The 72,089-nt window shown below is 45.5% G+C and overlaps 4 non-coding genes across 4 annotated transcripts; all 4 read right to left on the bottom strand.

The window, feature by feature from the left end:
• Nucleotides 1–40,429: 40,429 nt before the first annotated feature.
• Trnaw-cca lies at nucleotides 40,430–40,504 on the bottom strand. The gene has a single exon. It is a non-coding gene; the product is annotated as a tRNA-Trp (tRNA).
• A 235-nt stretch (nucleotides 40,505–40,739) lies between these two features.
• Trnaw-cca lies at nucleotides 40,740–40,814 on the bottom strand. The gene has a single exon. It is a non-coding gene; the product is annotated as a tRNA-Trp (tRNA).
• Nucleotides 40,815–41,049: 235 nt separating this feature from the next.
• Trnaw-cca lies at nucleotides 41,050–41,124 on the bottom strand. The gene has a single exon. It is a non-coding gene; the product is annotated as a tRNA-Trp (tRNA).
• A 235-nt stretch (nucleotides 41,125–41,359) lies between these two features.
• Trnaw-cca lies at nucleotides 41,360–41,434 on the bottom strand. Its single transcript has one exon. It is a non-coding gene; the product is annotated as a tRNA-Trp (tRNA).
• Between the last annotated feature and the right edge of the window lie 30,655 nt (nucleotides 41,435–72,089).

Below are 72,089 nucleotides of genomic sequence, written 5' to 3'. Positions count from 1 at the left end.
AGCAGCGCCAAATTTCGCTATCTTTCCCTGTAGTTTTCTCCAGATTCATCTCGTTGTATCCAACACAATCCCCATTTTCACACACCATATCGTTCTTCAAAAGACCTTGTTGCCTAGCCGATTGTATAGAGCTTTGGGTGTTCTCCGTAACATGGTATAAATCTTCCATTACAGAGTCACTCAAATCTGGAAAATTTCTCCCCATTTTGGCACTCATAGTAATATACGATACTTCAAAACAGACAGCCTCAACAGAAAAATATAAGTTGTTGGGCGCACTGATCAAGATACGTAACTGTGAGCAACAGGGACATACACCATATGCAACAATATGCAAATCCAACAATAGCTATCATTAGAGATGGGCAAACTGAAACACACAACTGTTTCGAAACAAATGAAACAGTACAATGTAATGTTTCGATACGCTGTTTCGAAACAGTGAAACAGTTTGTTTTTTGTAATCTAATAAACCTACACATTTTATCATCTTGAATGTCTACTGTATAATTATGTCCATATAAACACAAATGAGGTGTGATAGCGCTAATCATGTCGCAGAAAGCATGAAACTATCACTTACGCGTCTTGGCAGTTCCGTATTTCCTGCAGCAAATTCGCTACTTTCGTGTCGTGTGACTTTCATACTTTTCAATTGGCTGAGGACAGCCATAGCTGAAGACAGAAGAACCACCACGAACGGAACTGGAGGTGGGATCAAACCGCAGAAACAACGGATATGCTACTGGGATTCCCACATTCCGTTAGTATGGGTAATACACCCATCCTGCTAGTCTCCATGCACACAAAGGGAATCATTGTGGGTAATAGGCACAGTGACTATTGACTCACAAATAACGCCTGATAATTCGAATAAATAACAAAATATAACAGAAAAAAATTTGTCTTTCAAGGTGTTTCGAACCGTTCACCATTACACTATCAGTGATATGTCAAACAGGTTGCTTGCAATTATACCTACATCAAATTTATGTATATCTCTAATAACTGTCACTCTACGCCTTTTTTTATTCAAAATGTTGTAGGCTTACTGTACATGAACAGAGAAGCGTGTGTTATAAAAAAGGGTAATTTAACTGAATGATTTTCACATATTTATTATTTTGAATGTGAGTAGTATGCGTTGTTTTATTGTTTGGTTAGTGTTTATAAAGCAGATGTTACGCCATTTCGGAATAGGAGAGTCAGCTAGAAAAGATGCTTTATTTTCGGATATCTTAAGCTTCATGCTATTGCTTGTCAAAAAGATTTCGACGTTCTTGAAAGTGTTTCATGAAGTGGTATGTTGTGTTTCAGTACCTGTGCCGAACCCGAATCTCGTCCGACACAGAGTGGAATGAAACACCACTGTTTCGATACAATTAGTCCGTTCCCAGCACAGGTGGACTGAAACAGCCTTATTTTGAAACAACGATACAGTTTCTGTATCTGGCTCGAGATCGAATCTGGTCCGTTATCCGAGACAGGAGCGGAATGAAACACCACTGTTTCGAAACAGTGAACCACAGCTGTTCCGAAACACTGAAACAGTTCCACGTATCGATACACTGTATTGAAACATAGAAACAGTGGCCAAGTGTAGCTATCATGGTTAGGATGTATGAAACTGTAAGCATTACCTACGGGTAAAGAACTCTGTGAAGAAATATATTAAATTGTCTGCAGCATATTGGCATAGCAACATGAATAAGTTGGTGAAAGCAGTTAATTGATCCTTTTTTTTCATCCATATGAAAATAAGTACTTTTTTGGTATTCTGTGCATATTCGTACACCTCATAAGATAAAGGTGGTAGCTACAGGAAACAAATGAATATGATTTCAAAGCTTCTCGCTCCAGCCACTGCGCTGTAACTCTTCGTGAAGTGAACAGAACATCTGGGTAAATGAAAAATAATTTTCGACAGGCGTAAGTGGAAACGACACAGTTTGATTCGGTATAAATATTAGCTCCTTTTCAAAGAGTTTTGTTTTCGATGACGGTTTTGATACTGTCCATTATCAGTGGATTAGATTTCTTGATAAGCGTTGTTGTGTGCATATCTCAGTTCGTAGCAAAGCTTTCGCGTCTGCATATCTCAGCCCGTTGTAAACAGAATGTTTTTCTTTGCTGTCTGGTTTCGTATGTGGAACACATTTAGAAGCAAATCAGTATTCACTAATTTAAACGCTTCACCTGCGATTATTGTGACATAAACATGAGAAAACTTCGAAAACGCGGCCTCGTGAAGACGCGTTCTCTAAATATTTCGCTGTCATCTGACTTGACTCGTTTGTTTCGTAGGTTAGGCCGCGTTAGTAGGACAGGATGTGTAGTATTTTCATGTGCCGTGATATTGCGTAAGTCTGCGATGTTGAAACTTGGGATTAGCACGTGCGATTCAGATATTGCTAAAGTGAAGCGAATCTATGTGTGACGACACTGCAGAAGTCGACCTGGTTTGTTCTGACGTACGTATTATTAACGGGATGATAAATTTACAATTATTTTTTAAATTAGTTGTTCGAACGGATGTAAGTATAAATATGGAAGATGTAGTTACAAATGGAGTGTAGCCATGTATGGAAGTGAAACATGGACAATAAATAGTTTGGACGAGAAGAGAATAGAAGCTTTTGAAATGTGGTGCTACAGAAGAATGCTGAAGATTAGATGGGTAGATCACATAACTAATGAGGAGGTGTCGAATAGAATTGGGGAGAAGAGGAGTTTGTGGCACAACTTGACAAGAAGAAGGGACCGGTTGGTGGGGCATGTTCTGAGGCATCAAGGGAGCACAAGTTTGGCATTGGAGGGCAGTGTGGAGGGTAAAAATTGTAGAGAGAGAGACCTGGAGATGAATACACTAAGCAGATTCAGGAGGATGTAGGTTGCAGTAGGTACTGGGAGGTGAAGAAGCTTGCACAGGATAGAGCAGCATGGAGAGCTGCATCAAACCAGTCTCAGGACTGAAGACAACAACAACAACAACAACAACAACAGTTACAAATAACTGTCGTTTGGAAGACGTTACAAATAACTGTGGTTTAGACTCAAAAAACCACAAGCTTTTATTCTATTACAACTATATGTGCTCTTTAACCTCTTTTGTGTCGGATATGAACACAACGATGGAATATGTGCAAAATATGCGATAAGAACCGAGTGAACCATTAAACATACGTACCAGTTTTGGACAGTCGTATGTTTTTATTTGTCATGTTGTCCACAACATTATTAATAAACAGCTAAACCACCCTCCGTGTATAAAACAGCTTCAAATATCTAATTACTTCACAAACAAATTAATGTGTAAAGCTTGTAACCGAGAACAAGTTTAGGAAACGTTTGAAATTATTTAAAGTCTGTTGGAAATAGTTAAGTGCTGTCTTTAAGAAACATTGGACAAATATAGTCTGGGTAATTTGTGCTCCGTTTTAAGCGAAAGGTGGAGAGGGGAGAAAGGAAAAGGAAGGGACTGCTGATGTCAGCTGAATTGGGACTTAATGCGGAATCAGCGGCGAAGAGCGAAAATGTGCGCCAGACCGTGATTCGAACCCAGGCACTTGCGTTAACCACTGCGCCACCCGGACACGGCGTTTATCGCAACAGCACCGACTATCGATCTTGACACGCCTCTCGGTCGACCCCCGCCCCCACCCAGGCCAGCTATCCACATTCCCTGTCCATGTTGTGAGCGTGTGCGTGCTATTCTGTCATTCTGCGCAACGGATTAATCTGAGACGAACCCTTTACCCTGTGGCTCCTGCAAGATGCAATTCCCACCGCCACACTACTACAGAAGTCAGACATACACTCCTAACGTTCTAAAGAGAGATGCCTGAAAAAACTTTCAGCAGTAAATATCTTCTGGAGTCGTCCGCTGTAAGGAAATGACACAAAAATTCACAACATTTCTTACGTAACTAGTGGGATTCTTGGGCACTGGAGCAGTGCTAGTTAGTGCAAGAAAAACATGAAACTAACGAATATTATTATTTATTTTGCAAAAATTCTGAGAAATCACAATGGCACCTTTAGTTATGTACTGAACAAGCTATTTCCTGGTTCTTTTTGGAATGTGAAGTTACCTCTTAAGAATAGGATTCGCTAATGAAATTTCTATACAAAGTTTAAGATGGTTGTTGACTTGGCAGAATGGCTGAGAGGCACACCTACTCAACTTGAATAATTATCCTTTAGAATGTTGCTAGGTACGGTCAAGGTTGTCGTGTGTGAAATTCAGTGAAGTGTACTGTTGTGGAGGAAATATGGGGCTCGCAAGAACTGTAGCGCACAATACCGTAAGCTAGGATGACTGCTGTCTGCGCCGCTCGCTGCTGACAAATAAGATAACTCTGGTTCTATCTGGATTGACCTTCGCCAATCAAACTCTCCCTACGTCTTAATGAAGTCAAGGATGCCTATTCGCCCCTGGTCTAATTATTGGCGTGGTACACCGGTCAGATAACCAGTCCACCGCAATGCCACTCAAAAATTCCCTCGCAGGCGTTTAACTATAACTCTGCCCGTCACACCGCACCAAAAGTGTGTCGGCCAACACAGTGAACAACTCTTAATCGCAAGGACTCAATATAGAGAGTCGCACTTCGATTCACTCTCGACAGAGGTGCTCTCCCAGTGAAGTACTGGGGAGAGACTTGTTCCTCGCTCCAAGAGCGACAACGGATCGGCCCCTCTCCATGCCAGACGTGAAGGGGTATATCTTTCGGTCTCTTCCATTACTCCTTCAGCTCAAGGCATCAGGAATATCGACTGCCAATCAGCATTGCTCTTCTAAAACCGGAGAATGACATTTCGTTTAAGGCGACCAATCTGGAAACCTGTAGCATCGGCGTTTGGCGTTTGCTGTCTCCCTGTAAAAACCTCTGAAACTGCGTGCTATGTTGGTAAAGAATGTGTAGGCTGGGCACTCGCACACAATGTAGCGGAATTCGCTTTCAAGCCGAACGCGGGGTCGTTCTTCCTTTCACTCGGGCAAACGCTGTCTGCTCCACGGGCGGTCGCCGTCCGACATAGGTAGGCTGACTCGTCCTCTGAAGGGACCAGCCTCTCGGTGTGTGGTCCGCCTCTCCCAAACTAAAAGCTCCTGTGACCGTCGTGTCTTGAATGTATGTGTGATCGCCAGCCTCGAGTATCTCAACCCCGGTGCGCACTTGTTATTTGCGTATCGTTTACATGAATTCATACTACATTGACTTTATGTTATCGAGTTTGGGATCGAATGAAGCGCCTTGGTGTGCGGAATATGATTGTGAGGGCGGAATATGTAAGCAGTGAAGGTCAGGAGACCACGAAGTCTTACAATGTCTTGCATGCTCGCTGCTTTGAGATACTCTCAGGAGGTCAGACGTAATTGTGCACCTGCACTGACGAAGGTAGATCTGTTGCCCATCGAGGCGAATAAATTTTATTAATGCACGCTGTGTGTCCTTCCGGACATGTCCAAAAGGGCAGACCTCACCCATTAATATTATCAGTCGTGATGCCAGACGAGTGGAGAACTAGTCTACTGATCCCAATATTTAAGGGGAAAGGTGATGTCCAGGACTGCAGTAACTGTAGAGGTATTAAACTGATGGCACACACAATGAAAATTTGGGAAAGAGTTATAGAAGCAAGATTACGCAGGGAGACTGTGGTGTGTGAAGAACAGAGGAACGACTGATGCAATACATGCCTTAAGGCGGATAGTAGAGAGACACGGGGAGCTACAAGCCGATCTACATACGGCTTTCATTGATTTGGAGAAAGCATATGACAGAGTCCCAAGGGACGAAATATAGAGAAGTATGAGAGAGCAGTGCGTGCCAGAGAAGTGTGTGAGGGTTGTGAAGGAAATGTACAGAGGAGCAATGACACCGGTGAGAAGTAGTGTGGGCATGACAAAGGAGTTTCCAGTGAAAGTAGGGTTACATCAAGGGTCTGCGCTTAGTCCCTACCTCTTTGACCTGATTACGGATGTGCTGGTGAAAGGTGTGAAGAAGGAAGCGCCGTGGAATACGATGTTTGCGGATGATGTGGTTCTTTGTGAGCAGAGCATCGACAGACTTGAGGAAAAGCTGGAGGATTGGAGGAAGGCACTAGAGGAAAGAGGGATGAAAATTAGCGGGACAAAGTCAGAATATTTAGCAGTGAAGGATGTGCAGATGAGGTCTTGCAAGATCCAGGATCGGTCTGCAAATTTAAGTACCTGGGGTCGTACATAGAGAGAGACGAAGGACTGGAAAGCGAGATACGACACCGAATAGATTGCGGTTGGAACAACTGGAGGAAAATGAGTGGAGTGTTGTGTGACAAGAAGATGAGCATTGGGTTGAAAGGGAAAGTGTACAAGTCAGTGGTAAGGCCTGATATGATATACGGGGCAGAGATGGCCAATCACAGTAGCCCAGGAAAGGAAGATGGAAGTGGCGGAAATGAGGATGCTGCGGTGGATGTGTGGGGTAACAAGGAAGGACAGGATCAGAAACGAATTTGTTAGAGGAGCTGTGAAAGTGGGACCCAGGGGGAAAGAGATACAAGAGAGCAGAGTAAGGTGGTACGGACACTTACAGAGAAAAGGGGAAGAGTATATCGGAAACAGAGTTGAAGATATAAAGATTGAAGGAGCGAGGAGGAGAGGAAGACCGAAGATGAGGTGGAAGGATAAGATATCCGGGGACCTAAGGGAGAAAGGATGGAAGAAGGAACAGATAATGGATAGAGTACTATGGAGGAGAAGCATCCAGAAAAGCAACGCCGACCCCACGTGACGTGGGACAAGGCGACGACAAAGAAGAAAGAAGAAGATGATGCTAAGTCGCGCTCTGCCGCTTAATGAATGTAATACGACCGTATGGATTACAAGACCAGCTTTGACTGGACTGAAGAGTTCCTAACAAATAAACATAGCATACCATTCTTATCGGAGAGAAATCTTTAAACATAGAAGTTATTTAGGCCACACCCCATGAGAGAGTATCATGACGTTACAGCTTCTTTTTTCATCAGCCTTCGTCTCAGAGTAACACCTGCGCCCTACGTCCTCAATTATTTGTTGGCTTGTTTCCAATATTTGTGTTCCTCTACAGTTTCTGCCCTGTAGAACTCCCTGTATTATCATGGAAGTTATTCTCTGATGTCTGTCCTGTATGGGAATATACAGGGTAATCAAAAAGTCAGTATAAGTTTTAAAACTGAATAAATCACGGAATATTGTAGTTAGAGAGGTAAAAATTGACGCACATGCTTGGAATGACATGGGGTTTTATTAGAACAAAAAAAAAAACGAAGTTCACAAAATGTCCGACAGATGGCGCTGGACAGCAAAACTGCTACCGTGACGGGTGAGAGGTACGCCGATATGTTACAGAATCGCATCATCCCCAGCCTGGCTGACAAACACCTGCTGGAACGTACGATGTTTATGCAGGATGGTGCTCCACCCCATATTGCTAGACGCGTGAAAGATCTCTTGCGCGTGTCGTTTGGTGATGATCGTGTGCTCAGCCGCCACTTTCGTCACGCTTGGCCTCCCAGGTCCACAGACCTCAGTCCGTGCGATTATTGGCTGTGGGGTTACCTGAAGTCGCAAGTGTATCGTGATCGACCGAAATCTCTAGGGATGCTGAAAGACAACATCCGGCGCCAATGCCTCACCATAACTCCGGACATGCTTTACAGTGCTGTTCACAACATTATTCCTCGACTACAGCTATTGTTGAGGAATGATGGTGGACATATTGAGCATTTCCTGTAAAGTACATCATATTTGCGTTGTCTTACTTTGTTATGCTAATTATTGCTATTCTGATCAGATGAAGCGCCATCTGTTGGACATTTTTTTAACTTTTGAATTTTTTTTTGTTCTAATAAAACTCTATGTCATTTCAAGCATGTGTGTCAATTTGTACCTCTGTATCTACATTATTCCGTGTTTTATTAAGTTTTCAAATTTATACTGACTTTTTGATCACCCGGTACATAATGGATGAACGAGTACGGGATACAGATGCATGGTTGATGACATATGGAAGTTTGGGTGTGGGCGTGAGTTGTGCACGGGGAGCCAAATGGTAAGGCGACCGCTTCCCGATAAAGGGGAAATCTGGTTTCGATTCCGAGTCCGGCACACATTTTCATTGTCGCCAATCCATTCTACAGCTGATGGTTGTCCTTATTCGCAATTGCGAATTCCTTCTTGTCAGTGTTTTCCACATGTTCTCTTGGCTGATTCTGTAGAGAAACTCCTCATTCCTTATCTCACCAGTCCACCTAATTTTTCTTCCGCCCCCGGTAGCTGAGTGACAAGAAACTGAGACGATACAGTGATAGAAGAGGAATGTGTATATGGCGAACGCTGGTGGCCATATGCGCTGCGGTTACTCTTTTACCATTCACGATATTTGCAGCGTACAAGTCTTTACAGAGGCGTCGGCTGAAATACAGGCTGAAAGAAAATGTGGTTCTGATAACAGGTGCTAGTTCCGACTTAGGCGAGGCACTGGCTCACGCTTTCTACCAAGCTGGATGTAGAGTTGTCCTTGCAGCACGACGTGAAGATGAACTCAGAAGAGTAAAAAATATGTTATTAACTACACACAGTACTGATGTTACGCATCCTCCTGTTGTTTTGCCCTTGGATCTTTCTGATTTGAATGCTTTACCAGGAAAAGTAGCAAAGGTTCTTGAAATTTTTGGTCATATTTATATTTTAATAAATAACGGAGGAATTAGTTATCGGGGCAATATACTGACAACATCCATTGATGTCGATATCAAACTCATGCTTATTAATGACTTTGGGCAGATGGCACTAACAAAATCAGTCCTGCCATCTTTGATTGACAGCCTGGTTCAAAGGGCTCTGAGTACTATGGGACTCAACTTCTGAGGTCATCAGTCGCCTAGAACTTACAACTAATTAAACCTAACTAACCTAAGGACATCACACACATCCATGTCCGAAGCAGGATTCGAACCTGCGACCGTAGCGGTCGCTCGGTTCCAGACTGTAGCGCCTAGAACCGCGCGGCCACTCCGGGCGGCCCCCATGGTGGGATACGGATAGAAGTACCTCCTAGGCATTCTATGTATTACGCAAATATACTGTAAAAAAATAAAATAAAATTTAAAAATTTCGTACCCTGAAGAAATTATGCCATTGGGACGGAAATCGGTAAAAGTAGCTTAACAAACTGATCAAGTCAGTAACGCGATCGTCCGCTTTGGTCCTTATGAAAGGTGTTACTCGGGACTTTGACGATCTAACGCACCAATTGGACAGAATTTGATTCGATATTCCTCATGAGGACATGCAATAATTCTACCAATCAATGCTTCCATAAGGGCCACAGCTGGACCAAAGCGCCGTTGACTTGCTTAATTTGTGAAGCTCTTTCTACTCAATACATCATGCAATGTTTCTGAAACTGTAACAATTTGTTTGTCTGTGCATGTAAATCACATCTACCGATTTTAGTCCCGTTCGGATAATTCCTTCGTGGTGCATTTTTTTTGTTTGTTGAGTTCACATCTCAGCAATGTTATTTTACTATTGGTATTGTACTGTTTACCTGCAGCGTACAACTTTTAACAACTAGTGGGTGACTAACAGGGAGAGTCTGAGGGTAGGCCTTAACATCAATCACAACACATTTAATCGCACCCACGTGCTCCAGTTACACATAAGTGGGATTGCAACAAGTATAATTTTCGTGGGGGGGAGGAGGGAGAAATGGATACACAGGGGGGGGGGGGGAGGAGAAGGTGGAGAGATGTAGGATGGAGGCGAAAACAGAGAGAGAGAGAGAGAGAGAGAGAGAGAGAGAGAGAGATAGTGGTGAGGAGCAGATGGACAAGGAGAGTGGGTAGGACATGATGGACATAGGGGGAAGGAGGGCATCTGGATGCATATCCAATTACTATACATACTTAGCAGTTGTGAAACATTGCCGGGTTCACTAGGAAATAAATAAACTGTTATATAGAGTCGATGCATAAGTTTGTGCCATTGTTGCACTGGCATGATATTATTTTATTAGTAAAACTCAGTAAACCCCAATTTGTTAAAGAATCTAACTCTCATGTATAAACCAAATGTCAGATTACAAATGAGTTAATGAGTTAAACATTTGCTTTAAGAATGTAAGCGAGAATAGGTTTAGAAAAGATTTGAAATTATGTTGAAAGTTTGTTGGAAGTCTCCATGTGCTCTCATTACCAAAAAATGGATGTATAAATTCCAGTTATTTGGACACCGTCAGACTCTCTGCCTCAAGACAAACATATAGTTCCTGTCTGTAATACTTGTCCTGTTATGTTAAAACTTTTAACATAGCATTATATCTTGTTTTGTAAATAAAACCGCCTTTGCTGCAACTTAATTTATTTTTCCCAGACGCGTTTCGCCTTTTTCTTACTCTAAGGCATCTTCAGCGGGATCTATTACGATATAGTTTTGTTATTTTTAGATTATCAGACAATTCAAGTCGCGTTTTTTATGTAAATAAGTAATTACGTAAGTTACTTATTTGCATAAAAACGCGACGTGACCTGTTTGATAAACTACAAATAATAAACTGTTTTATGTAAATAAGTAATTACTTACGGTTACTGTACTTATTTACATAAAAAACGGGACGTGAACTGTTTGATAATCTAAAAATAATAAAACTGTATCGTTATCTCACTGAAGATGCCTCAGAGTAAGAAAAAGGCGAAACGCATCTGGGAAAAATAAATGAAGTTGCAGCAAGAAAAGGCGGATTTATTTACAAAACAAGTATTTCTGTGCTTGTTGCAGAGCTTGGTCAGCCAAACAAATTTGTTAACATCACATCTCTTAATGAGAAGATTGGACCGAGCGAGGTGGCGCAGTGGTTAGCACACTGGACTCGTATTCGGGAGGACGACCGTTCAAACCCGCGTCCGGCCATCCTGATTTAGGTTTTCCGTGACTTCCCTAAGTCGCTCCAGGCAAATGCCGGGATGGTTCCTTCGTAATGGCACGGGCGACTTCCTTCCCCACCTTCCCTAACGCGATGGGACCGATGACCTCGCTGTTTGGTCGTCCCCCCAAAATCTGATTGAACCTTCATTTTTGTTGTCCCTGGAAGCCGTGAGATAAGTTACCTTCCTGCCTCACATCTTTCTTACTCTAAATTTCTTTTCCTTGAGCTTCAACTCTTATTACTTGCACTTGGATTTTGGAGTTGGTGCACATTAGTCATCATTCTCCTTACCTGTAAGTATTCTGAACATCTTATTCCATCTTACACTGTGGAAAGGTTTCTCTGGGTTCACAAATGTTAGAGAGGTAACCTGATTTCTCCTCAGTCTTTCCTCCATTACTAATCTAATCATTGGAAATGTGTCTCTAATGGCCCAGCTGCGGATATGTAACCCAGAGCTGACGCGCTGGGAACAAAAGTCACAGCGATTTCTCTGTGACGTATTAAAATCAGTGTACTTTTTCCCATTCAGTCTTCGAGGAAGACCTTGGATTTTTAAAATGTTCACGGAATAACGTAAAAAATAGCACATGGGACGCAAAAGAACGACAACTATTGAACTACATGGTTTGTGGAATTCCATTGTGTGTACAACAGTAGCATTTGACTTTCTTTGAGATTAATTCTTCAGTAGTTTATTCGACAAATTATTGGGTGTACAGCGTGATTCGCGAAGATATGCAAATATTTTAATACGTTATTCTTCAAGTAAAACTAGAGAAAAAAGTTCAGATAAACACAGGTCCGCAAATTTTTAGTTACGGAGTTACGGCTAATAAACGATTTTGTCTGAAATTAAGCAACTTCGCTAGTATGAAGCTTCCGCAGAACTGTACGAGATGGAAAGTAAAGCACGATTTCCATTTGTTTTGTCGTTAGTGGTCTGGTGAATATTATAAAACATTTCCCACACGTGTGTCTGCAGTAGCTTTCCAGAACATATATACAGGGTGGTCCATTGATCGTGACCGGGCCAAATATCTCACGAAATAAGCGTCAAACGAAAAAACTACAAAGAACGAAACTCGTCTAGCTTGAAGGGGGAAACCAGATGGCGCTATGGTTGGCCCGCTAGATGGCGCTGCCATAGGTCAAACGGATATCAACTGCGTTTCTCTAAATACGAACCCCCATTTTTTATTACATATTCGTGTAGTGCGTAAAGACTATGAATGTTTTAGTTGGACCACTTTTTTCACTTTGCGATAGATAACGCTGTAATAGTCACAAACATATGGCTCACAATTTTAGACGAACAGTTGGTAACAGGTAGGTTTTTTAAAATTAAAATGCAGAACGTAGGTACTTTTGAACATTTTATTTCGGTTGTTCCAATGTGATACATGTACCTTTTGAACTTATCATTTCTGAGACCGCATGCTGTTACAGCGTGATTACCTGTAAATACCACATTAATGCAATAAATGCTCAAAATGATGTCCGTCAATCTCAGTGCATTTGGCAATACGTGTAACGACATTCCTCTCAACAGCGAGTAGTTCGCCTTCCGTAATGTTCGCACATGCATTGACAATGCGCTGACACATGTTGTCAGGCGTTGTCGGTGGGTCACGATAGCAAATATCCTTCAACTTTCCCCACAGAAAGAAATCCGGGGACGTCAGATCCGGTGAACGTGCGGGCCACGGTATGGTGCTTCGACGACCAATCCACCTGTCATGAAATATGCTATTCAATACCGCTTCAACCGCACGCGAGCTATGTGCCGGACATCCATCGTGTTGGAAGTACATCGCCATTCTGTCATGCAGTGAAACATCTTGTAGTAACATCGGTAGAACATTACGTAGGAAATCAGCATACATTTCACCATTTAGATTGCCATCGATAAAATGGGGGCCATAATGCCGCACCGTACATTAACTCGCCAAGGTCGCTGATGTTCCACTTGTCGCAGCCATCGTGGATTTTCCGTTGCCCAATAGTGCATATTATGCCGGTTTACGTTACCGCTGTTGGTGAATGACGCTTCGTTGCTAAACAGAACGCGTGCAAAAAATCTGTCATCCTCCCGTAATTTCTCTTGTGCCCAGTGGCAGAACTGTACACGACGTTCAAAGACGTCGCCATGCAATTCCTGGTGCATAGAAATATGGTACGGGTGCAATCGACACCCCCGGGATAACAAGGCCGCCCAGCAGTGTTAGTGACGTCACACTAAGCGGCCCATAGCCGAGGCAGCAGTCCACGGACACCTCCGAACAGACGCGCCTGGTGCTAACAATCTTGTGTCCGTCATACAGAAAGGAGCCAACTGTAATTCGAACCAAAGACCAAATTATATATATTCTTGTGAACAGCATAAAGGTTCATAACGAAATACCGATTACATATACGGACAGGAATAGGTTTAATCGATTGAGCAACTTTGCCACTATTTTATAACTGTCAGAACACTATTTAGCTTTAAAACTCGCATACAGGTAGTGACAAATGCCAAAGCAGGACTTGACATTTTCAAGCTATTACACTGAAAGCAAATTATCTTAAACACTGTCATACATAGCAAAACCCTCACAACTTTCGTTTACAATAAGGTAACAAGAGTTCGCTTTATCTAATAAAACACATGACTATTGTGAACTTACTCATATGTTCATGGTGACAGCTCTTTTCAAGAATTTTTACATGTGTATCCCCAGTAATAAAGAATGGAAACAAAAGATAGATATCAAATATTCTCCTTTTAACATAGACATCACTGAACACACGATTCTGTCTTGCACTGTGATACTAAGGGACTGCTCTTTCCTTTAAGAAAAGCCTGGCAATTTGAAGTTCACTCTGCTATTGAAGATACACTTCTTGAAACAATATTAAAAATGTTATGAAAGGTAAGGAAATGAAAAACAACTAAGTGCATTACATGTAAGAATGTGAGCAAAAGGCTGAGGCTCTCTTTACTTACCATTTTCAATCTCTCTACAGCTTATTTCCTTTTCCACGTAGAAATCACCAACTGCAAGTCTCATTATTGCTGTCTGTTACTAACAATGTGCTTTTCTATTTAGGGATGTTGATGTAGCATTGTCAACACCGCCGTTTTTGAGATTCCCGATTCTCGCGCAATTTGTCTGCTACAGATGTGCGGATTAGCCGCGACTGCAGCTAAAACACCTACTTGGGTATCATCATTTGTTGCAGGTCGTGGTTGTCGTTTCACACGTGGCTGAACACTTCCTGTTTCCTTAAATGACGTAACTATCCGGCGAACGGTCCGGACACTTGGATGATGTCGTCCAGGATACCGAGCAGCATACATAGCACACGCCCGTTGGGCATATTGATCGCAATAGCCATACATCAACACGATGTTGACCTTTTCCGCAATTGGTGAACGGTCCATTTTAACACGGGTAATGCATCACGAAGCAAATACCGTCCGCACTAGCGGAATGTTACGTGATACCACGTACTTATACGTTTGTGGCTATTACAGCGCCATCTATCACAAAGCGAAAAAAGTGGTCCAACTAAAACATTCATATTTCGTTACGTACTACACGAATATGTAATAAAAATTTAGGTTCCTATTTTAAAAAAACGCAGTTGATATCCGTTTGACCTATGGCAGCGCCATCTAGCGGGCCAACCATAGCGCCACCTGGTTTTCCCATTCAAGCTAGACGAGTTTCGTGCTTTGTAGTTTTTTCGTTTGATGCTTATTTAGTGAGATATTTGGCCCCGACAGTATCAATGGACCACCCTGTATAATAAATCTATATCATTTTTTATCGTTAGTACCACATCCCTCTGTTTCACGCTACAAATCAACAACTGTCGAATAAAACCAGAATTAAACACTGACAGTTCCAATTTTTTTATAACTATTATTTATTTTTAAGTAACAGACAGGAGGACAACTATGTAGAAGAAAAATCTTCCTTTGGTTATGCAGCCCTTTATATATCCTCACTTAGTTTCTAGACTGTTCACCGCTTCCTGTTTCTAGACATTGATCACGTACACAAAAAAAAGCGGTCGAAATGAATATAGTCGATATAAGCGTCTTGAAATATTCAGCAACTGTTTAGATAGTTAAGGTAATTCTTATTTATTGTTCTGTCTTAGTCGCACAGTTTAAATTACATTCCATATTTCTATGTCGTTGGCTCATCTTCAGATTAAGTTATTGCGAAAGCAACCAGTCTTGTCTACTCAGAACTACTTATCAGAGTTCTCTGATGTGTTGTTCTGAGAAGATAAGACGGGTTGCCGACGCAACTACTTTGGTATGAAGATGATCCAGTGTGATCGAAACATGCAATCTAATTTAAAATGTGCGACTGAGACGGAACAATAAATGAGAATTATCTTAAGGATCGAAATGGGATTATACCCGATAGGTATGCAGCACACCGAATCTACATGTAACGTGGTTACTAACTTAATTGACCAAGGCTACTAGGTAAACTAACGTAGGCAACAACGAGTTTTGGTGGTCTACGGTAATTTTATAACTCTAGTTCTGTGGCTGGCTACGAACAATTGGGAGCAGAAACTTAATGTCATCAGAGTCTCGTTGAAGGACTGTAACATACGATCGTTACACTTACTACAGAAAGTTCAGTTTATAAATACATACATACTTAGCAAAATACACACATGAAAAAAAGTTTTGCATCACCTCGGTTCCGAGAGTTCCGGAACCTGAACAGAAAATCTGAATAGAAATCAACATAAACAGCATTTCCGCCATTTCTATTGCTCATGAAAACCACACATTGCATGTTGTACCACAATACAGCGAGACCTTCAGAGGTGGTGGTCTAGATAACTGTACACACCGGTACCTCTAATACGCAGTAGCATCTCCTCTTGCATTGATGCATGCCTGTATTCGGTGTGGCGTACTATCCACAAGTTCATCAAGGCACTGTTGGTCCAGATTGTCCCAATCTTCAACGGCGATTCGGCGTACATCCGTCAGAGTGGTTGCTGGGTCACGTCCATAAACATCTCTTTTGAATCCATCCCAGGCATGTTCGATAGGATTCATGTCTGGCTGGAAAACTTGCTGGCCGCTCTAGTCGAGCGATGTCGTCATCCTGAAGGAAGGCATTCACAAGATGTGCACGATGGGGGCCCGAATTGTCGTCCATGAATACGAATGCCTCGCCGATATGGTTGCACTATCGGTAGGAGGATGGCATTCGCGTATCGTACAGCCGTTACGGCGCCTTCCATGACCACCAGTGGCGTACGTCGGTCCCACATAATGCCACCCCAAAACAGCAGGGAACCTCCACCTTGCTGCACTCGCTGGACAGTGTGTCTAAGGCGTTCAGCCTGACCGGGTTGCCTCCAAACGCGTCTCCGACGATTGTCTGGTTGAAGGCGTATGCGACACTATAGTTGAATTCTTTTATCTTGGCGGCTCGCGCATGCCCGCCCAGACGCGGGAGATTGCTGCGTTGCCAGTTGTACGCGCCAAGAGAAGCAGCTCCATAGTATAGTATAGTTCGCAAGCTTACGTTTAGGACGGAGCGCGCAGTTTATGAAGTAGAGCCGCCACGGCCGCATTAACCCTTTCGCTGCTACAAAGACGTGCTCCCTGCATTCCGCTCTGCGCGCGATTTTGTCACTGCACTGCTCGCCTGCACTCTTCAAAATTTCGTGCAATGGTTTACTACATTTAATGCTGCATAATAACTGCGTTGAACATCGAAACAAAATTAAGTCATTTGTGGGGGGAAGGTATCAGTCAAGAAGGCGTGTAAAAATCAAATTTTTGGGCCAAATAGTTTTTGTCAAACCAGTGGGAACACCATGTGTCTGCACAGGCGAGCAGTGCAGTGATGACAAAATCGCGCACAGCGCGGAATGCGGGGAGCACGTGTCTGCAGCAGCGAAAGGGTTAATGAAGAGACAAAGCACTAGAAATTTCAAAAAATTTCATTCAAACGAATATAATTCGTGAAGTAAGGCACTTCGATATTGTTTTTAAATAATGAAAATATTAAGCACCACATAAGGTTTGAACTAATAACCTTTTGCGTAGCAGCCCAACACCTGAACCGTGACGCTAACGCACCTCGTCTGACCATGTAGCGCCATGAGGACTATAACACGTCACGCAAAATACTGACAAACACTGTTGGTATGACTATGAATTACTCACGCTTCGTCGAAGTACAATAGGAAATAAACAATTACCGCTGTTCTTTATTGCGAAAAAGTGGTTCGTGAGAGTGATACAAACGCCTTTCCTTGCTATCGCCTGAATTAGGAGTCTTATTGCTTGTTTGGTTTAATTAATTAATAGAATATGAAGCGATTGGTATAAAGAATGCTTTTCCAAACTTTCTATAAAAGAATGTCTGCTATCAAGACATTGCTTTTGTTCTATTACTTTATTTATGACTGAACGTTTCTAAAACTGAAGCACTCGTCCATGCTCTGCACTGCAGTCGAGATGTGGCAACGTCGTTCTCTGTTCATTGGCTGACTGTGTTTTGTGACGTCAGATGCGCAGAACGAACCTAAACTCGGCCGCCAACATAAATGACGCGCACTTTAATCAGTGAAGAGAACGTGATGCCAATCCTGAGCGGTCCATTCGGCATGTTGTTGGGTCCATCTGTACTGTGCTGCATGGTGTCGTGTTTGCAGAGATGGACCTCGCCACGGACGTCGGGAGTGAAGTTGCGCATCATGTAGCCTATCGTAACACGACGTCCTCTGGCTGCGCGAAAAGCATTATTCAACATGGTGGCGTTGCTGTCAGGATTCCTCCGAGCGATAATCTGTAGGTAGCGGTCATCCACTGCAGTAGTAGCCCTTGGGCGTGTCATCGACAGTTCCTGTCTCCCTGTATCTCCTCCATGTTCGAAAAACATCGCTTTGGTTCACTCCGAGACTCCTGGACACTTCCCTTGTTGAGAGCACTTCCTTGCACAAAGTCACAATACGGACGCGATCGAACCGCGGTATTGACCGTCTAGGCATGGTTGAAATACTGACAATATGAGCCATGTACCTCCTTCCTGGTGGAATGACTGGGACTGATCGGCTGTCGGACCCCCTCCGTCTAATAGGCGCTGCTCATGCACGGTTGTTTACATCTTTGGGCGGGTTAGTGACATCTCTCAACAGTCAAAAGTGTATCTGATACAATATCCACAGTCAATGTCTATCTTCAGGAGTTCTGGGAACCGAGATGATGCAAAATATATCTTCAAAGTATCCTTCCACACGGCGACTTTGCAGAGGCACAACGAAGGACTTGGAATTAAAGACGTTACATGTAGATGGAACTCACTGTTTCTAACTCGTGCTTTTAAACTGAATGATCGTTTGGAAAAATATTAACAATAAAATTCTACCAACTACCGTCAGTTCCGTATGGTATGATATCTTAAACGAAACCGTACCCATAGCGGAACGATTGTGGAAAATCAAATTGAGACAATCTCCAAACTGCAACAAATATCATCTTGTAGAAACTGTAGCGCACATGTTCTTGTCTGAAATTAGAATCAGAATTTGGAACTGGACTAGGAAGAAATTAGCACTAACAACAGAACCGCAGGAACTCATATGCCGATAACTGAACCTTTACAACCCGACTGGAAATGCTGCCCGTCCGCAAAGAATAACAGTTATTCGTGGCCTCTGGGACAGTTTGTGTTTTACGTGTTAACAAACAAAACTTCGAACTTAAAAATGGTTCAAATGGCTGTAAGCACTGTGGGACTTAGCATCTGAGGTCATCAGTCTCCTAGACTTAGAACTAGTTAAACCGAACTAACTAAGGACATCACACACATCCATGCCACAGTCAGGAATCGAACCTGCGACCGTAGTAGCAGCGCGGTTCCGGACTGAAACGCCTAGAACCGATCGGCCACAGCGGGCAGCTTCGAAATTAGAAGAGTACATGTTTTATATTGGAGATGAAGATTGTAAGTTGAAGAAGAATAACAAATATAAAGAATGGTTCCAAAATTTTTTATCTATTGCTTTATGCGGGCTACAAAGAGGTGGACCGTTTTATTGATTAGAAACAGAATACTTGTTCTTTCTTTTTTATTATTCTTGGAATCTTCTTTTTACGTTGGTTCTAAAATGAGAACTGTTCTAATTTGGTAGTCGAGCTGTCTAAGGCGCTGCAGTCATGGACTGTGCGGCTGGTCCCGGCGGAGGTTCGAGTCCTCCCTCGGGCATGGGTGTGTGTGTTTGTCCTTCGGATAATTTAGGTTAAGTAGTGTGTAAGCTTAGGGACTGATGACCGTAGCAGTTAAGTCCCATAAGATTTCACACACATTTTTTTTCTAATTTGGCAAAACTCCTCCGGCTCCGAATTTTCTTTCATTAGTTAACAAATATAAGGTTTCCTTGCATCCAGTGCATAATAAGTTAAATTTTGAAAATGTTTTTGAATGAATGTTTGTTATGGATTTTTCCGTCACCATTCTGCCTATTATGGGTTATGTCCTACAAGGAACTCACGCCATTGGAATCCACAATCTGTTATTTATTGTACCTTAATTACTGCTTCAGTTTTGTTCTACGATTTAAGGCATATATGGGAACAAACATGGAATACATGGGAATAATGGAGCAACTCCGTGGCAGGTACGGGGGAGGCATTGTGCCCAGGATCTTCGACCCCTGACCCCACTGCGTCCGCCTACCAGTGGCTGAAAGTCTTCCAAAAAAATAAAAAATAAAAAAATAAAAAAGTAGTTTATTGGATCGCTTTAAAGCTTCGTAAGATGAACGTGTATAAAGCGACGATTCGACTCCCGCTCAAATTTAATTTTTTCGTCACTGATCATGTTGTTTAATATTATTTAATTTATATGGCATTTGAGCGGTAATATAATTTTTTAAAAAAGAACCACCTGTATTTGCAGGAAGTTGTAGTGAATTTAATGTTATTTGACTACTTACTATTTTAAATTGTTTTTAACGCATCTGGTGTGCTATTTCTTCATATCGGGTATCTTCTTATTAAATTCACCGCCACATATATACACTGTGTGATCAAAAGTATCCGGACACCCCCCAAAAATACGATTTTCATATTAGGTGCATTGTGCTGTCACCTACGCGAGGTACTGCATACCAGTGACCTCCGTAGTCATTAGACATCGTGAGAGAGCAGAATGGGGCGCTCCGGGCAACTCACGGACTTCCAACGTGGTCAGGTGATTGGGTGTCACTTGTGTCTTAAATCTGTACGCGAGACTTACACACTCCTAAATATCCCTAGGTCCACTGCTTCCGATGTGATAGTGAAGTGGAAACGTGAAGGGACACGTACAGCACAAAAGCGTACAGGCCGACCTCGTCTGTTTACTGACAGAGACCGCCGACAGCTGAAGAGGGTCGTAATGTGTAATAGGCAGACATCTATCCAGACCATCACTCAGGAATTCCAAACTGCATCAGGATCCACTGCGAGTACTGTGACAGTTTGGCGGGAGGTGAGAAAACTTGAATTTCATGGCCGAGCGGCTGCTCATAAGCCACACATCACATCGGTAAATGCCAAACAACGCCTCGCTTGGTGTAAGAGCGTAAACACCGGACGATTTAACCGTGGAATAACGTTGTGGTGGAGTGACGAATCACGGTACACAATGTGGCGATCCGATGGCAGGGTGTGAGTATGGCAAATGCCCGGTGATCGTAATCTGCCAGCGTGTGTAGTGCCAACAGTAAAATTCGGAGGCGGTGGTGTTATGGTGTGGTCGTGTTTTTCATGTAGGGGGCTTGCACCCCTTGTTGTTTTGCGAGGCACTATCACAGCACAGGCCTACATTGATGATTTAAGCACCTTCTTGTTTTCCACTGTTGAGTAATTCGGGGCTGGCGAGTGCAGCTTTCAACACGATAGAGCACGGCCTGTGGCGGAGTGGTTACACGACAATAAAATCCCTGTAATGGACTGGACTGCACGCAGTCCAGACCTGAATTCTGTAGAATACCTTCGGGATTAATTAACTTTTCATAACTGGGATTCACAGTAATTTGAAATTTTTTGAAAGACATCATGTTTACGCCAGTCACTGTTAAACTTCTTATTTCCACTGTCGTAATTTCGGCCTTAGGCCATTATCAAATGCAGATGTTCTGGCTTCAGCATGTATAAAGTAGACATGGCTTAAAGCCAAAACATCTGCACTTGATAATGGCCGAAATTGTAATAGTGGAAATAAAAAGATTTACAGTCACTGGAGTAAACATACTGTCTTTCAAAAAAAAAAAAACTTTGGGATGTTTTGGAACGCCGACTTGGTGCCAGGCCTCACCGACCGACATCGATACCTCTCCTCAGTGCAGCACTGCGTGAAGAATGGGCTGTAATTCCCCAAGAAAGTTTCCAGCACCCGATTGAACGTATGCTTGCGAGAGTGGAAGCTGTCACCAAGGCTAAGGGTGAGCCAACACCATATTGAATTCCAGCATTATCGATCGAGAGCGCCACGAAGTTTTGAATCATTTTCACCCAGGTGTCCGGATACTTTTGATCACATAGTGTATATTAGAAAAAATGTGAGTGGGGGACAGGTTTGGGAGCAGTATCGTGGCCAGGCCTCAGAATTCTTGACCCCTGCCCTCGTTGCCGTCACCTGACTGCCATTCACTTGCACAAAAAAGAAAAAAAAATAGTGCAATGTTCAGCGCGTCTGCCTACTAACAAGGGAACCTCCCCATCGCACCCCCCTCAGATTTAGTTATAAGTTGGCACAGGGATAGGCCTTGAAAAACTGAACACAGATCAATCGAGAAAACAGGAAGAAGTTGTGTGGAACTATGAAAAAAATAAGCAAAATATACAAACTGAGTAGTCTATGTGCAAGATATGCAACATCAAGGACCATACCAGCTGACGGGCGACGTGGTTCCGTGGATAGAGTGAGCAGCTGCGGAGCGAGAGGTCCTTGGTTCAAGTCTACCCTCGAGTGAAAATTTCACTTTCTTTATTTTCGCAAAGTTACGATCTGTCCGTTCATTTACGTCTGTGTTCACTGTAATAAGTTTAGTGTCTGTGTTTTGCGACCGCACCGCAAAACCGTGCGATTAGTAGACGAAAGGACGTGCCTCTCCAATAGGAACGGAAAACATTTGATCGCAAGGTCATAGGTCAACCGATTCCTCCACAGGAAAACACGTCTGATGTATTCTATACGACACTGGTGACGGCATGTGCGTCACGTGACAGGAATATGTTGTCGACCCACCTAACTTGTACTCTTGGCGAATGGGTAAAAAGATTCTTCTACCTTGCCGGATTCAGGTTTTCTTGTGGATGTGATAATCACTCCCAAAAAAGTGATGAAAACATAAGCGTTTGTCACATGATGAAAACATAAGCGTTTGTCACATAAAGTGTAAATTAAAAAGTTAAACTTTTCACCCGAGGGAAGTTTTGAACCGAGGACCTCTCGTTCCGCAGCTGCTCACGCTAACCACGGGACCACGCCACCCACGAGCTTGCTTTTTACTTGTAGTTGCATATGTTGCGCACGGACTACTCAGTTTGTATATTTTGCTTATTTTTTTGATAGTTCCGCACAACTTCTTGCTGTTTTCTCGATTGATCTGTGTTCAGTTTTTCAAGGCTTGTCCACTGTGCCAACTTGTAACTAAATCTGAGGGGGGGTGCGATTGGGAGGTTCCCTTGTAAGCAAGAGGTCCAAGTTTGAACCCCGTTTGGGCACAAATTTTCATCTGCCGCAAAAATAAAATAGAAATAAAAAAGGGGGCGCAGTGTCAAAAAACAGTGCAATGGTAAAGAAAATTGGCTACCGCTAGAGAGCTCTCAGTTTGCAGATCACGTTGGGGAGCACGTGGCGATCCGTCCGAGGACGGCTGTAGAAATTACCTCCTATCGTTCTCCCTTCGCCAAGTTCCTCTACTTCCGCATTTCGTTTCGGCCGCCGGTTCGTGCCCGTGTGCCGTTAGTGGAGGAGGTTCCTGCGGACGCGTGATGCCGCGGATATGGCGTGATGAGTCCGCCACAGCCGGCGCCTATCTAAGCGGGAATCTGTACAACGGCACCGCCGACAACACGCGGCGCTTCCTTTTCTACGAGGTCACTCCAAAAGAAATGCACACTATTTTTTTTTTAAATCCATCTTTTATTCTACATGTTTGAAAGTTTTACAGTGTGTAGATACATCCTTTAGGAACAATATTTTCGTTTCTCCACATAATTTGCATCCCTCTCAACTGCCTTACACCATCTTGGAACCAGCGCCTGTATACCCGCACGGTAAAATTCTGGACCAACCTGTTGGAGCCACTGTTTGGCAGCGTGCACGAGGAAGTCATCATCTTCAAACCTTGTTCCACGAAGAGAGTCTTACAGTTCCCCAAAGAGGTGATAGTCACATGGAGCCAGGTCAGGACTGTAAGGCGGGTGTTTCAGTGTTGTCCATCCGAGTTTTGTGATCGCTTCCACGGTTTTTTTTTACTGGCACCTGGCCGTGCATTGTCGTGCAACAGTAAAACATCCTGTTTTTCCCGATGTGGTAGACTCAGTCGAGCTTGAACTTTCTTTACTGTCGTCACATATGCATCAGAATTTATGGTGGTTCCACTTGGCACGATGTCCACAAGCAAGAGTCCTTCGGAATCGAAAAACACCGTAGCCATAACTTTTCCAGCAGAAGGTGTGGTTTTGAATTTTTTTTTCTCGGGTGAATTTGCATGATGCAACTCCACTGATTGCCTCTTCGTCTCTGGTGAAAAATGATGGAGCCACGTTTCATCACCTGTCACAAATCTTCCAAGAAATTCATCTCCACCATTCTCGTACTCTTCCAAAAGTTCGCTGCATACCGTTTTTCTTGTTTCTTTGTGAGCCACTGTCAACATCCTGGGAACGCAACTGGCTCAAACCTTTTTTAACGCCAACACTTTCAGTATTCTGCAAACACTTCCTTCCCCTATCCCAACGTAGCGTGACAATTCGTTCACTGTGACGCGTCTGTCAGCAGTCACCAATTCGTTAACAGTCTGCACATTGTTTGGAGTGTATGCAGTACGAGGCCTGCCGCTGCGAGGACAATCCTCAATATTGCCGTGCCCGCTTTCGTCACGTAACCTGCTCGCCCACCGACTAACTGTACTGCGATCGACAGCAGCATCTCCGTACACCTTTTTCGACCTCTTGTGGATGTTTCCCACTGTCTCTTTTTCACAGCACAGGAATTCTTTGACAGCACGTTGCTTCTGACGAACGTCAAGTGTAGCAGCCATCTTGAAGACATGCCGTGACGGCGCAACTCACGGGAACAGGTTGAACTAAGTTTGAAAACGAGCGGGAAGGTTGTATCTAAACACTGTAAAACTTTTACACATGCAAAATGAAAACTGTATTTTTACAAAAATATTGTGCATTTCTTTTGGAGTGACCCTCGTACTTACGAGGGTGGTTTGAAGAGCCCTCGGAACGGAATAGGGAAAAAGGACTTACAACACTGAAACTTTTTTATGTTTCAATGTAGTCTCGTTGTAGATTGATGCACTTGGTCCAATGATATTCCAGTGACTTGAATGAGATTTTCACTCTGCAGCGGAGTGTGCGCTGATATGAAACTTCCTGGCAGATTAAAACTGTGTGCCCGACCGAGACTCGAACTCGGGATCTTTGCCTTTCGCGGGCAAGTGCTCTACCAACTGAGCTACCGAAGCACGACTCACGCCCGGTACTCACAGCTTCATTTCTGCCAGTACTGAGTTCGAGTCTCGGTCGGGCACACAGTTTTAATCTGCCAGGAAGTTTCATTCCAGTGACTTGATCCCATCTCTGAAATGAGTGTCCTCCAGGTCCCCAAAATAGTTGTCAACACCGGCTATCAATTCTTTGTTTGAAGTGAATCTTCGTCCACCGAGAAAAATTTTCAGTTTTGGGAAAATTGGACATTTTTGGCAAGGTCTTATGGGACCAGACTGCTGAGGTCATCGGTCCCTAAGCTTACACACTATTTAATCTAACTAACTTACGCTACGGTCGACACACACAGCCATGCCTGAGGGAGGACTCGAACCTCCGACGCAGGGAGTTGCGTGGACCGTGACAAGACGCCCAGACCGCTCGGCTACCCTGCGCGGCTTCAGTTTTGGGAAGAGGTGGCAGTCTGACGGAGCCAAATCAGTTGAATAAGACGCGTGTGGCAACAATTCATACCTTAGTTAGTGTAATTTTGCCACGGCGGCGGCACATGTGTGCGGGAGTGCATTGTCTTGATGGAAGATGACTTTCTTCCTTGCTAAAGAACGGGCCGCTGTTGCCGAGCGATTCTAGGCGTTTCAGTCCGGAACCGCGCTGCTGCTACGGTCGCATGTTCGAATCATGCCTCGGACAAGGATGTGTGTGATGTCCTTAGGTTACTTAGGTTTAAGTAGTTGATGACCTCAGATGTTAAGTCTAATAGTGCTTAGAGCTATTTGAACCTTGCTAAACCTGGCCTTTTTTTCGCGTATCTCAAATGCATCTCTGAGCACTATGGGACTTAACCTCTGAGGTCATCAGTCTCCTACAATTTAGTACTACTTAAACCTAACTAAGGACAGCACACATATCCCTGCCCGAGGCAGGATTCGAACCTGCGACCGTAGCGGTCGCGCGGTTCCAGACTGTAGCGCCTAGAACCGCTCGGCCTCCCCGGCCGACTTCTCGCGTATGTGTTGTTGCAATTTGTCCAGGAGCTTACAGTAGTATTCTCCAGTAATTGGCACCCCAGTGGGGTGATAATCTAGAAACACAATCCCCTTTGCATCCCAGAACACTGATGCCACGATCTTTCCCGCCATAGGAATTGCCTTTGCTTTCTTTGTTGCCGTAGAATCAACATGTTTCCACGGCTTTGACTGTTGTTTTGTCTGTAGAGTGTGGTAGTGCAACCAAATTACATCTGTGGTCACAAACCGGCGCCAAAAATCTTGTTCGCTTCTCCTAAAACGTTTCCGTTATGACCATTCTCGTACATCTTTGATCCAGTTTAAATGCTATGCTATCGTAGTTAAAACAGACTGTGAGAAGTGAAACGAAAGTGAACATCTTCATAGAACTGTTCTTTTTTGTCGCTGTGGGTTTTAACAGAAAAGCTGTAAATTGTTGATGATATCTTCTCGGGCTTCCATCGGGTAGGTGCGTCGAAAATCCGATGATGAGCATTACACTCATCGAAACGTCGCGGATTTTCGACGCACCTACCCGATGGAAGCCCGAGAAGATTTCATCAGCAGTTTCCACCGGTAAAGCCTACATTCACTGTAAATTGTTGTTTAAACTACAGATTCGGAAATATATATATTTATTGTCATTAGTGATATCTTATATTAGATTCCATAACTGCTTAACATTTTTACGCAAAACTTTACCCACAAAATTAAGTCGAAGTAATGGGAGGGTACAAATTGTGAAAAAAGAAATATATTTATTGTCTGTAATGATTTCTTATATCAGATTGCACAACTGGTTAAAATTTTTCCGTAAATCTTAACCAAAATAGTAGTCAATGGGACTTTTCGCTACAAAAGTCATACTCATATTTTGAAGTTCAGGACCCTTCCTAAGCATATGTATACACTCCTGGAAATGGAAAAAAGAACACATTGACACCGGTGTGTCAGACCCACCATACTTGCTCCGGACACTGCGAGAGGGCTGTACAAGCAATGATCACACGCACGGCACAGCGGACACACCAGGAACCGCGGTGTTGGCCGTCGAATGGCGCTAGCTGCGCAGCATTTGTGCACCGCCGCCGTCAGTGTCAGCCAGTTTGCCGTGGCATACGGAGCTCCATCGCAGTCTTTAACACTGGTAGCATGCCGCGACAGCGTGGACGTGAACCGTATGTGCAGTTGACGGACTTTGAGCGAGGGCGTATAGTGGGCATGCGGGAGGCCGGGTGGACGTACCGCCGAATTGCTCAACACGTGGGGCGTGAGGTCTCCACAGTACATCGATGTTGTCGCCAGTGGTCGGCGGAAGGTGCACGTGCCCGTCGACCTGGGACCGGACCGCAGCGACGCACGGATGCACGCCAAGACCGTAGGATCCTACGCAGTGCCGTAGGGGACCGCACCGCCACTTCCCAGCAAATTAGGGACACTGTTGCTCCTGGGGTATCGGCGAGGACCATTCGCAACCGTCTCCATGAAGCTGGGCTACGGTCCCGCCCCAACATCGTGCAGCCCGCCTCCAGTGGTGTCGCGACAGGCGTGAATGGAGGGACGAATGGAGACGTGTCGTCTTCAGCGATGAGAGTCGCTTCTGCCTTGGTGCCAATGATGGTCGTATGCGTGTTTGGCGCCGTGCAGGTGAGCGCCACAATCAGGACTGCATACGACCGAGGCACACAGGGCCAACACCCGGCATCATGGTGTGGGGAGCGATCTCCTACACTGGCCGTACACCACTGGTGATCGTCGAGGGGACACTGAATAGTGCACGGTACATCCAAACCGTCATCGAACCCATCGTTCTACCATTCCTAGACCGGCAAGGGAACTTGCTGTTCCAACAGGACAATGCACGTCCGCATGTATCCCGTGCCACCCAACGTGCTCTAGAAGGTGTAAGTCAACTACCCTGGCCAGGAAGATCTCCGGATCTGTCCCCCATTGAGCATGTTTGGGACTGGATGAAGCGTCGTCTCACGCGGTCTGCACGTCCAGCACGAACGCTGGTCCAACTGAGGCGCCAGGTGGAAATGGCATGGCAAGCCGTTCCACAGGACTACATCCAGCATCTCTACGATCGTCTCCATGGGAGAATAGCAGCCTGCATTGCTGCGAAAGGTGGATATACACTGTACTAGTGCCGACATTGTGCATGCTCTGTTGCCTGTGTCTATGTGCCTGTGGTTCTGTCAGTGTGATCATGTGATGTATCTGACCCCAGGAATGTGTCAATAAAGTTTCCCCTTCCTGGGACAATGAAATCACGGTGTTCTTATTTCAATTCCCAGGAGTGTAACTTTAAAAGTTATGTTGTGAATGAAAAACGACAGCTAACGAATTTTGTATTTTTAAAAAATTTTTGTGGTGGTCGTAAAGTAGCTCTCCACTCGGTGCAACCATTACGGGGAAACACGTTGGCGTTGCTAAGATTGAGCTAAAAGATATTTTTAGATTCTGGACCCTACTTATACATCAGTAACTATTTAAAAAAATGTATTGTTAATAAAAGTTAAACACATTTAACGAATTTTTTTAGGTTTTTATGGTAGTGGGCGCATTGCACCCCTGCATTTGTTATTACGCTTTATTGAAAATGCGTCGGTATAACTAGGGTTAAAAAACATATAGCCCACGCCCATTGGATGCTTTAAAAATTAGAAGTGAATCGGTCAAGCAAATGGTTCAGATGGCTCTGAGCACTATGGGACTCAACTTCTGAGATCATCAGTCCCCCAGAACTTAGAACTACTTAAACCTAACTAACCTAAGGACATCACACACATCCATGCCCGAGGCAGGATTCGAACCTGCGACCGTATCGGTCCCGCAGTTCAAAACTGTAGCGCCTAGAACCGCTCGGCCTCAACGGCCGGCGGTCAAGCACTTTTCGTGATTTTCGTTAATAAGTTTCCCCTTTGTAAATTATACATTATATATATATATATATATATATATATATATATATTAGAATATACAGCCTATATCTTTCCGAATGTTTATTAGAGCAAGGTATAAACATTCCAAGTAAATCGGCCAAGAATTTTTCGAGATTTTTGGTAACAATGTTAAACAACACGTTGCTTTTGTATAGTGGTACAGATTAGCGTCAAGTCACGCGGAGGTGAGTAATCTTTCGTGGAGGGTCACATTTGCGCCTGATACTAGTTCTGTACCATTAGCAGCCCCCCAAAGCAACCACGGGGGTTTACTGATATTTAGTTCTCTGAGTTTATTTAGTCGTTCAGGATTTTTGGATCGAGCGAGGTGGTGCACTGGACTCGCATTCGGCAGGACGACGGTTCAAACCCGCGTCCATCCATCGACTTAGGTTTCCCGTGATTTCCCTAAATTTCTTCAGGCAAATGCCGGGATGGTTCCTTTGAAAGGTCACGGCCGACTTCCATCCCTATCCTTTCCTAATCAAATGGGACAGATGACCTCGCTGAATGAACCAGCCAACCGAATTTTTGCGCTCGGCCTGTCTTAGTTGCGTCATCTTGTATGATACGAATCTCACTAGAGGCTACGGGAAAAAAGACGCGAATTAAATGGAGTGGTTATTAGCGATATACTGACGCCGCTACGGTAGATAGGAGCAACGCGTTTCGCTAAATTGGGAAAAGCCGGGGCTAAACACGCCGGTGTGGCTAGATTAGCGATGGAAAGAACACATCCGCGTTTGCGTCAGCACTCCTCGCTTAAGACAGCGCCAGAGTGTTGAGTAACGGCGAGCAGAGCTTGCCAGAACTCTGACGAATCGCTACGATCTGCAAAGCGGGCACCGTTCCACGGCGTTTATGCTTATTGTGCGTAATTCGCAGCTGCAACGGGAGCCAAGAAGGCAGCACTATATCAAGCGATAACTTACCGCTGTTAACGGTGCCGGTAACTGGTCGTAAGCATTCTGACACTAATGTCTCTTTAATAAGTTTCCTTTAATTTACGTCTATGGTACATAGACATACATAATACACTACTGGTCATTAAAATTGCTACACCACGAAGATGACGTGCTACAGCCGTGAAATTTAACCGACAGGAAGAAGATGCTGTGATATGCAAATGATTAGCTTCTCAGAGTATTCGCACAAGGTTGGCGCCGGTGGCGAAACCTACAACGTGCTGACATGAGGAAAGTTTCCAACCGATTTCCCATACACAAACAACAGTTGACCGGCGTTGCCTGGTGAAACGTTGTGATGCCTCGTGTAAGGAGGAGAAATGCTACCGACTGATAAAGGTCGGATTGCAGCCTATCGCGATTGTGGTTTATCGTATCGCGACGTTTCTGCTCGCGTTGGTCGAGATCCAATGACTGTTAGCAGAATATGGAATCGGTGGGTTCAGGAGGGTAATACGGAACGCCGTGCTGGATCCCAACGGCCTCGTATCATTAGCAGTCGAGATGACAGCCATCTTATCCGCACGGGTGTAACGGATCGTGCAGCCACGTCTCGATCCCTGAGTCAACAGATGGGGACGTTTGCAAGACAACAACCATCGGGACGAACAGTTTGACGACGTTTGCAGCAGCACCGACTATCAGCTCGGAGACCGTGGCTGCGGCTACCCTTGACAGACAGGAGCTCCTGCGATGGTGTACTCGACGACGAACCTGGGTGCACGAATGGTAAAACGTCATTTTTTCGGATGAATCCAGGTTCTGTTTACAGCATCATGATGGTCATATCCGTGTTTGGCGACATCGCGGTGAACGCACATTAGAAGCGTGTATTCGTCATCGCCATACTGGCGTATCACCCGGCGTGATGGTATGGGGTGCCACTAATTACACGCCTCCGTCACCTCTTGTTCGCATTGACGGCACTTTGAACAGTGGACGTTACATTTCAGTTGTATTACGACCCTTGGCTCTACCCTTCATTCGATCCCTGCGAAACCCTACATTTCAGCAGGATAATGCACGACCGCATGTTGCAGGTCCTGTACGTGCCTTTCTGGATACAGAAAATGTTCGACTGCTGCCCTGGCCAGCACATTCTCCAGATCTCTGACCAACTGAAAACGTCTGGTCAATGGTGGTCGAGCAACCGGCTTGTCACAATACGCCAGTCACCACTCTTGATGAACTGTGGTATCGTGTTGAAGCTGCACGGGCAGCTGTACCTGTACACGCCAACCAAGCTCTGTTTGACTCAATGCCCAGGCGTATCAAGGCCGTTATTATGGCCAGGGGTTGTTGTTCTGGGTACTGACTTCTCATGATCTATGCACACAAATTGCGTGAAAATGTAATCACATGTCAGTTCTAGTATAATATATTTGTCCAATGAATACCCGTTTATCATCTGCATTTGTTGTTGGTGTAGCAATTTTAATGTCCAGTAGTGTGTATGTATTTGACGATGCTGGTGCTGATTGCGCACTTAACATTTGACGATGCCACTATGGCTGCAGTACATTAGGACTTTGTTTTTATCAAACAGATCTGATAATGGTCATTAAAGACGGAAACCAGTAATCTGTTAATAATAAGTTTGTGACCATAGACATAAATTAAAAGAAACTTATTACATATACGGGTCACTGTTTTTTCGCGACAATGTCGCAGCTTGTGGGTCTCTTTTATTTCTGTATGGACTTTGAATGTCTTAATCGGATGATGTCGGTACCAGTATACCCCTGACCCTTTAAGGCCAGGTTCTCATTCAAATCAAAATTTTGTTTTCGGGGCGATGGAACGATATACAAAGGATCTGCTTGGGGATTATCATTGATCATAATTTGAATTTTATTTCAATTTTTCAATTAAAAAAACAAATGGCGCCCGTAATCATAGATTGATCAACGGCCTGCAAGTTTGAAGTACACAGTCTGCGTGCAATGCAGCCCCTCCGGAGTTATCTGAAATAAAAAATGGATAACAACAGTTTTTTATTTAATTTATGGGAGCTTATACCTAACCACAATCAAGTATCCTTAAGTATAACGACGTGGTGCTAACTGAAACTAACCAGCCGGCCGATGTGGCCGAGCGGTTAAAGGCGCTGCAGTCTGGAACCGCACGACCGCTACGGTCGCAGGTTCGAATCCTGCCTCGGGCATGGATGTGTGTGATGTCCTTAGGTTAGTTAGGTTTAAGTAGTTCTAAGTTCTAGGGGACTTATGACCACAGCAGTTGAGTCCCATATTGCTCAGAGCCATTTGAACCATTTTTGAACTCAAACTCTGAGTTCGATTTTGGGGGTTTGGTTGGTTGGTTGGTTAGGGGAAGGAGACCAGACAGCGTGGTCATCGGTCTCATCGGATTCGGGAAGGACGGGGAAGGAAGTCGGCCGTGCCCTTTCAGAGGAACCATCCCGGCATTTGCCTGGAGTGATTTAGGGAAATCACGGAAAACCTAAATCTGGATGGCCGGACGCGGGATTGAACCGTCGTCATCCCGAATGCGAGTCCAGTGTCTAACCACTGCGCCACCTCGCTCGGTATTTTGGGAGTTTGTTTCACTTTTTATGGCTTTACAAATAATAATATTTACAAATTTTTTATATCATTGGTACAACCTCCCAAGAAAAGTATTTACTTTTCGGGATCGAAGGTAGAAGTTGACAGGTTGAATCGTTTTATTTTGTGCTGCACGCGGTATTGAAAAACCGTCTTTCGAAAAAAATCTGTTTAAGGTTCAAAATGGTTCAAATGGCTCCAAGCAGTATGGGACTTAACATCTTAGGTCGTCAGCTCCCTATACTTAGAACTACTTAAACATAACAAACCTAGGGACATTACACACATCCATGCCCGAGGTAGAATTCGAACCTGCCACCGCAACAGCAGCGCGGTTCCGGACTGAAGCTCGTAAACCACTCGGCCACAGCAGCCGACTTTGTTTAAGGTTTAGGGAAAACTTTTATAAGTGTTATTAGTTCAGTTTGCTTAAAAACTACATGTTATTATACACTGAAGAGCCAAAGAAACTGGTACACCTGCCTAATATCGTGTAGGGCCCCCGCGAGCACGCAGAAGTGCCGCAACACGACGTCGCATGGACTCGGTTAATGTCTGGAGGGAACTGACACCATGAATACTTCATGGCTGTCCATAAATCCGTAAGAGTAAGAAGGGGTGAAGATCTCTTCTGCACAGCAAGTTGCGAGGCATCCCAGATATGCTCAATAATGTTCATGGCTGGGTAGTTTGGTGGTCGGCGGAAGTGTTCCTGGAGCCACTCTGTAGCAATTCTTGACGTGCGGTGTGTCGCATTGTCCTCCTGGAATTGCCTAAGTCCATCAGAGTGCACAATGGACACGAATGGATGCAGGTGGTCAGACAGTTTGCTTACGGACGTATCACCTGTCAGAGTCGTATCTAGACGTATCAGGGGTCCCATATCACTCCACCTGCACACGCCCCACACCATTACAGAGCCTTCACCTGCTTGGACAGTCCCCTGCTGACATACAGGGTGCACGGATTCATGAGGTTGTCTCCATACACTTTCCCGTCCATCCGCTCGAAACAGTTTGAAACGAAACTCGTCGTACCAGGCAACATGTTTCCAGTCATCTACAGTCGAATGTCGGTGTAGACCGGCCGAGGTGAGCCACGAAGCTTTGTGTCGTGCAATAATCAAGCATACACGAGTGGGCCTTCGGCTCCGAAAGCCCATATCGGTAATGTTCCGTTGAATGGTTCGCACGCTAACACCTGTTGATCGCCCAGCAATGAAATGTGTAGCAATTTGCGGAAGGGTTACACATTTGTCATGTTGAACGATTTTCTGCAATCGTCGTTGGTCCCGTTCTTGCAAGATCTTTTCCCGGCAGCGGCGATGTCGGAGATTTGATGTTTTATCGAATTCCTGATATTCACGGCACACTCGTGTATGAATGTTCGTACGGGATAATCCCCACTTCATCGCTACCTCGGAGATGCTGTGTCCCACCGCTCGTGCGCCGACTTCAACACCTCGCTCAAACTCACTTAAATCTTGATAACCTGCTATTGTAGCAGCAGTAACTGATCTAACAACTGCGCCAGACACTCGTCTTATAGGTTTTCCATTTTTTCCCTATCCGGCCGGTGTGGCCCAGCGGTTCTAGGCGCTTAAGTCCGGAACCGCGCTGCTGCTTCGGTCGCAGGTTCGAATCCTGCCTCAGGCATGGATGTGTGTGATGTCCTTAGGTTAGTTAGGTTTAAGTAGTTCTAAATTCTAGGGGACCGATGACCTCAGAATTTAAGTCCCATAGTGCTCAGAGCCATTTGAACAATTTTGTTTTCCCTAAATCGCTCCAGGCAAATGCCGGGATGATTCCTTTGAAAGGGCACGGCTGACTTCCTTCCCCTCCTTCCCTAATCCGATGAGAACGATGACCTCTCTGTCTGGCCTCCTCCCCCAAAACAACGCCAATAACATACTTGTTTTATATTGACGTTGCGCCGTATTCTGCGTGTTTACATAGCTCTGTGTTTGAATACACATACCTCTACCAGTTTCTTTGGCGCTTCAGTGTACATTTTTGATGTCGCTGAAAACAAGAAGTCAGATTTTCAAAATTAATAACGCCTAATCCAATATCGCGGACCAGAAATTATGTTTTGACCAATTTTTTTCCAAAATTTGACAATAAAAGTGTTTTCGTTACATAGGTTCAGTCGGCAGGGCTAACGCGAATTGTTCGTGAAGAACAATTCCCTAGTTCATCTTAAGGAGAAAAGCCGATCTGCCTAGCTCGATATGCTGAGTTCGGCAGCCGGCACACGTTAATCGTCAGGCTTTTCGGCGAATATGTTTGCATGCATGCAACAATATAAATGATTTTTGTGATCGTGCGTCACGGCACAACCAGTTTCCTGCCTGAGCCTGTCCACAGCTCGTGGTCTCGCGGTCGCGTTCTCGCTTCCCGAGCAGGGGTCCCGGGTTCGATTCCCTGCCTCGAGATGACTATGTGTTTGTGTTGCCCTCATCTTTTCATCATAATTCATGAAAGTGGCGAATTTGGACTGAGCAACGGTTGGGAAATTGTACGGGTGCTAATAACCGCGCAGTTGAGCGCCCCACAACCAAACATCATCATCATCATCATCATCATCATCATCGTCATCATCTGTCTGAGCCGAGCGTCTCTGGCTGACAGCGTTTCACGGCAGCCGTGGCACTCCTTCGCACAATGCTTTCTAGAGACTTTCCTAACGCACTGATTAAAAAACCTTTTCGTCCGAACAGTCTAGACATATATACCTTTCAAAAAAATGGAATAAAAAAATCAAATTTTCGTCCATTTTGGATGACAATCTGGCTTTAAAGAATCGAACTCACATGTATCAAACAGTTCCAAACTCCCGATTACTTTACAAATGAGTTAATGTGTTAAATGTTCGACTTTCAGCGCATAAGCGAGGAAACATTTAGAAAATGTTGCTCTCAATCTCAAATACTGGATGATTATAGTCTGGGTAATTTTCGAGCAGTGAGTTAACACAGCCTCGAAAGACATATTCATACACTACTGGCCATTAAAATTGCTACACCAAGAAGAAATGCAGATCAGAAACGGGTATTCATTGGACAAATATATTATAGTACAACTGACATGTGTTAACATTTTCACGCAAGCGGTGTACCGTAGGTCTCTAGAAGAGCGTAGCGTTCCTAAGGATTGAAAAAGGGCACAGGTCATCCCCGTTTTCAAGAAGGGACGTCGAACAGATGTGCAGAGCTATAGATCTATATCTCTAACGTCGATCAGATGTAGAATTTTGGACCACGTATTATGTTCGAGTATAATGACTTTTCTGGAGACTAGAAATCTACTCTGTAGGAATCAGCACGGGTTTCGAAAAAGACGGTCGTATGAAACCCAGCTCGCGCTATTCGTCCACGAGACTCAGAGGGCCATAGACACGGGTTCACAGGTAGATGCCGTGTTTCTTGACTTCCGCAAGGCGTTCGACACAGTTCCTCACAGTCGTTTAATGAACAAAGTAAGAGCATATGGACTATCAGACCAATTGTGTGATTGGATTGAAGAGTTCCTAGATAACAGAACGCAGCATGTCATTCTCAATGGAGAGAAGCCTTCCGAAGTAAGAGTGATTTCAGGTATGCCGCAGGGGAGTGTCATAGGACCGTTGCTATTCACAATATACATAAATGACCTTGTGGATGACATCGGAAGATCACTGAGACTTTTTGCGGATGATGCTGTGGCATATCGAGAGGTTGCAACAATGGAAAATTGTACTGAAATGCAGGAGGATCTGCAGCGAATAGACGCATGGTGCAGGGAATGGCAATTGAATCTCAATGTAGACAAGTGTAATGTGCTGCGAATACATAGAAAGATAGTTCCCTTATCATTTAACTACTATATAGCAGGTCAGCAACTGGAAGCAGTTAATTCCGTAAATTATCTGGGAGTACGCATTAGGAGTGATTTAAAATGGAATGATCATATAAAGTTGATCGTCGGTAAAGCTGATGCCAGACTGAGATTCATTGGAAGAATCCTAAGGAAATGCAATCCGAAAACAAAGGAAGTAGGTTACAGTACGCTTGTTCGCCCACTGCTCGGCAGTGTGGGATCCGTACCAGATAGCGTTGATAGAAGAGATAGGGAGGATCCAAAGGAGAGCAGCGCGCTTCGTTACAGGATCATTTAGTAATCGCGAAAGCGTTACGGAGATGATAGATAAACTCCAGTGGAAGACTCTGCAGGAGAGACGCTCAGTAGCTCGGTACGGGCTTTTGTTGAAGTTTCGAGAACATACCTTCACCGAGGAGTGAAGCAGTATATTGCTCCCTCCTACGTATATCTCGCGAAGAGACCATGAGGATAAAATCAGAGAGATTAGAGCCCACACAGAAGCATACCGACAATCCTTATTTCCACGAACAATACGAGACTGGAATAGAAGGGAGAACCGATAGAGGTACTCAAGGTACCCTCCGCCACACACTGTCAGGTGGCTTCGGAGTATGGATGTAGATGTACACGTTGCAAACGGTAAAAATACTACTGTTGTTCTCGCCACAGTTGTAAGAGGAGCATTCAGTTGCAATGCTAACCTTCGTGTGACGATAGAAGTTGCCGTGTGCACAGAAAAATCTCCCCTTCTAGTTCTGTAGTTGTAGCCCCTCGTCGTCCTCTCTGCAAACTAGGAGAGGAAAACTTAACTTCCCATGAGCGCACAAAAGGCGATGGAGACAATCAAATCTAACGATCTAGACGTCTTTGTTCTGGGCACTTGAGGCACAAACAATGGGTCAGCGCGGCATCCCGTTCACCTTATCGCGCATGAAGTGCACTTCTGCCAGCTCCTAATTTAGGTACATGTGGAGAATTATCTGTCCCGTTAATATCTTCTCTACGCAGCGCGTGGTCTTGCGGTAGCGTTCTCGCTTCCCGAGCGCGGGGTCCCGGGTTCGATTCCCGGCGGGGTCAGGGAATTTTACATGCCTCGAGATTACTAGTTTGAGGTTCGCCGATGACATTGTAATTCTGTCAGAGACGGCAAAGGACTTGGAAGAGCAGTTGAACGGAATGGACAGTGTCTTGGAAGGAGGATATAAGATGAACATCAATAAAAGCAAAAGGAGGATAGTGGAATGTAGTCGAATTAACTCGGGTGATGCTGACTAAATTAGATTAGGAAATGAGACACCTAAAGTAGTAAAGGAGTTTTGCTATTTGGGGATCAAAATAGCTGATGATGGTCGAAGTAGAGAGGATATAAAATGTAGACTGGCAATGGCAAGGAAAGCGTTTCTGAAGAAGAGAAATTTGTTAACATCGAGCACAGATTTAAGTGTCAGGAAGTCATTTCTGGAAGTATTTGTATGGAGCGTAGCCCTGTATGGAAGTGAAACGTGGACGATAAATAGTTTGGACAAGAAGAGAATATAAGCTTTCGAAATGTGGTGCTACAGAAGAATGCTGAAGATTAGATGGGTAGATCACATAATTAATGAGGAGGTATTGAATAGAATTGGGGAGAAGAGGAGTTTGTGGCACAACTTGACTAGAAGAAGGGACCGGTTGGTAGGACACGTCCTGAGGCATCAAGGGATCACCAATTTAGCATTGGAGGGCAGCGTGGAGGGTAAAAATAGTAGAGGGAGGCCAAGAGATGAATGCACTAAGCAGATTCAGAAGGATGTAGGCTGCAGTAGGTACAGGGAGATGAAGAAGCTTGCACAGGATAGAGTAGCATTGAGAGCTGCATCAAACCAGTCTTAGGACTGAAGACCACAACAACAACTTCATCATCATTGTTCATCCCCATTACGGTCGGAGGAAGGCAGTAGCAAACCACCTCCGCTAAGACCTTGCCTAGTACAGCGGTGCGCGTCTCCGCCGCCGTCCCCGAACATTTTCTATGTACTCCGTCAGTCCTACCTGGTAAGGGTCCCACACCGCGCAGCAGTATTCTAAAAGAGGACGGACAAGCGTAGTGTAGGCAGTCTCCTTAGTAGGTCTGTTACATTTTCTAAGTGTCCTGCCAATAAAACGCAGCCTTTGGTTAGCCTTCCCCACAACATTTTCTATATGTTCCTTCCAATTTAAGTTGTCCGTAATTGTAGTACCTAGGTGTTTAATTGAATTTACGGTTTTTACATTAGACTGATTTACCGTGTGACCGAAGTTTAACCTTTTAGCACTTATGTGGATGACCTCACACGTTATTTAGGGTCAACTGCCAAATTTCGCACCTTTTCTAAATCGTTTTGCGATTTGTTTTGATCTTCAGATGGAAAACGACAGAGTCATCTGCAAACAACCTAAGACGGCTGCTCTCCCAAATCGCTTATATAGATAAGGAAGAGCGAAGAGTCTATAACACTAACTTGGGGAACTGTTTTCAACTACATAAATTGGAAAAAGAGCATTTTTCGGATACAAACTGTAATGGACGTTTTTATTGTCTACATATGGGGAATATAGGGTGTTTGAAAAGAATTCTCTAGAATGAGATTTTCATTCTGCAGCGCAGGGTGCGCTGATATGAAATTTCCTGGCAGATTAAAACTATGTGCTGGACCGAGACTCGAACTCGGGACCTTTGCCTTTCGCGGGCAAGTAATCTACCATCTTTTTTTTTTCACTTTGTTCGTTGTTGATCGTTGTGTTTAGTCGTTACGGACGTCACATGACATCCAAGTTCGTTGTTGATCCTTGATTGGATGTTTTGGGGAAGGAGACCAGACAGCGAGGTCATCGGTCTCATCGGATTAGGGAAGGACGGGGAAGGAAGTTCCTTTGAAAGGAACCAGCCCGTCATTTGCCTGGAGCGATTTAGGGAAATCACGGAAAACCTAAATCAGGATGGCCGGACTCGGGATTGAACCGTCGTCCTCCCGAATGCGAGTCCAGTGTCTAACCACTGCGCCACCTCGCTCGGTGTTCATCCTTGCACTCCGCTTTTTATTACAGAGGCCAACCAGCTCTCTGACCGAACACGCTGAGCTACCGTGTCGGGGGAACACGCCCGGTCCTCACAGCTTTACTTCTGCCAGTACCTCGTCTCCTACCTTCCAAACTTCACACAAGCTCTCCCGCGCACCTTGCAGAACTAGCACTCCTGGAAGTAAGGATATTGCGGAGACATGGCTTAGCCACAGCCTGGGGGCTGTTTCCAGAATGAGATTTTCACTCTGCAGCGGAGTGTGCGCTGATATGAAACTTCCTGGCACATTAAAACTGTGAAGTTTGGAAGGTAGGAGACGAGATACTAGCAGAAGTGGAGCTGTGAGGATGGGGCGTGAGTCGTGCTTGGGTAGCTCAGTTGGTAGAGCACTTGCCCGCGAAAGGCAAAGGTCCCGAGTTCGAGTCTCGATCCGGCACACAGTTTTAATCTGCCAGGACGTTTCGAGAACTCCCTAGTTTCAAGTATAAATTTAATGGGGAAATAAATTAAAAATTACATAAATTAGTACATATCATGAAAGAGAATTCCTTGAAGTTCTGTTTAATGTTAGTAGACTTCAACGTGGGATCCATTTGTTGCCCTGCACACGTCCAGACGATATTTCACTTCTCGCCACGTATTTACCGACATTTGAGGTGTAACTGTCCCAACCGCCACGACGATTCTTTCCCGTAAAAACGATTGATGTCTCTGATCTTTTCACTGTACACAACATTTTTTGTGTGGCCCCAAAAGAAAAAGTGCAGTGTGGTTAAGTCTGGGCTTCGTAGTGGCCAAGGTATCGGGGCAGCCCTGCCTATCCACCTTGCTGGAAAGCGAGTATCAAGAGCCGCACGCACATGGGTACTGTAATGAGGTGGGGCGCCATCTTATTGGAACAACAAAAGCCGCTTTTCCGCCTCAATTTCGCCCATTTGGAGAAAGACGTTCTCTGTCAACTTGTCACAGTACACGTCCCCGTTTATTGTCTCTTCTACAAAAATGAAAGGACCAATCACACGATCTTCCATCAAACCGCACCAGACATTAACTTTGGGAGAGTCACATTTTTGCTGAATTACTTCACGTGGATGCTCTGCCCCCCCCCCCCCCCTGTATTCTGCTGTTATTACATCTAACTGTTCCACTGACATGAAATGTAGCCTCATCAGAAAAGAGGATCATTTTTTTTAAAAAAAATTGACTGCACTGCACGCACGCCTGGTGTGAACTGAGGGAGAGAGGAAAGAAATAGCACTGGTGCCGTCTCAAGGTCAAGCAGGCGTGCCAGCTGCAGGGGAGGCAATCTTGGAGAGTTGATGAATCGAACGCCACAAACTACAATAGTGTATGAAAACTTCCTGGTAGATTGAAGCTGTGTGCCGGACCGAGACTCGAACTCGGGGCCTTTGCCTTTGGCGGGCAAGTGCTCTACCAACTGAGCTACCCAAGCACGACTCACGCCCGGTCCTCACAGCTTTACTTCTGCCAGTACCTCGTCTCCTACCTTCCAAATTTTACACAAGCTCCCCTGGTGTGAACTGAGGGAGAGAGGAAAGAAATAGCACTGGTGCCGTCTCAAGGTCAAGCAGGCGTGCCAGCTGCAGGGGAGGCAATCTTGGAGAGTTGATGAATCGAACGCCACAAACTACAATAGTGTATGAAAACTTCCTGGTAGATTGAAGCTGTGTGCCGGACCGAGACTCGAACTCGGGGCCTTTGCCTTTGGCGGGCAAGTGCTCTACCAACTGAGCTACCCAAGCACGACTCACGCCCGGTCCTCACAGCTTTACTTCTGCCAGTACCTCGTCTCCTACCTTCCAAATTTTACACAAGCTCCCCTGGTGTGAACTGAGGGAGAGAGGAAAGAAATAGCACTGGTGCCGTCTCAAGGTCAAGCAGGCGTGCCAGCTGCAGGGGAGGCAATCTTGGAGAGTTGATGAATCGAACGCCACAAACTACAATAGTGTATGAAAACTTCCTGGTAGATTGAAGCTGTGTGCCGGACCGAGACTCGAACTCGGGGCCTTTGCCTTTGGCGGGCAAGTGCTCTACCAACTGAGCTACCCAAGCACGACTCACGCCCGGTCCTCACAGCTTTACTTCTGCCAGTACCTCGTCTCCTACCTTCCAAATTTTACACAAGCTCCCCTGGTGTGAACTGAGGGAGAGAGGAAAGAAATAGCACTGGTGCCATCTCAAGGTCAAGCAGGCGTGCCAGCTGCAGGGGAGGCAATCTTGGAGAGTTGATGAATCGAACGCCACAAACTACAATAGTGTATGAAAACTTCCTGGTAGATTGAAGCTGTGTGCCGGACCGAGACTCGAACTCGGGGCCTTTGCCTTTGGCGGGCAAGTGCTCTACCAACTGAGCTACCCAAGCACGACTCACGCCCGGTCCTCACAGCTTTACTTCTGCCAGTACCTCGTCTCCTACCTTCCAAATTTTACACAAGCTCCCCTGGTGTGAACTGAGGGAGAGAGGAAAGAAATAGCACTGGTGCCGTCTCAAGGTCAAGCAGGCGTGCCAGCTGCAGGGGAGGCAATCTTGGAGAGTTGATGAATCGAACGCCACAAACTACAATAGTGTATGAAAACTTCCTGGTAGATTGAAGCTGTGTGCCGGACCGAGACTCGAACTCGGGGCCTTTGCCTTTCGCTGGCAAGTGCTCTACCGACTGAGCTACCCAAACACGACTCACGCCCCGTTCTCACAGCTTTACTTGTGCTAGGACGGGGCGTGAGTCGTGTTTGGGTAGCTCGGGTGGATTAGTTAAAATGCTGTTAATGTTTCAGTGTATACCTATATTATTATTATTATTATTATTATTAATGTATTGAAATGGCTTTAACGCTACGTTTTCTTTGAGAAAGTCCGCAGCTCGAGGTCTCGCGGCCGCGTTCTCGCTTCCCGAGCACGGGGTCCCGGGTTCGATTCCCGACGGGGTCAGGGATTTTCATCTACATCGACCAGGACGAACGCCGTTAACTGGCTAAAAGGCATGGACCTTTACTACATATTTTTCGATGCTCCCAAAGGCACACTCGAGTTTTGGTCCTTCTTGATGACCACACATGCAGCTTTCAGCCGCCACCCGAAGTACATAACCCGTTTCGCAAATTATTTAGGTTCATTATTTGCGGATCCTCCTGCTCACTGGGGCGTTCCAGGTATGAGACGCTGAAAATGAAGAAGAATCCTGGAGCATAAGGATCCTCTACGGACGGAATAGGGGGGAACCCCTCCCAACAGACGAGAAGACGACTCGGACGCTCGGACACGGCAGTTGTAGGATATTTTTTGTAATGAAACAAAAATAAATCCATAAATAGAATACAAAATAAAAATTAAAGAAATACATAAATAAATAAACATAGACAAACGCACTGAATCCTCTTCCTCATCCTTCGATCCTCGAACACGCTGCTTGGGCGCGGCTTCGGGATGGCCAGGCTTCCGGTGTCGACCCCTGCCCTGCCCGTCGTCTTGCTCCTGCAGCGGTTCCTTAAAAAAAAATGAAAAAAAAGGTAGGGCACTTGCCCGCGAAAGGCAAACGTTCCTAGTTCGAGTCTCGGTCCGGCACACAATTGTAATCTGCCAGGAAGTTTCATATCAGCGCACACTCCGCTGCAGAGTGAAAATCTCACTCTAGAGTAGTGTATGCCACTTTGGACAGATTCTAGGACACATTAAAACTAGAGAGCTCTTTTTCACTGTGTATCTGAAATTCTGCTCTTTCTTCTTCTTTTTTTTTTTTTAAAAAAAAGAAACTTAGTACATGTAGACGAGGACTAGCACGAAGTTTCGTGGTGGCAACTTTTTTCGAGGTGACGAGTGAAACTTCACGGCTACCTCTCATATGAGTAGATGTAACGGAAGATGTAGGCTTTTGCAACCTTCTGCTGGGTCTTACCTGAAGGCGCCGTTGTGTTGGCGTCAGCCTTCATGTTGATAGCTACTGCACTTAGAAACAGTTGAGGCGGCACCCATGTTAATTACCGGCTGCCGTGTGAGTTTCCCAAGGCCGGCGAACCCACACTTTCGGACAGCACCTCTGGCCTTATACACCAGTTCTCCCACGTGGCCACGTGTGTAGGTGAGCCTCGTACAGTCCGGAGTGAGTTGATGGCGATTTATTGCGTCAGCCTAGCCCGCCCACCAGAGCTGCATATCGTGCCGGTGCAGTCTGCCCACGAGTTGCTCTGACAGCTGGGGCCCAAGAAAACGGACCAGTTCCCTGCAGCCGAGCCCGGTGGCTACAGCCGTCACCACACGGCAGGTGAAAGCGAAGGTGGTCTAGGAGCCGGTCCAGTTCTGTGACATCACTGCGTGCAGTTTCACAATCTGGAGCATTTTAAATCGTGATTTGTAGAATCGGGCCCGTCAGATTTTCTTCGTGGAGAAATGAAATCGTATGGTATCGTTGGCCGGGAGGCCCCTATTCGGGGAACTTCGGCCGCCGAGTGCAAGACTTAAGTTATTCGGCGCCACATTGGACGACTTGCGCGCCGGTGATGCGGATGAAATGATGATGAGGACAACACAACATCCAGTCCTCGAGCGGAAGAAATCTCCAACCCGGCCGGGAATCGAACCCGTGCCCGCTTGCATGGGAGTCGAGCTCGTTATCATCCAGCTAAGCAGGCGCACTCTTCGTGAACACGGCTAGTAAGACGAAAGGCTGCGCTCAACTTCATAGGCAGGCGCCATACTGGATTACCTCATTTGCAATTTAACGACGTATTTGGAACTTTGTCAGGGCTCCGTATCTCAACCGGTACAACGGGACCCTAATAGAATCACTTTAAGAATGAGATTTTCACTCTGCACTGGAGTGTGTGCTGATATGAAACTTTCTGGCAGATTAAAACTGTGTGCCCGACCGAGACTCGAACTCGAGACCTTTGCCTTTCGCGGGCAAGTGCTCTACCAACTGAGCTACCGAAGCACGACTCACGGCCGGTACCCACAGCTTTACTTCTGCCAGTACCTCGTCTCCTACTTTCCAAACTTTACAGAAGCTCTCCAGCGCACCTTGCAGAACTAGCACTCCTGAAAGAAAGGATATTGTGGAGACATGGCTTAGCCACAGCCTGGGGGATGTTTCCAGAATGCGATTTTCACTTTGCAGCGGAGTGTGCGCTGATATGAAACTTCCTGGCAGATTAAAACTGTGTGCCCGACCGAGACTCGAACTCAGGACCTTTGCCTTTCGCGGGCAAGTGCTCTACCAACTGAGCTACCGAAGCACTAATCACACCCGGTACCCACAGCTTTACTTCTGCCAGTACCTCGTCTCCTACCTTCCAAACTTTACAGAAGCTCTCCTGCGAACCTTGCAGAACTAGCACTCCTGAAAGAAAGGATATTGCGGCAAAGGTCCCGAGTTCGAGTCTCGGTCGGGCACACAGTTTTAATCTGCCAGGAAGTTTCAGAATCACTTTAATTTTAATAATTATCAGCCTCAGGTGCACCGTTTACCTAGAATTTACCTAGGTTTCAGTCGGGATAACCCAACCTTCTTCAGAATAACAGTAACTACCGTTTGTCCATCGTGGACATCGTCAAGCTAAAACTACAAATCCAAAAATCATCGTCAGACTGTAAAAACGTGTCTGAAACTGCCTCGACCCCGCTTCGTGACCGCGATGCGGCAGTCACGAGTGCTGTACTGGAACTGCAGTAATGCTCCCTCTTAAACACTCTACAACCTCTGGTTCTTCAAGTTTATCCAGGTTCCATCTCCTTAAATTCCTACTTTTTTTTTTGCAAAGTCTTCGATCTACAGTTCATAACCAATAAATTGTGGTCAGAGTCCCCATCTGCCCCTGGAAATGTCTTACAATTTAATACGTGGGTCCTAAATCTCTGTTGTTGTTGTGGTCTTCAGTCCTGAGACTGGTTTGATGCAGCTCTCCATGCTACTCTATCCTGTGCAAGCTTCTTCATCTCCCAGTACCTACTGCAACCTACATCCTTCTGAATCTGCTTAGTGTATTCATCTCTTGGTCTCCCTCTACGATTTTTACGCTCCACGCTGCCCTCCAATACTAAATTGGTGATCCCTTGATGCCTCAGAACATGTCCTACCAACCGATCCCTTCTTCTGGTCAAGTTGTGCCACAAACTTCTCTTCTCCCCAATCCTATTCAATACTTCCTCATTAGTTATGTGATCTACCCATCTACAGCATTCTTCTGTAGCACCACATTTCGAAAGCTTCTATTCTCTTTTTGTCCAAACTATTTATCGTCCACATTTCACTTCCATACATGGCTACACTCCATACGAATACTTTCAGAAATGAATTCCTGACACTTAAATCAATACTCGATGTTAACAAATTTCTGTTCTTCAGAAACGCTTTCCTTGCCATTGCCAGTCTACATTTTATACTCTGTCTTACCATTATATAATCTATCTTAAACCTTAAAGCATCTCCAGGCTTCTTCCATGTATACAACCTTCTGACATGATTCTTGAACCAAGTGTTAGCTATGAACCAAGTGTTAGCTACCGAAATCCAGTCTCCCATGACCATTAAATTTTCGTCTCCCTTAACTATCTGAATAATTTCTTTTATCGCATCAGACATTTCTTCAATCTCTTCATCATCTGCAGAATTTGCTGGCATATAAACTTGTACTTCTGTGGTATGCTTAGTGGTTGTCTTGGCTACAACAAAGCGTTCGCTAAGCTTTTCGTAGTAGCTTACCCGCACGCCTATTTTTTCAAAAAATGGTTCAAATGGCTCTGAGCACTATGGGACTCAACTTCTGAGGTCATTAGTCCCCTAGAACTTAGAACTAGTTATACCTAAGGACATCACAAACGTCCATGCCCGAGGCAGGATTCGAATCAGCGACCGTAGCGGTCTTGCGGTTCCAGACTGCAGCGCCTCTAACCGCACGGCCACTTCGGCCGGCGCCTATTTTTTTATTCATTATTAAACCATTCCTGCATTACCCCCTCAAGTTTAGTGATAAGATGGCCCAGTGCATAGCCCATCAAAAACTGAACACAGACCAAGGACGAAAACAGGAAGGAGGTGTACTGAACTGTGAAAAAAGAAGGAAAATCGAAACAGCGAACGGTCCGAACTCAACATGTGCAACATCAAGCGAACTCAGATAGCAAGGGCATCGTTGTAATATTTTATGGGCACGATGTTGGACTGCAAACGGGGAGATCTGTGTTCAAATCTCCCTCGTGCCCTACATTTTCTTTCCACGAAAGTTGTTAGATCGGTCACTGCTGCTACAACAAGATTTAAGTGAGTTTGAGCGTGGTGTTGTAGTCGGCGCACGAGCAATGGGACACAGCATACCGAGGTAACGATGAAGTGGGGATTTTGCCGGCCTCTATGGCCGAGCAGTTCTAGGCGCTTCAGTCCGGAACCACGCGACTGCTACTATCGCAGGTTCGAATCCTGCCTCGGGCATGGATGTGTGTGATGTTCTTAGGTTAGTTAGGTTTAAGTAGTTTCTAACTCTTGGGTACTGATGACCTCGAATGTCAAGTCGCATAGTGCTTAGAGCCACTTGAACCATTTTGAAGTGAGGATTTAGCCGTACGACCATTTCACGAGTGTACCGTGAACATCATAAATCCGATAAAACATCTAATATCCGACACCGCTGCGGTCGGAGAAAGATCCTGCAGGAACGGGACCAACGGCGACTGAAGTGCAACCCTTCCACGAATTGCTGCAGATTTCGGTGCTGGGCCATCAAGTGTCAGCGTGCGAACCATTCAACGAAGCATCTTCGATACGGGCTTTCGGAGCCGAAGGCCCACTCGTGTACCCTTGATGACTGCACGGTAGAAAGCTTTACGCCTCGCCCGTGCCCGTCAACACCGACATTGGACTGTTGATGACTGGAAACATGTTGTCCTGGTCGGACGAGTCTCGTTTCTAATTCTATCGAGCGGATGGACGTGTACGGGTATGGAGACAACCTCATGACTCCATGGGACCTGCATGTCAGCAGGGGACTGTTGAAGCTGAAGGAGGTAGTGGTGGAGTTGGAGTGATATGACAATCCTGATACGTCTAGATACTACTCTGACAGGTGACACGTACGTAAGTATTCTGTCTGATCACCTGCATCTATTCTTATCCATTGTGCATTCAGACGGACTTGGGCAATTCCAGCAGGACAATGCAATATCCTACATGTCCAGAATTGCTACAGAGTGGCTCCAGGGACACTCTTCTGAGTTTAAACACTTCCGCCGGCCACCAGACGCACATGAACATTCTTCAGCATATCTGCGATGCCTTGCAACGTGCTGTTCAGAAGAGATCTTCACTCCTTTGTACTGTTACGGATTTATGGACAGCCCTGAAGGATTCGTGGTGTCAGTTCCCTGCAGCACTATTTCAGACATTACTCGAGTTCATGCCACGTCGTGTTGCGGCACTTCTGCGTGCTCGCGGGGTCCCTACACGATATTAGGTAGATATACGAGTATCTTTGGGTCTTCAGTGTATAAGGTTGGTTGGTTGGTTTGGGGAAGGAGACCAGACAGCGTGGTCATCGGTCTAATCGGATTAGGGAAGGATGGGGAAGAACGTCGGCCGTGCCATTTCAGAGGAACCATCCCGGCATTTGCCTGGAGTGATTTAGGGAAATCACGGAAAACCGAAATCAGGATGGCCGGACGCGGGATTGAACCGTCGTCCTCCCGAATGCGAGTCCAGTGTCTAAGCACTGCGCCACCTCGCTCGGTTCCAGTGTATAAAAACATGTAGTTTTTATGCAAATTGAGCTAATAACACTCATGAAAGTTTTCCATAAACTTTAAAAATATTTTTCTCGAGAAACGGTTTTTCAATGCTGCGTGCAGCATGAAGTAAAAACGATTCAACCTATCTTCGATCTCGGAAAGTAAATACTTTTCTTGGGAGGGTATACCAATAAAATATATAATATGTTGATATTAACTATTATTTGTAAAGCCATAGAAAGCGAAACAAACCCCCGAAATGGTTACTTGTTGTAGTTAGGTAGAAGCTGGAGGAGACAGTGGTGGAGTCGGAGTGATATGGCAATCCTGATACGTCTAGATACGACTCTGACAGGTGACACGTACGTAAGCATCCTCTCTGATCACCTGCATCCGTTCATATCCACTGTGCATTCCGACGGACTTGGGCAATTCCAGCAGGACAATGCAACACCCTACATGTCCAGAATTGCCACAGAGTGGCTCCAGGAACGCTCTTCTGAATTTAAATTCTTCCGCCTGCCACCAAACTCCCCAGACATGAACATTCTTCAGCATATATGGGATGCCTTGCAACGTGCTGTTCAGACGGGATCTCCACCCCCTCGTGCTCTTACGGATTTATGGAGAGCCCTGCAGGAATGATGGTGTCAGGTCCTGCAGCAATACTTCAGACATAAGTCGAGTCCATGCCAAGCCGTGTTGTGGCACTTCTGCATGCTCGCGGGTTTCCTACTTGATATTAGGCAGGTGTACCAGTTTCTTTGGCTCTCCAGTGTATCATTTTCTTTACAAAAATAATCACAATATCATCAAAAAATAGCCATCCTACAACATTTTAAGGTGGCTTGCAGAGTAGGGATGTAGATCAAGATGGAACTTGACTGAGTCTCTCATCCGACTCAAAGTGGCAGACACTGCATGACAGGCGCTGTGCACCACTATAAGACACTAAGTTATCACGTATTTGGTAATGGGCGACTCATTCCCTCCCGAGTAAGACAGCCGGTAATGCAAAGCGTCGGTACAACTCGAGCGTAATACGGTGCTGCGTTTAAGTATTACCGCAATACGCGCTTTCACCTGGCGGGATTTCTCGTCTATTGGCGCTTTCCGCATTCAGCGTGCGGACGCTAATAACAGTTTAGCGGGTGTTACCGCGACAGTTTCTCTCTCTCCCTCTCGATTAATTAATTCCGTCCGCATCTGCCGGGTGTGACTAAACAGTTCAGAGGCGGGGAGACCGCCAATGATTCGATGCGCTGCCACGCTATAATTAAATACAAGTGCAATTGCTTCCCCGCCCGCCCGTTGAGTAACTTAGTGCACCGTAATGAATACGTAATAGACTCCGAAGCGAAGCAAATCGTTATTCAGACATGATTGCGCTCTCTCGGCATCATCATCAAATCATCAGCACCAAGTAGACATCCATTGCCAGTTATACGCCTACTGCAGAATCTGCCATGCAATACTGTCGTCAGAGAATGGACAGAGACATGGTTGTAGCCTAACTCCGGTATTATTCAGTCTGTAGGGGAAAGCTGCCTACATTTCACCATCACCTAATTAGTACCAGTACCATAAAATTCATACCGCTTGTACTATTCGATATTTACCGAAATCTTTGTGAACTAAGTTCTTATTGCACTGTTGTAGGGTAAACAGCAACGTGATGTTTCAAAAAATGGTTCAAATGGCTCTAACAAGGGAATCTCCCCATCGCACCCCCCTCAGATTTAGTTATAAGTTGGCACAGTGGTTAGGCCTTGATAAACTGAACACAGATCAATTGAGAAAACAGGAAGAAGTTGTGTGGAACTGTGAAAAAATAAGCAAAAATATACAAACTGAGTAGTCCATGGGACACATAGGCAACATCATGGACAATATGTGCTCAGGAGCGCCGTGGTCCCGTGGTAGCGTGAGCAGCTTCAGAATGAGAGGTCCTTGGTTCAAGTCTTCCCTGGAGTGAAAATTTTACTTTCTTTATTTTTGCATAGTTATTATCTGTCCGTTCGTTCATTGACGTCTCTGTTCACTGTAATAAGTTTAGTGTCTGTGTTTTGCGACCGCATCGCAAAACCGTGCGATTAGTAGACGAAAGGACGTGCCTCTCCAATGGGAACCTTAAACATTTGATCGCAAGGTCATAGGTCAACCGATTCCTCCACAGGAAAACACGTCTGATATATTCTATACGACACTGGTGACGGCATGTGCGTCACATGACAGGAATATGTTGTCGACCCACCTAACTTGTACACTTGGCGAATGGGTAAAAAGATTCTTCTACCTTGTCGGAGTTAGGTTCTCTTGTGGATGTGATAATCACTCCCAAAAAAGTGATGAAAACATAAGAGTTTGTCACATAAACTGAAAATGAAAAATTAAACTTTTCACTGGAGGGAAGATTTGAACCTAGGACCTTTCGTTCCGCAGCTGCTCGCGTTACCACGAGACCACCGCGCTCCTGCGTTCCCAGTGTCCTTGACGTTGCTTATCTTCCCATGAACTACTCAGTTTGTATATTTTGCTTATTTTTTCACAGTCCAACACAACTTCTTCCTGTTTTCTCGATTGATCTGTGTTCAGTTTTTCAAGGCCTATCCACTGTGCCAACTTATAACTAAATCTGAGGGGGGTGCGATGGGGAGGTTCCCTTGTAAGCACTATGGGACTTAACATCTGAGGTCATCAGTCCCCTAGACTTGGAACTACTTAAACCTAACTAACCTAAGGACATCACACACATCCATGCCCGAGGCAGGATTCGAACCTGCGACGGTAGCAGCAGCGCGGTTACGGACTGAAGCGCCTAGAACCGCTCGGCCACAGCGGCCGTCGTGATGTTTCATTTATGGATGAATATACGTGAAGTAACCTCAGTTTTTGGACAGTTATGAATCTATATTGGTCCTGGCTCCTTTGTAGGAAATTAAGAAAGAAAAAATAGCGATGTTTCCTACACTGCACCGCTATAAGTTTTTGGTTTTGTACTGCTAAAATCTAAGAAACGTGCTCATATGGTGGACCTATGAAAACTACGTTCAGCATTATCAGTGCAAAATAATATTTATAAATGATATGGTGAGTTATCTGTTGCATTGTTTGTCTAGAATAATATCTCGAATAATTAATTAAATAAATATTTTGTTTTACGGTATGGCAATAGAAAGGCATTATGGAAAGTGGAGTAGATATTAATTGCATTTAGCTACAATAGTATATGACCAGTGTTTGACTTGTGATGGTAGCGACGATACACCGTACCCAAACCTCTGACGAAAAAAAGCGTTAAAATAACTTTTAAGACGTCTAAATTTTTTTTTTTTTTAAACAAATCGAGTGTTGGCGATCATGGGTTAAATGAATGTGCACACTCTCGCGTCCGTCGGCCGTCGTAATTTAATATATATTATTATTTTTTGATTGTTGCCGGATTACGTGGTGGGCCTTAACAAAAATGATATTTCATTTAATTTTGATTTTACGATTAAATGCTTTCCTGAAGTTCTCCTTTTTAACAATATTAATCTTAAATTATTTGTTACGTTAATGAATGTTAGACTCGCTGAATCTTAAAACATGAGCACATAAGTTGTACAATGTAATAAACTTTTCATATTAATTTCCTCGGCTAGTCAGTTCACTTTAAAGCAAGAAGTCTTTAGTTATTAATTAAAATTGCGGCCCACATACGCGCGAGAGTATTTTTCTTACCTCCGTTAACCATTGTATTGTAGTCAGAGTCCTGGCTCTGGGTCTCGGCTATGGTACTGAAAATAAGAATCTTAAAGCTAAGTATTTTCTGCAACGTCGGGCGGCTGTGGAGAAAAATTAATATTATGTTAATAGCGCGCGAGTTTTCCGCTTCCGCTGATTTTTCATAGGTTAATATCGCCACGTAATTGCGTCGTTGGCTGCATCGGCCGCTGCGATTGTTGAACTGTAAATTACTTGAATGCAGGTTAATTCAAGGAAGGCGGACACGAAATCGGGATCACCTCTTACAAATTAAAAGTGCACAATAATATTCAATTAATATATTATCTGCTTAACTCACACAGATATGCTTACATTTGCCAGCACTCGCAAGATGTCCGCCTATACATCATCAAGACAAGTGAAGAAGTGAAGTCGACTAAAAAAATTAACAAAAGAGCGTATGTTTTCGTCTCTTTAGATCATTTTGTCATAAATTATTTCTTTGCATTTGAAACTTGGACAGAGAAATTATTATTTTACGGCTACATGATAAAAATATATTATTCAATTTTGAAATGTCTCTTCTTTATAAATACTGTTTTTTAAGTCTTTTCGTAATATAGCACTGCGGACGCTATAACTCATATAAAATGTACCTAAGCCAACAGTAAAGAGGTACGCTGAAAACAAACACGGAAACGCATACAAGGATGTAAAAATTTGTAGTCGCAGTAACGTGTTTTCCAACCAAATTGAAAACTAATTGGAAGACCATATTCTCACATTTCAACAGATGATGTTAGGTTTAAAAATGTCGGACGTAAGAAAACGTGCGCTCGGCATTGCAGAAGGAAACGGTTACCCCTTCATTTGAATGCAGAAGAAGCCTTGGCAGGTAACAACCGAGCTGAAGGTGTCCATCCAAGAAATCTCGGTGAATCAGAGGGAAATAATGAAAGTTACAAGCAAAACATCAGGGCCTATCCAAGGAGCCTGTGAGGTGACGAGCAGGCCATACAAATAAAAGAAAACCGAAGCCACGGCGAATAAATCTAGAATTATAACTCCACCCGTCAGAAGGAAGTGTTTTGGAGACTCTGTGGGGAAGCCAGCACAAGAACACGTTGGTAACACAGAGGAATCCTATAGCGAGGAAGATCGAATGTAAGAAATGAGCAGATGCATGAAACGCGAAATGTAGTTTCGTGCAAAATGTGCAGGGAGAGGGATGGAAGGAATGAAAAAGTTATGTTGCAGTGCCTGCAAATAGTGATGTAAGAACTGAAATAGAGAACATTTCCTTCAACTTAGACTAGTACATATATTTAAGGTCAGGGATACAGTTTGTATGGTGGTACAATTTATGCACCGACTGGTACAACTTAGAGCTCCAGATCCCTAATTTGTACCACTTACAGACGTTTAGAAAATTAAGTGGAGGTGTATTTTTCTCAGTCTTTCCGGACTTTTAATCAGATAATAAAAACAACAACAGTGCCCTCGAGGATGGCAGTATTTAAATAATTCTGTGCCTTACTCTTTAGGCTATAATCAATAAAATCTCAAACATGGTACAGTCAACGCATATTTCTTCAACGTAGAGCAAGCTGTGAAGCAAACCAATGACAAATTTAAAGTTCTCTGACAATGAGAAGATATTAAAACTGTAAGGTTTATCGACATATTGTAATTTTTCAAGAGATGGAAAAAGACTTGGGACATCTGTTGTACGGAATGTGTAGTGTTTCGACAAGAGGTTACAAGATGAACATAATCAAAAGTAAAACGAGGGAATGAAATGTAATCGTATTAAATCAGGCGATACAGAGGGAATTGGGAAACGAGACACTAAAATAAGTAGACGAATTTTGCTCTAGTTTACTTATACACTCCTGGAAATTGAAATAAGAACACCGTGAATTCATTGTCCCAGGAAGGGGAAACTTTATTGACACATTCCTGGGGTCAGATACATCACATGATCACACTGACAGAACCACAGGCACATAGACACAGGCAACAGAGCATGCACAATGTCGGCACTAGTACAGTGTATATCCACCTTTCGCAGCAATGCAGGCTGCTATTCTCCCATGGAGACGATCGTAGAGATGCTGGATGTAGTCCTGTGGAACGGCTTGCCATGCCATTTCCACCTGGCGCCTCAGTTGGACCAGCGTTCGTGCTGGACGTGCAGACCGCGTGAGACGACGCTTCATCCAGTCCCAAACATGCTCAATGGGGGACAGATCCGGAGATCTTGCTGGCCAGGGTAGTTGACTTACACCTTCTAGAGCACGTTGGGTGGCACGGGATACATGCGGACGTGCATTGTCCTGTTGCAACAGCAAGTTCCCTTGCCGGTCTAGGAATGGTAGAACGATGGGTTCGATGACGGTTTAGATGTACCGTGCACTATTCAGTGTCCCCTCGACGATCACCAGTGGTGTACGGCCAGTGTAGGAGATCGCTCCCCACACCATGATGCCGGGTGTTGGCCCTGTGTGCCTCGGTCGTATGCAGTCCTGATTGTGGCGCTCACCTGCACGGCGCGAAACACGCATACGACCATCATTGGCACCAAGGCAGAAGCGACTCTCATCGCTGAAGACGACACGTCTCCATTCGTCCCTCCATTCACGACTGTCGCGACACCACTGGAGGCGGGCTGCACGATGTTGGGGCGTGAGCGGAAGACGGCCTAACGGTGTGCGGGACCGTAGCCCAGCTTCATGGAGACGGTTGCGAATGGTCCTCGCCGATACCCCAGGAGCAACAGTGTCCCTAATTTGCTGGGAAGTGGCGGTGCGGTCCCCTACGGCACTGCGTAGGATCCTACGGTCTTGGCGTGCATCCGTGCGTCGCTGCGGTCCGGTCCCAGGTCGACGGGCACGTGCACCTTCCGCCGACCACTGGCGACAACATCGATGTACTGTGGAGACCTCACGCCCCACGTGTTGAGCAATTCGGCGGTACGTCCACCCGGCCTCCCGCATGCCCACTATACGCCCTCGCTCAAAGTCCGTCAACTGCACATACGGTTCACGTCCACGCTGTCGCGGCATGCTACCAGTGTTAAAGACTGCGATGGAGCTCCGTATGCCACGGCAAACTGGCTGACACTGACGGCGGCGGTGCACAAATGCTGCGCAGCTAGCGCCATTCGACGGCCAACACCGCGGTTCCTGGTGTGTCCGCTGTGCCGTGCGTGTGATCATTGCTTGTACAGCCCTCTCGCAGTGTCCGGAGCAAGTATGGTGGGTCTGACACACCGGTGTCAATGTGTTCTTTTTTCCATTTCCAGGAGTGTAGTAAGGGCACATTTAAAACGAAGCTCAGCATTACTGCTCTTGCTTTCCTGCCCTTAATTTTTGTTCCTGTCTTTTTCGTTAGTGTCCAGACGGTACTTTGGTGCAATTGACGGTCTTTACCTTTTTTTCCTAGGAAGAGTCTCATGACTTGTTTGATGCGGCCCGCCAGTGATTTCTAACCTGTGCTAACCGTTTCATCTCAGAGAAGACTTGCAGCCTACTCGTCAATTATTTGCTGGATGTATTCCAATCTCTGACTTCCTTTATAGTTTCTGCCCTCTACAGCTCTCTCTAGTACCATGGGGTGGGGAGGTTTCCTTGTTATTATTCCCTTGCTTGTTGTACATATAATACATTACCCGTCTTTCCCTCTAGCTCGCTGCAGTCTCTCTCATATTTTTCGACATCTTCCACCTTTTTACACTGCCGCTTGTTCTGGATCGAAAGATCCAAACAAAGCGCTCTTTTTTTAAATTTTTTTAAATTTTTTTTTTAAAGGCCTCGCGCCTGTTGTCAAGTGCATCGCCAGAACTGCCCGCGTGGTGCCCATATCTTGTAGTAGTTGAAGACTTGTCAGATTGCTTTACTTCCTATCTTCTAGATGTTGCTTCTGTCCCTACTGATCGTACGCCGTCTAATGTAGTGAGCGCCGTTTTCCTCGACGGCAGGTATTAATACACTACTGGCCATTAAAATTGCTACACCAAAAAGAAATGCAGAAGATAAACGGGTATTCATTGGACAAATATACTATACTAGAACTGACATGTGATTACATTTCCACGCAATTTGGGTGCGTAGATCCTGAGAAATCAGTACCCAGAACAACCACCTCTGGCCGTAATAACGGCCTTGATACGCCTGGGCATTGACTCAAATAGAGCTTCGATGGTGTGTACAGGTACAGCTGCCCATGCAGCTTCAACACGATACCACGGTTCATCGAGAGTAGTGACTGGCGTATTGTGACGAGCCAGTTGGTCGGCCACCATTGACCGGACATTTTCAACTGCTGAGAGACCTAGAGAATGTGCTGGCCACGGCAACAGTCGAACATTTTCTGTATCCAGAAAGGCCCGTACAGGACCTGCAACATGGGGTCGTGCATTATCCTTCTCAAATGTAGGGTTTCGCATGGATGGAATCAAGGGTAGAGCCACGGGTCGTAACACATCTGAAATGTAACGTCCACTGTTCAAAGTGCAGTCAATGCGAATAAGAGGTGACAGAGACGTGTAACCAGTGGCGCCCCATACCATCACGCCGGGTGATTCGCCAGTATGGCGATGACGAATACACGCTTCCAGTGTGCGTTCACCGCGATGTCGCCAAACACGGATGCGACCATCGTGATGCTGTAAACAGAACCTGGATTCATCCGAAAAAATGACGTTTTGCCATTCGTGCACCCAGGTTCGTCGTCGAGTACACCATCGCAGGCGCTCCTGTCTGTGATGCAGCGTCAAGGGTAACCGCAGCCACGGTCTCCGAGCTGACAGTCCGTGCTGCTGCAAACGTCGTCGAACTGTTCGTGCAGATGGTTGTTGTCTTGCAAACGTCCCCATCTGTTGACTCGGGGATCGAGACGTGGCTGCACGATCCGTTACAGCCGTGCGGATAAGATGCCTGTCATCTCGACCGCTAGTGATGCGAGGCCGTTGGGATCCAGCACTGCGTTCCGTATTACCCTCCTGAACCCACCGATTCCATATTCTGGTAACAGTCATTGGACCTCGACCAACGCGAGCAGCAATGTAGCGATACGATAAACCGCAATCGCCATAGGCTACAATCCGACCTTTATCAAAGTCGGAAACGTGATGGTACCCATTTGTCCTCCTTACACAAGGCATCACAACAACGTTTCACCAGGCAACGCCGGTCAACTGCTGTTTGTGTATGAGAAATCGGTTGGAAACTTTCCTCGTGTCAGCACGTTGTAGGTGTCGCCACCGGCGCCAGCCTTGTGTGAATGCTCTGAAAAGCTAATCATTTGCATATCACAGCATCTTCTTCCTGTCGGTTACATTTCGCGTCTGTAGCACGTCACCTTCGTGGTATAGCAATTTTAATGGCCAGTAGTGTAAATCGTGTCCACTTTGTTCCCCGCCATTTGTACGCGGTGTTGATTCGCAGTAAGTTTCCACTGGCCGTGCGGCCGACGGCAGTAGATCGCGAATGTGAACGACGCTTGCGATTGTTTTTGTCTCTTCGCAAGGTCAGGCGCAGTCAGTAGCAGCAGCCAACCGCACGGACTGGCTGCGTCTGAGGTGTTCGGTGGAGAGTGCTTTTCCCCTCCGCCACGTTTCTGGGCCAGCCCAATTAGGGAGTCTGCCGAAATAAGAGCGATCCGAAAACCCGTCTGACGGGGACGCAAGTTTCAGTTTGGAACGCGCTTGTGGTCTGGCGCTAAATGCCTCAGAATCTCTCTGGCCATCTCATCAGAACTGGAATAAAAGGGGGGCTGACGAAACGTGCGTTTCACACGAAACGCCGGTGCATCAAAGAACGTAGTGGGGGACGAGCCTTGAGCTCTAGTGTTGATATCGGAACGAGAGCAATGAAATTGTCGACCGACGGTACGGGGAGAGGGGAAGATTACAGATTGCTACTAACTCTCACCCCTCCCCCACTGCCGATCTCCACGAATACCGGTTGCTTATGATTAAAGTGCAGCTACCCACTGAGGTCCAGTGTGGTCTGTAATTATCGTACTACAGCGAAATTTGGTTCGTTGGTTGGTTTGGGAAGAGGGGACCAAACAGCGAGGTCATCGGTCCCATCGGATTGGGAAGGACGGGGAAAGAAATAGGTGGTGCCCTTTCAAAGGAACCATCTCGGGATTTGCCTGAAGCGATTTAGGAAAATGACGGAAAACCTAAATCAGGATGGCCGGACGCGGGTTTGAACCGTCGTCCTCCCGAATGGGAGTCCAGTGCACTAACCACTGCGCCACCTCGCTCGCTGCGAAATTTGATAAACGTTCTACGGTTTCCAGAATGAGATTTTCACTCTGCAGCGGAGTGTGCGATGATATGAAATTTCCTGGCAGATTAAAACTGTGCGCCCGACCGAGACTCGAACTCGGGACCTTTGCCTTTCGCGGGCAAGTGCTCTACCATCTTTTTTTCTTTTTCTTTTTTTTTTAATCTCATTTTATTCGTTTTTGTTCGTTGAATCTGATCGGGGCGGACGTCGTAATACACCCTTTTAAGTTCGTTGTTGATCTATTAACTCAGTTTTTTTTATTACAGAGGGAAGCTAACCCTCTGACCGAACACGTTGAGCTACCGTGCCGGCTGCCATCTGAGCGACCGAAGCACGACTCACGCCCGGTCCTCACAGCTTTACTTCTGCCAGTACCTCGTCTCCTACCTTCCAAACTCTACAGAAGCTCTCCTGCGAACCTTGCAGAACTAGCACTCCTGAAAGAAAGGATATTGCGGAGACATGGCTTAGCCACAGCCTGGGGGATATTTCCAGAATGAGAGTTTCACTCTGCAGCGGAGTGTGCGCTGATATGAAACTTCCTGGCAGATTAAAACTGTGCGCCCGACCGAGACTCGAACTCGGGACCTTTGCCTTTCGCGGGCAAGTGCTCTACCATCTGAGCTACCGAAGCACGACTCACGCCCGGTACCCACAGCTTTACTTCTGCCAGTATCTCGTCTCCTACCTTCCAAACTTTACAGAAGCTCTCCTGCGAACCTTGCAGAACTAGCACTCCTGAAAGAAAGGATATTGCGGAGACATGGCTTAGCCACAGCCTGGGGGATGTTTCCAGAATGAGAGTTTCACTCTGCAGCGGATGTGCGCTGATATGAAACTTCCTGGCAGATTAAAACTGTGCGCCCGACCGAGACTCGAACTCGGGACCTTTGCCTTTCGCGGGCAAGTGCTCTACCATCTGAGCTACCGAAGCACGACTCACGCCCCGTCCTCACAGCTTTACTTCTGCCAGTACCTCGTCTCCTACCTTCCAAACTCTACAGAAGCTCTCCTGCGAACCTTGGAGAACTAGCACTCCTGAAAGAAAGGATATTGCGGAGACATGGCTTAGCCACAGCCTGCTGCGGAGTGTGCACATTCCGCTGCAGAGTGAAAATCTCATTCTGGATACATGCCGTATTGTTTGCATGAGGTTTATTCTTATGCTGAATGTAGTACAGACTGGTGGCGTGATCGGGAAGCATCAGTTGCTGATGACATCGCTCAGTGATGAATCGCACTTCTGGGCTACCTCAGACCATCATCGTCGGCGAGTATGGAATGAATATGCGGAGAGGTGCCATTATTGCAGAGTGTTGGAGCGGCACAGCAATGCTACTCCCAGCGCCATAACATGGGAAGTCATTGGGTATGCCTTCTGGTCACAGCTGTTAATGATTGAGCGAACTCTGAGGGCACAGCAGTAAATTACGGACATACTGAATAGTTTGGACAAGAAGAGAATAGAAGCTTTAGAAATGTGGTGCTACAGAAGAATGCTGAAGATTAGACGGGTAGATCACGTAACTAATGAGGAGGTATTGAATAGAACTGGGGAGAAGAGGAGTTTGTGGCACAACTTGACAAGAAGAAGGGACCGGTTGGTAGGACATGTTCTGAGGCATCAAGGGATCACAAATTTAGTATTGGAGGGCAGCGTGGAGGGTAAAAACCGTAGAGGGAGACCAAGAGATGCATACACTAAGCAGATTCAGAAGGATGTAGGTTGCAGTAGGTACTGGGAGATGAAGAAGTTTGCACAGGATAGAGTAGCATGGAGAGCTGCATCGAACCAGTCTCTGGACTGAAGACCACAACAACAAAAAAATGGCTCTGAGCACTATGGAACTTAACATCGATGGTCATCAGTCCCCTAGAACTTAGAACTACTTAAACCTAACTAACCTAAGGACAGCACACAACACCCAGCCATCACGAGGCAGAGAAAATCCCTGACCCCGCCGGGAATCGAACCCGGGAACCCGGGCGTGCGAAGCGAGAACGCTACCGCACGACCACGAGATGCGGGCACCACAACAACAACAACACTGCATCCTCATGTCTGACCTCTCATGGAACAGTATCGTGGTGACATTTTTCAGCATGACACTGCTCATGCACAAAGGTGTTAATGTGTTTTGTGCAGTTTCACGGGAAAAGGTGTACGATCCATTTTTCTTTTTGCCGATAACACCGTTACAGGAAGCACATATCTCGATACGCTTGGGAACTTTCTTTTCGCACAGTTGGAGACCGATTCGAACGACTTCATTTACCAACAGGATGGGGCACCACCACACTGGCATCTGGAAGTCTGTCTGTGTGGTGTTGAGATACTGCCATGGCCAGCAAGATGTCCAGATGTGTTCGCGATAGAACACGTGTGGAATCAGCTTCGGCATCAACTCCATTCCAATGCCAGTATCCAATATATCAAGGACCAGTTACAACAGTTGTGAGCTACAATAAGGATGTAAGCTGAAGAAATTTCACCATTATTGAAATGTCCTTCTTAACTCGCAGAACAGGGCAGATAGAATAAATTGTGGAAAGGGGCCAAAATAAGGGCCAGCCGGGCGGCCGAGCGGTTCTAGGCGCTACAGTCTGGAACCGCATGACCGCTGCGGTCGCAGGTTCGAGTCCTGCCTCGGGCATGAATGTGTGTGATGTCCTTAGGTTAGTTAGGTTTAAGTAGTTCTAGGGGACTAATGACCTTAGAAATGTCATAGTGCTCAGAGCCATTTTGAACCAAAATAAGGGGCTGCCAGTACACACTCAAACATACTGCTTTATTATTTGATCAAACATTACAAGAGCCCAAAAAGTTTTTAAACGCACAGCTTTAATCTTTGGGACTTAATTACTGGTTGAAAGGCACTTTTATTTAAAAACGGCTGAAGACTAACAACTTAAAACGCAAGCATAATCAGAAATTTAAAATCAAAAATGGTTCAAATGGCTCTGAGGACTATGAGTCTTAACATCTGGGGTCATCAGTCCCCGAGAACTTAGAACTACTTAAACTAACTAACCCAAGGACACCACACACATTCATGCCTGAGGCAGGATTCGAACCTCCGACTGTAGCAGCAGCGCGGATCCGGACTGTAGCGCCTAGAACCGCTCGGCCACATTGGTCGGCAGAAATTTAAAAGGGAAGCCTTATCTTAAAACAGTTCCTGCGTTAGGCTGAACTAAACAAATTAAATTAAAATCGGCTGAACGCCGAACACATAAAACTCCAAAACATTAATTTTTTTTTAATTCCAAAGTCCGTACATGAAACAGTTCTTTAATTTAGGCTGAATGCCTTAAGAACACACAACTGAAACTCAAACCTGCTGCAGATTTAAAAATTCAATAGGTTAAAGTAAACAAATGGTTCAAATGGCTCTGAGCACTATGGGACTTAACATCCATGAGCATCAGCCCCCTAGAACTTGGAAGTACTTAAACCTAACTAACCTAAGGACAGCACACAACACCCAGCCATCACGAGGCAGAGAAAATCCGTGACCCCGCCGGGAATCGAACCCGGGAACCCGCGCGTGGGAAGCGAGAACGCTACCGCACGACCACGAGATGCGTGCAAACAAGTTAAATTCAAATCGGCTGAAGGCCGAAGACTGAAAAATTCAAAAATTTTTTTAAATTCCACAAGGCTTACGTGAAACAGTACTTTAAACTAGGCCGAAGCTCTTAGGAGTAAAACAATTGTAATTTAAAACACAAAACCGGCTAGAAGCCATACAAGTACCAACAACAAGAATAAATTTAAAAAAATAAGGGTGTACACACAATGGCGCCCAGATGTTCGAGGGTCGGCCTGTAATTCAAACACTAACGCTCGCTTAGGTGAGACAGGCAGTCGGGCCAACTATTCACGATCCGACGACAACCCAACCGACAGACAGTCAACGGACCCAGCCACAAGCTAACCTCCACTTCACCCGACTAGGGCACAACTGACAAGGGAACCTCCCCATCGCACCCTCTCAGATTTAGTTACAACTTGGCACAGTGGATAGGCCTTGATAAACCGAACACAGATCAGTTGAGAAAACAGGAAGAAGTTGTGTGGAACTATGAAAAAAATAAGCAAAATATACAAACTGAGTAGTCCATGCGCCACATAGGCAACATCAAGAAGCACGTGAGCTCAGGAACGCCGTGGTCTCGTGGTAGCGTGAGCAGCTGCAGAAGGAGAGGTTATTGGTTCAAGTCTTAACACAAGTGAAAATTTTACTTTCTTTATTTTTGCATAGTTATTATCTGTCCGTTCGTTCATTGACGTCTCTGTTCACTGTAATAAGTTTAGTGTCTGTGTTTTGCGACCGCATCGCAAAACCGTGCGATTAGTAGACGAAAGGACGTGCCGCTCCAATGGGAACCTTAAACATTTGATCGCAAGGTCATAGGTCAACCGATTCCTCCACGGGAAAACACGTCTGATATATTCTATACGACACTGGTGACAGCATATGCGTTGAATATGTTGTCGACCCACCTAACTTGTAGACTTAGCGAATGGGTGAAAAGATTCCTCTACCTTGCCCCATTTAGGTGTTCTTGTGGATGTGATAATCACTCCCAAAAAAGTGATGAAAACATAAGAGTTTGTCACATAAACTGCAACAAATGAATGCAACAGTTTCACAGTCGCCCAGTTTTCCCTGTGCTCTGTCCAAACATATGTTTTTAACGTTATCAAATTTTTCCGTGTGTAGACCGTCAAATCCTGCATATGTCCAAGCAAATCTGAACACGTCCTAGAATTTTGGAGAGCGAAGTTGATTATGTGTGAGTGCCTGAACTTTGATAATTGTGTCAAAATAAAAAAAATTAAAATTTTCGCTCGACGGGAGACTTGAACCAAGGACCTCTCGTTCCGCGGCTGATCACGCTAACCACGGGACCACAGCACACCTGAGCTCAGATGGTCATGCTGCGCATGGACTACTCAGTTTGTATATTTTGCTTATTTTTTTCATAGTTCCACACAACTTCTTCCTGTTTTCTCGATTGATCTGTGTTCAGTTTTTCAATGCCTATCCACTGTGCCAACTTATAACTAAATCTGAGGGGGGTGCGATGGGGAGGTTCCCTTGTGAGAATCAACAGAACAACGTAGAAGATACTGGTTCCCACAACGGAGCTGTCGAGCCACAAACCGTGCTGGACAGAAACAACATGAAGAGGAAACTGCACTACCTGAAATTTACGTCAACGCCCAGGGCAGGTAACCGGGACAATAACAGCCACAAGGCAGAAGATTCCGCTGGTGCACTTCAATTCAAATAACCAAATACAGTGAAACTCCACCGGAGGGTGGCTGGAATTTTCCAACTGAAAACCACATTGTTGCTTGTAGGTATATCCCAACAGCGAACAACGAACTCCAGTCTTGACTTGCTGGTAGGTTAAATCAGTTTTGTCACTGGAATAAGATCACATTCCCTCCCAACATATGAAGTTCCATTCCCTCCGGAGCTTCACTTGCTTTGTCAGGCACTGTGTTCTCTGTCCGCCCCGGTAGCTGAGTGATAGCCGGCGCGGTAGCTCAGCGTGTTCGGTCAGAGGGTTAGCTGCCCTCTGTAATAAAAAGACTGAGTTAATAGATCAACACCGAACTTAAACGGGTGTCTTAGGACATCCGCTCGGATCAGATTCAACGAACAAAAACGTACAAAATGAGATTTAAAAAAAAAAAAGTGGTCAGCGTGACAGACTGTCAATCCTAATGGCCCGGGTTCGATTCCCGGCTGGGTCGGAGATTTTCTCCGCTCAGGCACTGGGTGTTGTGTTGTCCTAATCATCATCATTTCATGCCCATCGACGCGCAGGTCGCCGAAGTGGCGTCAAATCGAAAGACCTGCACCAGGCGAACGGTCTACCCGACGGGAGGCCCTAGCCACACGACATTTCCATTTTTACTGTGTTCCCTCGTATGAGCTTATACATAGTCTACGAGCTGAAGATCGCTGGAGAAGCTTCTCGGGTGGAGTCAGCAAGTGTTCAGGGTAAACCACTAGTGTGAAAAATCAGCTCAGCCGCGCCTGATGCTCGTATCTCATCACACGGGAATGACCCAAGGCGACGCCTTCTGTCTGGGTTGCGAGTCCGGCGTTCCCGGGCGACGCCTCAGCTATCGGCGGATAAGACAGGCGCGGCGCGCTCGCCGGCGGAAACCTTTTGTTGTTTTTATCAGCGCACGCCGAGGTGAGACGGCGCTCCGGCGTACGGAGCCAATAAACTGCGACAAGGGCAAACACAAAGGCTGACGTCACGCGCTGTAACAAGAGATATAGGTTCAGCTGTTGGCCGGCTCGCGAATTCGCCGACGCTACGTGCGCTGTACAACCAGAGTCCGAGAGAAAGACTCACGAACCTTACAAGGGGAGGTCACGACGTTGGTATCGCAGATTCACTTCAAACTCCGTACACCTTTAGTGCACCATTTAAGCAACATAATGTGCAAGTAGCAAGGTGCACTACTCTGGCAATTCCGAGAAAGTCGCAAGAGAAGTTCTACGCGTCTGTTATGTATCTGTGCTGAGGTGCCACACGTTAGAGTTCATGGTGCTCATGTGGTTAGCGTTCGAGCTTTGTAAGACGAATGAGTGTGAGGCGACGGTTCGACTCCCGCTCAAAACTTCATTTTTGTAAAACTTCCTGGCAGATTAAAACAGTGTACCGGACCGAGACTCGAACTCGGGACCTTTACCTTTCGCGGGCAATTCCTCTACCAAATGAGCTACCCAAGAACGACTCACGCCCCGTCTTCACAGCTTTACTTCTGCCAGTATCTCGTCTCCTACCTTCCAAACTTCACAGAAGCTCTCCTGCTAACCTTGCAGAACTAGCACTCCTGAAAGAAAGGATACTGCGGAGACATGGCTTAGCCACAGCCTGGGGGATGTTTGCAGAATGAGATTTTCACTCTGCAGCGGAGTGTGCGCTGATATGAAACTTCCTGGCAGATTAAAACTGTGTGCCCGACCGAGACTCGAACTCGGGACCTTTACTTTTCGCGGGCAAGTGCTCTACCAAATGAGCTACCCAAGAACGACTCACGCCCGGTACTCACATCTTTACTTCCGCCAGTACCTCGTCTCCAACCTTCCAAACTTTACAGAAGCTCTCCTGCGAACCTTGCAGAACTAGCACTCCTGGAAACAATCAAAACAGTTGGACGACAAGGGTATTGAAGATATGAATATTCAGAATTTATAGACGTAGAATTTGACACATACATAACGCCAGAACAAGATTTAGAAAACGACGGCTTTCGACTTCTACACGTACATCAATTGTAATTGAAAGAACTTCAGTAAATTTATTTTTCAAGTGATATCTAAGATAATCTAACGAGTTCGTTAAAAGGTATAACACTGCGGAAACACGGCTTTGCCACAGCCTGGGGGATGTTGCCAGAATGAAATTTTCGCTCTCCAGCGGAGTGTGCGCTGATATGAAACTTCCTAGCAGATTAAAACTGTGTACCGGACCGAGACTCGAGCTCGGGACCTTTGCCTTCGGCAGGTAAGTGCTATACCAAATGAGCTACTCAAGAACGACTCACGCCACGTTCTCACAGCTTTACTTTCGCCAGAACTTCGTCTCCTAGCTTCCAAAGTCCACAAAAGCACTCCTGCGAAACTTGCAGAACTAGCACTCCTCGAAGAAAGGATATTGTGGAGACATGGCTTAGCCACAGCCTGGGGGATGTTTCCAGAATGAGATTTTCACGCCGCAGCGGAGTGTGCGCTGATACGAAACGCAAAGGTCCCGGGTTCGAGTCTCAGTCCGGCACACAGTTGTAAATTGCATTCATTTTTGTAGTACAAGTGTAAATTCAGTGATATTAAAAAATTAGCACATACACGTTTCGTTCTCGCTGCATTAGGAACGTCTCACCGCTACGCAGGTTAGCTGCCAATTGGGGCCTGCCTCTGGTGTCTGCAGCTCGAAGCGTTGAGGTGCAGAGTAGTTCCAGATTGTGTGTATAGGCGATTTCACAAATCACGACAGGCATACATTTTCAGGAAAAAATAATGGCTCTGAGCACTATGGGACTTAACAGCTGAGGTCATCAGTCCCCCAGAACATAGAACTACTTAAACATAACTAACCTAAGCACATCACACACATCCATGCCCGAGGCAGGATTCGAATCTGCGACCGTAGCGGTCGCGCAGTTCCAGACTGTAGCGCCTAGAACCGCTCGGCCAGTTTTCAGGAAAGCTCCATGCGTTTCTTCACTTACTTGTTGACAGTGACAAATACGTCTGTTCTGATGATTAAATTTAATTGAATCACACACATCAAAAAAACTTTTGCATCACCTCGGTTCCGGAACCTGTACACAAATTTGGAATAGAGACCAACATAAACATCATATGTGCCCTTTTTATTGCTCATGAAAACAACACATTGCATGTTCTACCACCATATAGCAAGACCTCTAATACCCAGTAGCACGTCCTCTTGCATTGGTGCATGCCTGTATTCGTCGTGGCATACTATCAACGCACTGTTAGTCCAGATTCTCCCACTCCTCTTTCGTGTCTGGAGAACATACTGGCCACTCTAGTCGAGCGATTTCGCAATCCCGAAGGAAGTCATTCACAAGATGTGCACGATGGGGGCGCGAATGCCTCGCCAATATGCTGCCGATACGGTTGCACTTTCGGTCGGAGGGTGGCGTTCACGTATCGTACAGCCGTTACGGCACCTTCCATGGCCACCAGCGGCGTACGTCGGCCCCACGATGGTGGGTCACGTCGTCCATAAACAGCTCTTTTCAATCTATGCCAGATCTCGTCGTGTTGAGACATTTCTGCGTGCTCGCGGGGACCCTACATGGTAATAGACAGGTGTACCAGTTTGTTTGGCTCTTCAGTGTAGAAGCAAGAACAGGGTGAAAAGATCTTTTGGTAATGTCCAAGGGATGTAAAAACCGTGGCAATTTTTGAACGTATTAAAATGAGCCTGAAATTCTCAAAGAAATGACGGATGTGAAATTCCGACGTCAGTCGCATGAGGGCAAAACAATGGCGACAAGTGAAAATTTGTGCCAGACCGTGACTAGAGCCCGGATTTACGCGAGCGGGACGCGGTTCGAGTCCCGATCGGGCACCAATTTTCCCTTGTCGCCATTGAATTATTTGAGTGCCTTCATGCGACTGACGTCGGTGTTTCTCTTTCATCATGTACGTATACGGCCACGAGATCATGAGTGTGTGGTGTTGTTAGTCCGAAAGAACAGACACCGCTCACATAGTAGTCCGCAGAGGAACTCGCGGACCAGTTCGGCGCAAAGCATCAGACAGTACGTGCCAAGCACGCAGATATATTTATAATCAGTTCCTTCTAAACTCAAACATATCAGAATACAATTTTTGATGATAGTATTACGAATCTTCAACTGTGAACGGTATACTACACTGCAGTGATAAATTATTATTGTTGTGGCGTAGTAAGACAGGGGCGCCACTCGGAAGTAGCCGAAAGGCACCCGTTACGCTCACGCAGATTGGCGTGAGGTCTGAAACACGATACGTAATGAATGCTATAAAGAAAAGTACGTAGCTTCTGGAATACTTAACTTTAATCTATCCTTGGTACATCGCTATTGACGATACAAGTGAGACTCTATAGTTTCAGACAATATACTGCTAATGGCGCCTTGCTAGATCGTAGCCATTGACTTAGCTGAAGGCTATTCTATCTGCTCTGCAAATGAGCGAGGCTTCGTCAGTGTGCATCGGTAGCTACGTCGTCCGTACAACTGGGGCGAGTGCTAGTCAGTCTCTTGAGACCTGCCGTGTGGTGGCGCTCGGTCTGCAATTACTGACAGTGGCGACACGCGGGTCCGACATGCACTAATGGACCGCGGCCGATTTAAAGCTACCACCTAGCAGGTGTGGTGTCTGGCGGTGACACCACAATTATCATACGTTGACATTAATGGGAGACATGATATTACTTTAGTTACATTTTCCTGGTAGGAAAAATCACCGCCACGTTTGGTTCAAATGGTTCTGAGCACTATGGGACTTAACATCTGAGGTCATCAGTCCCCTAGAACTTAGAACTGCTTAAACCTAACTAACCTAAGGGCATCACACACATCCGTGCCCGAGGCAGGATTCGAACCTGCGACCGTAGCAGCCGCTCGGTTCCAGACTGAAGCGCCTAAAATCGCTCGGCCACACCGGCCGGCGCCACGTTTAGTGATTGAAGAATAAGCATATAACAGCATTAAGGATAGCAAGTTCTCAATTTATGTCATTCCATTCTTCTGTTACTAAATTTTAACCTATTGGAGCGGTAGAATCGCTTCAGTTGCCAAAAAGGCGAATTTTTTTGCCTGTAGAGTTTCGCGACTATTTGTTGTAGACTGTGGTAGAAGTCATGCAAAGCCTACTTACGACCTCGTATTTTAGGCCTTATCATAAGCGATAAAATGAAAACGTTTTGTTTTAGATGCGAACATGTTCGGTGAGGGTACATCGTCACTGTTACTGAGATCGAATAAAACAAAAAAGCTTACTATTACCTGTTTATTATTTCCATAGCTCATTTCGAAGTTTTAAACATCTATCATCAAGTGGATTAGTGTGGCATGTACAGGGTGTTTCAAAAATGACCGGTATATTTGAAACGGCAATAAAAACTAAACGAGCAGCGATAGAAATACACCGTTTGTTGCAATATGCTTGGGACAACAGTACATTTTCAGGCGGACAAACTTTCGAAATTACAGTAGTTACAATTTTCAACAACAGATGGCGCTGCAAGTGATGTGAAAGATATAGAAGACAACGCAGTCTGTGGGTGCGCCATTCTGTACGTCCTCTTTCTGCTGTAAGCGTGTGCTGTTCACAACGTGCAAGTGTGCTGTGGACAACATGGTTTATTCCTTAGAACAGAGGATTTTTCTGGTGTTGGAATTCCACCGCCTAGGACACAGTGTTGTTGCAACAAGACGAAGTTTTCAACGGAGGTTTAATGTAACCAAAGGACCGAAAAGCGATACAATAAAGGATCTGTTTGAAAAATTTCAACGGACTGGGAACGTGACGGATGAACGTGCCGGAAAGGTAGGGCGACCGCGTACGGCAACCACAGAGGGCAACGCGCAGCTAGTGCAGCAGGTGATCCGACAGCGGCCTCGGGTTTCCGTTCGCCGTGTTGCAGCTGCGGTCCAAATGACGCCAACGTCCACGTATCGTCTCTGTCCGTACAAAATTCAAACGCGGCAACCCCTCAGCGCCGCTACCATTGCTGCACGAGAGACATTCGGTAACGATATAGTGCACAGGATTGATGACGGCGATATGCATGTGGGCAGCATTTGGTTTACTGACGAAGCTTATTTTTACCTGGACGGCTTCGTCAATAAACAGAACTGGCGCATATGGGGAACCGAAAAGCCCCATGTTGCAGTCCCATCGTCCTTGCATCCTCAAAAAGTACTGGTCTGGGCCGCCATTTCTTCCAAAGGAATCATTGGCCCATTTTTCAGATCCGAAACGATTACTGCATCACGCTATCTGGACATTCTTCGCGAATTTGTGGCGGTACAAACTGCCTTAGACGACACTGCGAACACCTCGTGGTTTATGCAAGATGGTGCCCGGCCACATCGCACAGCCGACGTCTTTAATTTCCTGAATGAATATTTCGATGATCGTGTGATTGCTTTGGGCTATCCGAAACATACAGGAGGCGGCGTGGATCGGCCTCCCTATTCGCCAGACATGAACCCCTGTGACTTCTTTCTGTGGGGACACTTGAAAGACCAGGTCTACCGCCAGAATCCAGAAACAATTGAACAGCTGAAGCAGTACATCTCATCTGCATGTGAAGCCATTCCGCCAGACACGTTGTCAAAGGTTTCGGGTAATTTCATTCAGAGACTACGCCATATTATTGCTACGCATGGTGGATATGTGGAAAATATCGTACTATAGAGTTTCCCAGACCGCAGCGCCATCTGTTGTTGAAAATTGTAACTACTGTAATTTCGAAAGTTTGTCTGCCTGAAAATGTACTGTTGTCCCAAGCATATTGCAACAAACGGTGTATTTCTATCGCTGCTCGTTTAGTTTGTATTGCCGTTTCAAATATACCGGTCATTTTTGAAACACCCTGTATATGTTGTGTAACGACTTTCGAATAACCTGTGGCACAGTATAGTAGAGAAGGAAACAAAATGACATTACAGCACATAGATCATAGCTTCGTGATGGTGTTTGACCGAATGGATGAACTTGGCAGTAAAAATAAAAATAGGTCCAGTGGTGACAGACTCCCATCCGTGTCGTGTTATCTCACTTACCCCGTGACGCTTTGTAACCACTTACGGGATCAAAGGAGGAGTCCAATGTCCAGTAAAATCAAATAACATATATCAAAGTAAAACAGTATTTTGGAGCTAGTCTGAAAGCACTGTAGACATCAGTAATCTTTATACTATCTGGATGGTGATCTCTGATGTCGGAGCATGAAATTTCGGCGTGCCTGCAGATTCTTGTCATTTGCATAGTCCGCCATGTTTTAGTTAGACATAAAAACTTCCATCGATCTGTAAGTGATAATGAATTCTTCACTTACTTCTGGCTTTGAGCTTTATGATGTAATAAATGGTTCAAATGGCTCTGAGCACTATGGGACTTAACATCTATGGTCATCAGTCCCCTCGAACTTAGAACTACTTAAACCTAACTAACCTAAGGACAGCACACAACACCCAGTCATCGCGAGGCAGAGAAAATCCCTGACCCCGCCGGGAATCGAACCCGGGAACCCGGGCGCGGGAAGCGAGAACGCTACCGCACCACCAGGAGCTGCGGACTTTTGATGTAATAGACTGATATGGGACAGAATCGAAATTATTTCACTTTTGCGTTCTTGTGACATTTCGTGACAGTCATGTTGTAACTAAGCAACAATCGAAACACGAGCATCTTTGACCGGCACGTCTAGACAACTGGAGCTGGACATCTCTTCCTCCTGGAAGAGATGCTTGATTGCATAGATGAACAGAAATGTGGGTGTAAATATCTCCATTGGTCACATATTCTTTGCTGTTAAGTTTACAGAACTTCACATTTTCAATCCCGTCTCCGGCCATCCTGATTTAGGTTTTCCGTGATTTCCCTAAATCGCTTCAGGCAAATGCCGGGATGGTTCCTTTGAAAGGGCACGGCCGATTTCCTTCCACATCCTTCCCTCACCCGAGCTTGCGCTCCGTCTCTAATGACCTCGTTGTCGACGGGACGTTAAACACTAATCTCCTCCTCCTCCTTCACATTTTGTACACGTATAAGTAATCAGGATGCAAAGCTAGAAACATTGTGATAATTATGTCGCCAAACGTGGCAAAGTGTGTATATAAACAAGTTATTATTGCTGTGTAAGACTGATTATGTGTATTAAATCATAATCTGTTGGTTACTTGAACCATTACTTTCTAGGTGACAATTATTGAACTATATGAAAAACAAACGTAAATTTGTTACAAACTACGGCGTGCACACGCTTTATTCAACATGTAAACGTCACTACAGATATTCGGATTTAGGTTATGACATGTTCGATATGCCTGCCATCATTGGCGATGATGTGACGCAGACGAAGAGCGAAATTCTGCATGACCCGCTGAAGTGTCGGAAATCGATGCTGTCAATGACCCTCCTGAATGGCTGTTTTCAGCTCAGCAATGGTTTTGAGGTTTTTGCTGTACACCTTGTCTGTAATATAGCCCTCAAAAGGAGTCGCACGTGCTCAGATCCGGAGAATATGGCAGGCAATCCGGTCCCATGCCAGTGGCCTCTGGGTACCCCAGAGCCAGAATGCGGCCCCAAAAGTTGTCCTCCAGGACATCAAAGACTCTCCTGCTTCGATGGGGTCGAGCTCCGTTTTGCATGAACCACATCTTGTCTAAATCAGGGTCACTTTGGATAATGGTGATGAAATCATCTTCCAAAACTTTCACGTATCATTCGGTAGTCACCGCGTCATCGTGGATATCGCACCGATTGTTCCGTGTCACACCACACAGTCACCCGTTGAGGGTGAAGAGACTTCTCCATCGCCAGGTGCGGATTCTCAGCCCCCAAATGCGCCTATTGCGCTTACTGACGAACCCATCCAAATGAAAGTGGGCATCGTCGCTAAACCAAACCAAACAGCGCATACAAATTCTCACCACGCCCCGCTGCCAAGCATGCAGTTTTAACTTCTTGACGCAATAATTTACCAATAGCCGTATGTACAGTAGAAATTTATTTT

This window comes from Schistocerca piceifrons, chromosome 11, assembly GCF_021461385.2.
Source record: "Schistocerca piceifrons isolate TAMUIC-IGC-003096 chromosome 11, iqSchPice1.1, whole genome shotgun sequence".
Classification (NCBI taxonomy): Eukaryota; Metazoa; Arthropoda; class Insecta; order Orthoptera; family Acrididae; genus Schistocerca; species Schistocerca piceifrons.
The sequence above is the reverse complement of the archived record's forward strand: the minus strand, read 5'-3'. Positions and strand labels throughout refer to the sequence as shown.